Here is a 63878-nt window from a genome sequence, read left to right on the forward strand (position 1 = left end):
CATAGAACCGCTTCCCAAAACCGTACAAACCTTAGTACAATAAGGATACAAGGAACGCACCTAAAGCCCTGGACACGTGCCTTGCCAGGCAAGCTTTGGAAAACACCAAATTAAAAACGATCTACACTTGGAAAAAGTAGATTTACAACTTAAACACATTACAAACCTTTCTGGTGGTCTGAAACGCTAAGTCTAACCAAGAGCAACTCCCGTAGATATAAAGAGCTTCCTTAGAATGACGACCACTAATGATTACGGACTACTTTGTTTTAGTACTTCATAACAACTGCAACACGTTGCATGTTCTACTCTTTACTAAGAGTTAGGGCAAGGAAGGCTGGGTTCACATTTGCTGAGCACCTAGGCGCCTCGCTCGACAGCACCACCGACTGTAACGTGGCTGCCTACCCGTAGGCATTCAGCTTTGTAAAACACTGTGTACTTTGGGGTTCATATTCCATAACTTTCCACTACTTCGCAAAGGAGCTTTTACATTTTCCCTGCTAGAGACTGTTAAAACCATAGCCTAGTGGCTTCAATAGAGGAGGCCGGTTGGGAACCCTTTACTTATTCCTTAGTTTTTACACCTAATACATTACAACTTCACTAGTGGTTTGCAGTGCAGCGCCCTTACCTGTTTAGCTTTACCAACGGAGCGTCAGCACATCCCTTTACGCACAGGCACTTTACGCAATTTTACTAAAACATTGCCATTAGGCAAAACATTATAAAACAATAACACCTTCACCATATTTCCACATTAGGTACAGCCCTCATTACCGGCAAAATCCTCAACCCTTTCAGGTAAAAGTCATTCAGAGTACAGTTTGAAACAGTTTAAAGATTTAACCTGTTCGGCTTTTAGCTAGCGGATCCAAAACAGGTTGTTCGCTTCTACCGCTGTGCATGTACAACTTTGTACCATACTACTACACCACAAACTGTATTAACCAGCTGTCCCCTCAAAATGCTTGCACGCCTCCTAACAAAGGTAGGTTCCTACAATAGACGTGTCCAAACGCTTGTGACCACCTCCAAACCCTATCCAACTAGAGGTTTGCATTAAAACCTTTAGAAGCGAGGAGCAAAATGTGTACAGTGCATGAGCTTTCACACCTTTTTAGGCCCCTTTCACAGCTGCAGAGGTAATACGCACAGGGTTTCATAGAGAGTGTCAAGCTTTGAGCGAGACGATACCCTTCCGGTTAAAACTTCAGCGCTTGGCATACCTTGTGCTTGAAAAACCCACCCTTCGTAACAAATGTTTTCGGAGATCCGGTTGGACCGTTACGCTGACGTTGAGTTTGCCACTATAATTTACTCTTGAACCCTGAGGCACGCCTGCGTGACAACTGGCGGTTAGTACAGCTTCAAAACCAGGTCACCTCTGCCACTTTAAAGGCGCCACAGCCTTACAGTCATTCTTTCAACCAGCTGTTAGATCTAACCCTTTCTAAAGCCGTCCCTACCCCGCCTCCTGCCCTGCAGTACTGTAAAACCTTTTTAGAGCTCAGCACCCTTGACAAGATCTTACCTTCACACTTCTAACGTCACATGAGGGTCTCACCAGAAGAAATTTAGCGCTTTCACATTTTTCCCTTATGCGTATTAGGTGCTGGGTTCAGCTTTACCCATAGCAAACATTTACAACCTACACTAAATGCCCTTAGCATTTTCCAGCCCCTTACCTAACGGCACAGTTTATTCCAGTGGGAAATGCTACACTAGTCATTGACTCCTTTCCAAACTGCACAGTTTAGAAGAACCCGGATAAACTGAGAGCTTCCCTTGACCTCAACCGGTCCCTTGTGCAGTTGTTCAAACCAGCATCAGATCTATTTAAAGTGGCTTATGCAACCTTAGTCTCGGATACAGTTTTAACCTAAAACCCTTTCCAATCCCTACAACAGCACAATGTAACGCTTCATACAGGTATCGCTCTTTTACAGTCCTTGAACCAAGACTACACTCGAAACTTATTTAGCCACTTCATTCTGGTCACACACTCCACAGGTGTCCTTATTACTCCAGTTTCAGAACTCTACACACTGTAAAGGACGTTAGGGTACTGTACATGATCACTCTACATTTGGGCCACTTTCTAAATTTTGGGCCACCCACTTACAGTCCTTAACATGGATTACACTGCAAAATTGACTCACATTTTACAAGATCAAAGTTTGACCTTACAGTGCAAGTCTAAGTGCAAAGTTAGGTTTCACCTCTACAAACCTTGCCCTAGAAGGGGACTCTACACTTTCTACTTAAAGGACACTTCAGGGTACTTTGAAAAACTAAGCTTCCAAGTTACTAACCTTTACGTTACATTTCCACATCCAGGGCAATGCACTCTAACCTGTACTCCTACAGTGTAAACCTCACTTAAAAGTGCAAGGACATTAACTTCGTTGTTAGGTGGTTGGGGTGCCCTTGGCTTAAGTCTTCAGTGACACTGTACACTTTACAGTGAGTCAGGTCTGTAGACTTTTCCCACTCTCTAATGTCAACCTCACATTCTACATAAAGTCTGGAAAACCTGCGTACAAACTAACCACCTCTTTAGACTATAAAGGGTTACCAACGTTTTAGACCTTTACCGGTGTCAACTTTTGCAGTCCTTGGAAGCCAGAGGACTTTGTGGCCCTACATTTCTGGATTAGGTCCTTATAAAGCACCTGAGACCTAGATGTACAGCGGTTACAGCACAGGTTCAAAGCCAGGTACAGTGTTACACTTACACTTAAAGATGCAGCTAAAGGTTTCCCAACCTTAAACATAGTCGTCACTGCAGGCTTCAACACTGTAGCTTACACGTTAAAACCATAGTGCGTCGTTTCTACACTACAGCTGTTGAAGGTCCAACCTTACCTAATTTATAGTTTGAACCTTTGCCGGGGATACAGTCCCACACTTTCGCCTTCAGGGACTTGGCACTTAACACCGTACATCAAAAACACCTAGAGGTGTACAGTTTTAGGACTTGGTACATTTGAGAGTGACTACAGACTTGACAGTGTTAAGATTACACTGCAACAACTACTTAAACTGTGACCATTTGAAACTATTACACACCGTAGAGGTCCTTGATGAGTTCTAGGTGTACAGCGGGCACTGTCCACTGTGCAGCGGTTAAAGGCAACTTCAGACATAGGTAAAGGTTTCCAAACTATAACTGTCACCTATTCCATTTAGGCCCTTTAACTTTACCCTTTATTGCTCGCAGTTTAGAAGTACATGCTTACACTGTACATGTAAGGATGTAAACACGGTAGTGCTCACTGCACACTGCTTCAACACAGAACTTCAACTGAGCAGAGGACACAGTTACAAGTTTTGTCACGGTGCAGTGTACACATTTCACCTTTTCAATGGTGAAAAGTTCTTCTGAAAGCATACAGTACCCTTTGAGGTTACCTGTGACCTTTACAGTGCTTCAACCTTAGGTTCAGGTGTACACCAGAGTCGTACACTCCTGGTTGTATAAACCGAAAAACTGAGGTGTGACAGTAGCACAGTTTTTAAGTCTAACAGAATTGTAGGATCACAGTACACCTAAAGGTCTCTTAGGTGGACAAATGAAAACTCAGTTTGAGTGTAAAGTCCCTGAGTGTCAGGTAACAACCGATACATTGAAACAATGCTTCCCTTTAGGAAATTTCAGGGCTAAGAGGTATTGTGTAATAGAAAGAGTCAAAAAATACTGTGTCCAGTCTTACTCTTTCCATTCTAGAGGCATTTAAAAGGAGAAACGTTTTCCTTTTCTGGAGTTTCATATTTTACACTTTTACTATAAAAGGTCTAAGGCTACACTTTACTGATGCTTCCACAGGTAGATTCCAGTGTGCAGTGTACAAGGGAAAATCTCAGGCCTTCAAAACGGTTCGCCTTCAGGACCTTTACACTTTGACCAGGAACGGCTCCTTAGGGTGTACAGTGGTGACAGTAAGCAGTCTAGGTTACCGATTCCTTAGTAAAGGTCGGTTTCACTCTACCCGTGCACTCACCAGCCGTATTTACCTTTGCTCTGCTTATTACATCTTAACCTCTTATCCTTAACGATGCTTCACACGTTGGCTGCCGAGGTCAACACCCTTCCAGTACCATACTTTCCTATCCAGTACTACACTAACGGGACATATACACATTCACATACAGCTGCAAGTTGCACCACCCTCACAGGTACAGCGCCTTTCCTACTGTAAGTCTACAGTCAGTTACAGCGTCGGTGGCTAGACGCTACCGGGAAAACCTGACACCAACTTGTAAGGTACCACTGACTATCCATTACAATGTGTTACATGGTCTACAGTTAATGCTTTGGGGTGATTTAGATCACTTAGACCTTGCTACACTTTTATCATATCCTTAGAGAATAACCACAGCCCGGCAGAAAAATAACTGCCATTCCATACAGTTGCTTAACAGCAGGCAGGTGCTCACCGGCAATACCCCGAGGGCTATGCTCGCGCTGCCCATTTCTCCCTTGAACGTCCTGCCCGTGGCTGGCCCCTCACCCGGTCAAGCTCCATCGACATACTAGCTACTGTACGACACCAGAGTAGGTAGTAAATGAGTCCTCCACCCACATTAGGGACTTCATCAAGCTCAGACATCTAGAAGAGGCATGGAGTAAGCATCACTTCACGGAACATCTTGCGTTTCCCCTATAGGTGTACTTTGACCGATACTGTTTAAAGAGGGTAAGAGGCTGAGGTGGCCAGAACACGTACCACCGAGCTCCACCTTCAGAAGACTAACTGGAACGGAACCATAAGAGGCAGCTGAAAATTAAGGCGTTATTGGAACTACTAAAGAACAAAGAACTGCGATGCTTTACAGCGACACTAAGAGCTTGCCAGTCAGAAGCATCAACGGCTTAATGCTGCCCAGGAGCATCTACACACCGGATATCTTCTGAGAGCCATTTGCCTCTCCCTGAGGTGATGGCCCAACTCTGACATGTTATTCACCAAATCACAACTGTTAAGAAAACCTCTACCAACCCACCGTCTGCAAACATTGTTTAACGGGTCCATGCTGAAAAGCTACGCCGGGCCAGGTATGACATGCTTTCTTTACGAGTAGTCCTTCCTCAGAGCAGGTCGGTACGGTGGCACTTCCTCCTGCCATACGCAAAACAGATACTATGACGTGTGATGCTTCCCTACGGGGAGCCGTGACGCCTATTCCTAACAGTCACCGTTTCAACCTTTACTGCCGCACACCATCACCCGCTTCACTCTGTCCACACAGGTCACTAGAGTACAACTTCCACACCTGACAGCGACCCTTTACACAAAACCTTTACCGTTGCCAAATGCTTGCGTGCGGATTCTTCAACACCAGCAGCAGTTTCGCTCCGTTTCACAAACCCCTTATTACAGTATCACAACTACAACATGTTTACTCACTATACATCACAGACTTTTCTCGTACCATACTGAAATGTGTAGGACCTGCACGTTTCCACAGCTAGGTTGCCGTGGGAAGATTGGGCCGTTCGCTTTACCCTTTCCGCTATAAAAATTCCTTGGCCCAGTAGGAAGTCGTCACTCCTTGTATATGACTTCCCGGCTGACGTGAATACCGGTCACCGCTTCCACCCCAACTACTACATCCACACCAGTGTGTGCTGGACTAACGTTGACCTTCACTATTAGTAACTACTTCAATTTTTCAACTGGTGTCTTAGGAACTGGGTTACAGCGCTTACCCTCAGGTACACACTGTACGTGCGCTGGCACCTGAGAAACCGCCTCTCAACAGTTCCAAGTCGCCGGTGCAGTAGCTTAACACATTTCCCCCTACATTTTCCCATACGTTACCCAGTGGCAAACCGCCGTTCACACACTCTACAGGCTGTAGGTACTGCACAGCTGCACGATACTTACTGTAAAGACCTTCTCAAAATACTACCGACACAAAACCTTTCCGTATGTCTCACATGCCTGGAATACTGTACAGTCTCCTACCTGGTTCTTCTCTTTATGCTACATCAGCTGTACAATACCGACAACCTGTACACGTACAACTTAGTTCCAGCAGTGGGTTGCTTTGACCGTATTAGGGCTAAATTGCTCTTTAAATCCTGGCCCAATTGTGAGCTTTACTTCTTGAGCCTTTACAGATTGGAAACTACTTTGACAGTGGGACTGACTTTACAACTACAGCACTCCCTTCTATGCCGTCCCCAATTCCTTTAGCGCAGATTTCCATTAGGTCTACCGTCACATCCAGTGTCAAACCCCTTCGGAACATACCTGCACCTTACACTACTACAGTATTCTAGCTTGGATTTGGCGCTCTTTTTTTCTTTCACCTGCAACACCGGTACAGTTTCAGTCCCACCTTGACTACTACAGGTAGTGGCACTTCAGATGACTACGTCACCATCCAGGGATACAAATCTAAACGTCTCCCTGCTTACACCTCTGTTTACCAGTGGCTGTATCAGGTCCGACAGACAGCCACAGTACGCGAACGAGTACCATTTTCACACCTGCACCACTTTCAGCACACCGGTTCTACCGCCACGGAGCGCCCTTTGTGCCTGGTTTCGCCTCACGCTACTGATCAGGAGCAGTGTCACAACCGAGAGATTCACACGGTTTCACAAAAAATAACACCTGCGTTCCAACCATGCACTTCACTCCACTCATCACTACGACTTCAGACTGGTTACTCTGTCAACGTATACGATACGTACACGTACAGCCGGTTTTCCCCCTACCAGCCCCTTCCTATGGCCAGCTACTGTATCGCAGTGTCGCATAAAAGCAACACCTTTGGGTGCTTAACAGCCCGTCAACCTCTACGCACACCTGCACCGCGCTCTACCGCTGAAGTCCCTTACACCCAGGTTGGCCGCCTGTCCTGCCTCAACAGTTGATTTCCTTTCCCAAGCGAGAGTTTCAGGGTGGCTTTTTTTCCATGACAGTACACCCCTAGAAACCGTTACCCATATGGGCTGCACGTACCTCCCCCCCCTCGCTTCCTGCCGTACACTGCTCCGAAACACACACCTCCACTTTTGCTCCACGCAACGCACCGCAAGGGCAGAAACTTGGTTAAAAGCCCTTCACCAACCAGCCTCCCCCACGTCCTCCTCACTCCGCCTTATCACTAGCCATGCTAACCTCTTGTGTCAACTACCTGCACACCTACGACCCCTGTGCCTTTCCTGCTCCCTTAGAATAGGGCCCTTAGTGGCCCAGAGCGGGCTACCGTCTGCCCAGGTCAGGACACTTCTCCAGACCGCCCCTGACCATTGCTTATGCCTTTCGTACGATCCCGCGCACAGAAATTCACAGGGTAACAGCAAACGACAGCCTGGCACCCACCCATCACATTTCACCTTTGGAAGCACATTTTGCTCCTGGAGTTCACGGCGTCTGCTGGAGGTCCTCCACAACACTTCTCCTTTCCATCAACATCATGCCCTCCTTTGACCTTCCTCTCCACTTTAGTGATACAACACTACCCGGTCTGCCGTTCTCGCCTTCCTGAAGTGCCGCGTCCCTGGCAGCTTCGTCTCCTTTTTGACCCGGACTCTAAGCACGTCACACTGCCTTCGAGGGCAAACCCCAAAACAACACACACCTACGACAACAACTTCCACTGCTGGCCTTACCTCCAGCTCCATTCACCCAATGCTATCCCCGTCTCTCCTCCACACCTTGCACGCTTGTCCCCAGACTCTCCGGGTGACCCGCTCCGGCGGCCAGCCGCTTCCTGAACCTCGACACTTCGCAGATAGCTGCCGCCGCATCTGCACTTTCACGGTGGAAGTTTGAGGAGTTCTCCAAACTTCCGACTGACATCTTCGCGACACTACGGGCCGCGTTCCCTGCTCTAGGTTGGCAACCTTCATACCAAATTGCTCTCCAAATACACAGCTGACACCCCTCCTGATCCTACTCTTCACCAACCTGACCCTCACAGACTCCAGTTCACACTTTATACTGTGTAACAGCGTTATGTTCACCAACATTTACACATCTTTACCCCCACCGGTTCCTTCAGCACATCAAAACATTTCTGTACGCACTTACAGACGTTACACAACCTATGAGGTCACAGGACAGAACCCTACATACCTGTCAGCCCCGGGCGGTAGTTTAATCTCACCCCCCCAACCCTGCATTTACCCAGCGACACCTCGGTAGGACCCACTAAAAGCCCTCTGCCCCGACGCCCCTTACTAGGCCAAACTGACTAACGCCACATTGGCCTTGGGTGTCGCTCCAACTGCTCTCCCCGGGAACTGTTTGCAACGCACCTTTCATTTTTCCCTACCACCCTCTCTTGTCGGGCTCCCAAACCCGGACTGCGAACGCCCTGCTTCCCACCCCATCGCCTGCCTGCAGTGAGTCTGCCACCCCTTACTGGGACGCTGTAGGACACAGTCTAACTTCGGTCACCATTAACAACACCGACTCCAGCACCCTGCAACATTTCCACCACTTTTACATCAGACATTACTCACACGGGGTTCTTTTAAGGCTATAACAATATTATCCCACATTCATGGAATGGTTTAGGTTGGAAAGGACCTTGAGGACCATCGAGCTCCAACCCCCCTGCCATAGGCAGGGACTCCTCCCACCAGCCCAGGATGACCAACGCCACGTCCAACTTGCCCTTGGACACCCTCAGGGATGAGGCCTCAGCAACCTCTCTGGGCAACCTGTTCCGGTGCCTCGCCACCCTCACACTGAACCAATTCTTCCTATTGTTTAATCTGCACCTGCCCTCTTCCAGCTTAAAGCCATTCCCCCTCGTCCTATCGCTACATGCCCCAGTAGAGAGTCCTTCCTGCTTAATTTTTCCTTCTTTGCCTCCGCAGACCTTGCTTTCAGCCATTTTCCCTGTCCAAGCTTCTAAGGCTCCACCGACAGGCTCTCCACCTGCTTTGGCTTCTTGGCGGATACATCTCCAGGGACTCCCTGCAGGGCCCATGGGTTTGGCCCCTACCTAGAAAGCACTTTACCCTCAAAGTACTGCCACTTGACACACCTCTCGACTCAGCCAGCGCCTGCACCGTTGAGAGTGATGCGTGACAAAGACTGACATTCCAATTTCGCACCCTTGACCAACAGTCCCCTCAAGTTCGGTCTGACTGGTTAACACCTACACACTGACTGCTGGACAAAGACACCTCTACAGTCCACAGCTGCAATGATAATCAACTACTCACCAACACACACTGGACGTTCCTTTTTCAGGTCTGGATATCGCCGTCGCACGGGACACCTTGGCCCGACCTCAGCCCCATAGAGGCTCTCTGGGAAGGTCACGCTCCTCCGGATCGATGGCACACCGGAGCAGTGCGGCGCTCGTGCTCTACACGTTGCACTGCTTTTGCGTCGCGACCTGGAGCCGACCGCTAACCGGGTCCAGTATCGACAGCCACCTCCGCTTTCTCCACCTGCAAATATCATCACTGGGCAAAAGGTCGTGGCCTCATACACCATCCGTGTTCCCGTGACGGTCGGGCTCTCCGCCTCCAGTCCTGGAAAGCGCGTCTGCATCCAGCCTAGATTCCGTACTGCTCTGGAAGGGAACCACCACCTCTACACCTTACCTGATTAGACACCTTCCTTCTCTACAAACACCTTCATCTCGTCGCTTCACGTTTCTGAGACACCCATTCCATCGTGTGCCATTTTGGAGACCGTGGTCAGGGTTCCGGCTGGGCTGCCTCTCCGGACTGACTGCGTGACGACGCTCTCGGCGTACGCTGAGCGAAGCGCGTCCTGCCCACAGCAGGCCCTGGCAGCCGACCGTCTTGGCCCGGCCTCGCCTCGGGGTGCCGCTGGACAGAACTTCCCCCAACACCTCTGTCGCATTACGGGGCGAGGCAGTTTGGCAGAAAATAAACCCCCTTGAGTTCCAGCACTCCTCACCGAGGTGGGAGGCTAGGGGCGGCTGGGTTTACTTTCTGAGTGATGCCCAATTCACCACTATCAGCCCGGGTGCGTCTACTGCACTAAGCTCTTACGATTCCGGGGACACCAATAGCAGACTGCACCTTCAGCCCCATCGTGCTCGTAACCTAGCACGGCCGCTCTTTGGTCGCGTTCCACCAGCAACCCAAAGGACGAGCTGCCTACACAGTGCAGATTATTTAAACAACAGATACACAAGTTCTTTGGCATCACCGCTGACAGAGGCTGTCTGCAAAACACGAGAGAATAATGACGGTGTTAGTAATATAGCTTGGATACAAATGCGCTGCGTTCTAAAAAAACTCCAGAGAGATTTCTGTGTTTCCTGGGGAAGCACTCGCTATGGCCAAGTGTTCCACTCTTACCCACACGCGTCCTCATGGGGAGGGGAAGAGAGGCTCAGCCCGTCAACCTATCGCAGAAGTTGAAGGCAGTCTTTTGTGGCGTCCCCCTCCACTTCTTCACGATGGCGTCTTCCCTGATATTCCCCCTTTCCTGGACACTTTTCATACTATTTCTTTCCTTCAAGGTGGAGTATGACTGACTCCAGTCATAAATACCTCTACTATGATCGCTGTACAATTCTCTCGCCTCTCATTACGGTTTAGCTAATGAAAAATTCAGGGCGCAGACTCAAGGAAGAGCGGTCGCACCTTGGAGGCGGGTAGCCTTTGGGATGGAGGTGCGTTCAGGTATTATAATGACATTATAATGACCACAGTTTGCCCAAAGCACAGTATTTAGTCGAAATTTGACAACCTGTTTGCCCCGGGTAGTCAGTATGCAGCTTCACAGTTCCATCATACAGCAATGGGACCGAGATGGTACTATCACAGAGACTTGCCCGAGGAATCTCCACCCGCCGTGTTGCTTTGCAAACAATATCGCACCGGGAATCGCACGTATAGTGGATTCTTCGCATCCCACCTGCGGCTGTTTTCTACCCGAGAAACTATTGGATTTTATACCTTTCCTTACTGTGCGAACTACGCGGAATTTTTGATCCTTTCAGTACTTATTCCGCACGCCTCTGACCCCACCCAGCCTATGCTGGCCACCCTGACGCCAGCCCCCCGCACCACCATGCCCGCTCCCGGTGTCCGACCAGTTCCTCCCGCAGGGGATGGGTCACGACACCCAAACCGCCTCGCCGGCCGTGCCGGGCAGCCTCGTTCAGCACCACCACCAGCCCCGGTGCTCCCGCCCGATACCCCCGTGCCCATTACCGCTCGGGGCTGCCACTGACCCCCAGCCCTCCCCGCCCCCCCGTGCCCCACGGCACCCCCAGCCCCAGTGTCGCCCCGAGCTGGCACAGGCATCTCCATGTTTACAGGCATTTCCATCACGCTACAAGTGCCTGGACAGTGACAGCAGCAACGCAGCAGCACCAAGTGTCCCCCGGACACATCCTCCGGCCCCGCCGTGGGACAGCTCTGCCACCACCCACCTCTCACCCCTCACGTTTGCTGGATGCACGTACAGCCACCGTAGGGATTTGCGCGCCCCACAGCGGCCCGTGTCACCTGGGACAGCCCGCGGTGACCCGCTCGGGAGACTCGCCAACCTTGTGGCCTCATGAAGCCGGCTGCTTACAGCCACCCACCGCTGCGGGGTCTCGCTGCTGACAGCCATAGGGCAGGTGCCGTGTTCCAGACCCCACAGCCACCAACGTGCTGTGCCGGCACCGGCCGCGTCTTATGCGGGAACCACAGCTCGCCACCACGTCCTCGGAGGGAGCGCCTCTTTTATTACGGTCACACACGTACAGTGGCTGGCAGTGCCGGCCACGGTCCTGCTCCCTGTCGGCGACGGTGGACACGGCCCGCTGGGGACCAACCCCCAGCGCCACGGCTTGCCGATGCTCTCGCACCCACCACTCTGCCAATGAGGAGGGGACACGGCGTACAGGGGGGTTTGCACATGTGACACGACGGCACATCGCTATACGACAGGCTGTGACACCAGCCGGAGCCACCCACACCGTTGGGTCCCACGCCAGCCCCTTCCTCCCAGTGTTATGTGCTGGACCACCCCACCAAGGATGGGGGACTCCCCACCCTGCTCGAGTTCACCAACACCGCCTGCACCTTCCCATCCCAGGTGGATCCCACCGCACCGCCACCGGTGGCCCCACGCCAGCGCCCCGACCCTGCTTCGACCACAGCGCTGGGACCCCCCCACCCCCCGGCACCGCACACCGAGCATCCTTCGCCACACGTCAGAGAGATCCGCCTTTATTACCCCACAGGGTGGGTGGTGCGCACAGTCACCTGGCCATCGCACCCAGACCTCCCCCCCTCCAAAAGACTCCCACCCCCTGCTCCTCTTTGCCCAGTACACCTCTGGCTGGGCTGCCCAGGGGTGCCCGCACAGCCCTGGCGCTGGGCCCCGCACAGGCCCGCTGTCACTTGCCGCCCCGGTGAGAGCAGCACTCCTAAACCGGCCACTGTCCATCACGTCCCCCGCCGCGCTCGAGGTCTCGCTGTCCATCTCTGCTCGTCGTCCTGCTCCGACAGCCTCCACAAGACGACGGTGCGCCATCACCACCGCCTCCCCGAGGCTCCGGCATGGCAACCCGGCTCTGTGCGGGGCGTCCCGGTGCACCACGCACCCGCTCCTCCTGGGCAGCCTCTCCTCACCCGCTCCCATCGACGTGGCCGCCTCTTGCCCCGGCAAACCCCACCTTCTCCCCCCCGGCGGCCCCGGTTCCTCCCGGGAACACGCGGCCCCCCGCCGGCCCACCAGCGCCCAACCCTCTTTCTCCAGCCACCGGGGAAGGAGAGCCACAGTAAGGCACTCGACTTCTAGGCCATATCACATGTCCCTGTCCCCAGCTCCAACCTGGACCTATCGGCCCCCCGACCCTTCCTACTTCCCTCTAGACCCCCCCATTAGAGGTCCCCTCAGGCAGCTCACTCCCCTCAGGCATCCTAGGACCTACCAAGACCTCCAGAGCCCCCCAAGGACCGCTTGGCCTCCTTAGAGCACCACCAGGACCACCCGGCCAGACCCCGGCCCCTCTCCCCCCAGCACACCCGCCCAGCCTCCAGCCCCTCGGCGCTCCGACCACGGCTCCCTCCGCCCTCTCCCCACGACCAGGGGCAGCTTGCGAGATGGCTGCCTGCCCCCCCTTCCCCGGGGACCCCGGCCGGCCCCGCTGCGAGGCCACGGGCCGCACCCCGCCATCGCCACACGCAGCCCCTGGGCTCCGCCGCATGCCCACCCCTCCCTCCCCCCAAATAACCAGCGGGACACACGAAGCCAGCTCAGCACTTTGGCCTTTATCCCGCTCCAGACTCGCCACACCGCGCACCGCCGCCTCAGTTGGCGCTCATTTTCTGCCAACGACAAGACACGGGGCGGGGGGTCGCGGTGAGACCCTCCGCCCGGCAGGGACAGGGACAAGCGCGGACAACCCCTCTCGGGGAGGGGGACAGAGCCAGGGGCACCCACCTCGTTGATCCAGTCGATGTAGGCAGACACCCGCGTGAAGACCGTCGGCTTCTTGGCCGTGTTGCAGCCCAGCCCGGAGCCGAAGCTGACAATGCCGTCCACCTCCCAGAGCCCGTCGCGCTGGCAGTTCAGGGGGCCGCCCGAATCCCCCTGCCCGGATGAACGGACGCACACTCCAAACCCGCTCCGGGGCTCCCCACCTCCCTCCTGGCCCCCGTTCCCCGTCCCTGCCGTCGGCCGGGGCCGCCCGCACTCACGTTGCAGCCGGAGACGACGCCGTCCCCGCCGGCGCACACCATGGTGGTGCGCACGGTGCTGCCCCACCAGTCGCGCTGGGAGCAGATCTCGTAGTCCACCACGGGCAGCAGAGCCTGCTGCAGCACGTCGGCCAGGGGCCCGCTCGCTGCAAACGACAGCCACGTCTCGCACCCCGCGCCGCCCCCCACCCCCCGGACCGCCCTCCCCGGGGACCCCCGGCTTACTCCACAGGCGTCCCCAGCCGGTGATGTAGCAGGGGTAGTCGTTGGGCAGCGTCAGGCCGGCGGGCGGCAGGCAGGCAGCCTGGATGGTCTCGCTCTCCTGCACCTCCTGCGCCAGCTTGATCAGGGCGATGTCGTTGCTGCGGGCAGAGAGGAGCTGCGGGGACGGGGCACCCCCGGCCGTGGCGATGGAAGAGGGACCCCCAAGCCCTGATGCCTCCCCGCCCGCCCGCCCCCGACGCGGCCCGTCCCCTACATGATGAAGAAGGAGTTCCAGTTCTCGTGCACGATGATCTTGTCCACGCCCACGGCCAACGAGCCCGGCTCGTCCTCCTCCGACAGGACCTGCTTGCCCAGCACCACGCGGTACGTCATGCTAGAGCTGCCGGCGGGAAGAGAGGGGATGTCACTCGGTCCGTCTCCACAAACCTCTTCTCCCCGCCGTGCGGACGCCCCCACCTCCCCCGCCCCCGGCACCCACCTGATGCAGTGGGCGGCTGTCAGCACCCAGTTGGGGGCAATGAGGGTCCCGCCGCACGTGTGGTGCCAAGCCCCGTAGCGGCTGTACTGCAGCGAGATCTGCCACGGCAAGAGCTCGGTGTCACAGCGGGGATGTCCTCCTCCCATCCCCGTCTCCCTTCCCCGTGCCCGCCCCCCACTTACCTGCCACGGCCAGCTGTGGGCACGGGCATCTTCGCCGCCCACCACCCGGGTGCCCAGCAGCGGCGGCACCGCCGGCTGACCACATCCGTAGGCTGCGCGACACCCAGCAAAGGCACCTCAGTGGCCACCGGCGCCCCCGTGCCCGGGGCCACGGCGGGCGTCGGGGTCCCGTCCCCGCCACCCCGTCCCCTCCCCGCCGCCCGCACCCACCGTAGCCCAGCAGCACGGCGAGACACACAGCCCCCAGCATGGTTGCGCAGTCCCGAGGTGCTGCGGTGGGGCTGCGTGCCCTTCTTATAGCGCCCGCCGCCGGGGACCTTGGCGTCGCCCCTCCTGCCACCGACATGTGGTGCCTGTCCCACGCCGGGAGGGGGGGGGGGGGACCGGGGGCTCCCCAACCCCATCGCCCCCATCTTATCGCGGTGTCCCTTCCCGCCTGGGAACAGCCACATCTGCCCATCCCGCGGCCGCACCGCGTTGCGGCACGCCACGGGGCGCCTGGACCCAACCTGGGGACACGGCAGGCCTCCTCTCGGGGGACGCCTGGCGGGCAGCCCCCCGGCCACCCTGCTCCCCGTGGGGTGCCGCACAGCCCAGCTGCACCCCAAACTCCAGCACCAGCTGCCCCAAGACGTGGCCACCCGCCACCCCCAGGCCACCACAGGGCCAAGGTCCCCTTATCTCAGGGTCCATGCGGCCAACGCCGGCCACAGCCCCCCGGGCCGATGCCAGCAGGGATGCTGGAGACCTTCCACCGGCTCCCGACCACACACCTGCATCAGCCCCCCGCTGCCTCCCACGCCGCTGCGCCGGCACCGTCCCGCCTCACCCGGGGGTCCCGCTCCAGCGGCGGTGACCGGCTCCCCACTCCCCGTCAGGGTCCTTCCCCCCACCCGAGCCCCCGCCGCAGCCACGGCCGCCCCACCGCCGCGCCGCGGCCCCCTGCACAGGCACCCAGCGCACTTACGAAATATAATATTTATTTGGGATGAAAATAAAAAAACATAACACATACACACCCCCCGTACCGCCACGCGGGGGACACTGCGGGACAGACGCACCTCTTGACGACACGGGAGCCTCGCTCCACCGATGGACACGGCTCGTGGCTACAACACGCGCCCTCCCGGGCTCAAGACAACACGAAATAATTACATTACAGCTTCGCAAGCCAGCAGCGGCCTTCCTGCACGCCTTTTACCGAAATACAGAGAGACACGGGCAAGTGGGGGCTGCCCCCCAGCCCCGAGCCCACCGCCCCACTCACACAGAGACACGCGTGGCCCCTCCGCCCACCACCCGCACCGCGGTGGGGGGTCTCGCCACGCTCCCCCCGCCGCAGCACGCCCGGCTTTCGGCACAGGCATCGGGGGAGGAGGTGGAGGGACCGTGATCACCGCCCACACGCAGCCGTGCCGATGGGCACCGCGCCACCGCAACACCCGCCCGTCCCGCCGATGCCAAACTCACCGCGCACGCACAGCACCGGGCAGCCCGGGAACGGGCGTCCCGGGCACGGCTGCCCCGGGGGATTCGGCGGCGGCAACGCCGCTGCAGGCAGGGGACAGGGTGCTGCTGCTCACGGCGCTGCCCCTCGGGGCAGGAGCAGCTCAGCACGGGGGGGAACACGCTGGGGACTCAGGGGGGCACCAACAACACCTACAGACACCACAGCAAAGGGAGGGCAGCCGGGGGCGACCGGGCTCTGCCGCCGCGCCGAGCCCGCGCCGGGGGCACGCCTGCAGCTCGCCACTCGGGGAGACGCGGGCGGCGCTCGGCTCGGGCATCGCCGCCGGCACGGACGGCACAGGGCACACGCAACGTTCCCAGCCCAGACATCGCAGACCAGTCCTGCCCGGGGCCCCGGGCCGGTGCCCCGTTACTGCTTGAAGGTGGACTGCAGCTCCTTGAACGCCGCCTTCCTCTGCTTCAGCTCCTCCGCCTGCTTCTTCTTCTCCTCCTGCTCCGCCTTGATCTCCTCCTCAAAGCGGCTGGCGTCATGGATGGCTTGCACCTGCGGAGGGTGGCACGTCTGGCCGGGCGCCCCGACGCCCCCACCATGCCCCGCTGCCCATCCCATCGTCTCCTGCCCGCCCCAGCGCGCCAGACCCAAAGCCCCCTCGTCCGCCTTTGGGACCTGTCGTGCCCCAGCACCCGCCTCACCTTGGCCTCAAAGAAGCTCTTGGCACCTTTCACCCCCTCGGTGGAGACGTCGATCTCGGAGAGCCGGGCCAGGGCGTGCAGCCCGCTGTCCTCCTGCAGCTCCCCCGCCGCCGCCTTGCGGAAAATCAGCAGGAACTGCGAGGGCGGACCATGGCGTCAGCTCCACCGAGACCACAAAGCCACCAGCGCTCCCGCCCCACCTTCACACCACCAGCCCAGCCTGGCACCGGTCTCAGGGGCGACCGTGCTGCCGCTGTCCTCCTCTACCAGCACTGAGGCCCACCCCACACCCTCCCCCCCGACAGCCCCTCACCTCCCGAAAGCTGAGCTTGCTGTCCAGGTCTTCGTCCACTTCCTTGATCATGTTCTTCAGGCCCAGGTGCGTCTGCGGTGCCCCCAGCTTCTCCATCATCAGCTTCAGCTCCATCAGGTCTATGAAGCCATCCTTTCCTGCGTCATACCTGCGGGATGGAGACACGGTCCTGACACATCGCCACCAGGCAGGGAGAGCACAGAGCCTCCCCCCCCGACCCCAAACCGGCCCCCTCTGCGTACGCCCTACACCCCGTGCCCGTGCTGGCTGGGGAGCGAGGCGGCGGGCACGGGAGCCAGGAGGGAAGAACCCCGATCCGGGCAGCAACGATCTCGGGCGGCTTGCCAGACCACGGCAAGCTGCCGGTGAACCACTAACAGCCCCCCAGAGCATCATCCGGGACCGCTACTGCTCCTGTGCGGCTTTTGGCACGAAAACCCACCCCGGGGCGCTGCCAAACCTGCCGCTGCCTCCCGACGCCGGCAGCCCGAGCCCGCGCTCCCCTTGGCTGCTACGAGGCATGACGGGGCACCGCGCTAAGCCCAGCGGGTGCCGGTCTCCCTGTCGCCCCTCGGCCAGGACCCACCTTCCCCTCGGCACAGTTGGCGGCTTGCCCGGCCCCCAGGGAGTTGCCACCGTGCCGGTGCTCCCGGCAGCCACCGTGGGGACCGCGAGCCTGCCCGCAGCAGCCACCTCCTCCTCTTCTCCATAACACCTCCTGGTGACCGATCCCGCTGCCCACAGCCCCTCGGTGTCCCCACGCCTGGCCTTGGCCAAGAGATGTGGACACATCTCTTGACCGAGCCGGCTTACGGACCCCCGCGGGGACACCCCTCCTCGGACCCACCGCCTGCGATCCCACCCTGCCTCCCACCATCTGCCCTGCCTGCGCGCAGCCGGCAGCTCGCCCTGCCTGCTGGCACCGTGGGCCGTGCCGGTGGCACGCTGCCTTCTGCCGCCCTTCGGCACGCCACGGCGGGCTCTCGCCGGGGTGCCAGCACGCATCCACGCTTCGCAGGGCTCCACCGTGTCCCGGCGAGGCTCGCCGCTGTCACCTTGCCCCACCGCTCTTCCCGGCCACGACCGCAAGAGGAAGGACCTGCGGCACGTCCCGGCGCAATGCAGAAGTAGCCGAGCGGCTACCCGGCTGCTCCCGTCGTGACCGAGCAGGGGCGGGTATTTTTTTGGTGTCTTGCCTTTCCTGCGCCTGTAGGCACTGCCGCAGCCCCGCAGAGCGCCACGCTCGCCACGCCGCCGGTCTGTGACTCATTTGTACCTTCTCGGCTGCGGTCGGCTCCGTCCATGGCGCGAGCGGCACCTTCCTGCTCTCCCACGCTGCCGGGGGCCCCGAGACCGGGCTGGCCCCGCACCGGCCCCGCTGCTCCCCTCCGCCGTCACCCCGCGAGCCGGGCTGGGGGAGCGGACCCCGCGCGCTTTCTGCCTCCCAGACCCCTCTCGGAGCATTGCCCCCAGAGTTCCTCCGCGAGGGGCACGGTTGCTAGCCTCGTGCCGCGCAAGCCATCCCACAACCGCAGAGCGCTTCCTCGCTCTCGCTCCCCTCCTCTCCACTTTTCCGGGATGCGGGCATCCCTCTGCATCGCCCAGGGATGCTCCCAAAGGGCAACATCTCCCTTCCACAGAGCAAAAAACCCTTCTGCGCCTCGCTTCACCCTCTACGGCCGCATCATCGCGTCAGGAGGACAGCAGCGGTGGCCAGGGCTACGCCGCGGAGCTCGGCTCCACAGAACCCTTGCCTTGGGAGACCCCCCAAACCCAGCTCCCAAACCCCTCCGGGGGGGCCGCCCCCGCCACCACGCCAGCCCTGCCGCTGCTCCTTTCACTGCAGCGAGACGCTGCAGGTGTCAGAGCAAACACGTCTGCTTCGCCCACCCGGCTCCCTCCTCTCCGCAGCGCCGACCAGACTCCCACCGCGCACCGCTTCCCGCCCCCCCCTTTCCCCGCACCGCCATCTGCACCGCGGCCGCAGCACCCACGGCCGCCCATCACCGCCGGCGCCAGGAGCGGACGCTCCGGCTGCGGTTCTTCCCCCGGGGACCCCAAAGCACGGCTGTCCCCCCCCCCTCCCGCCACCGCCGGCTGCCTTCTGCTGCAGTCCACCAGAGCGCTAGCAGCAAGCTGCGCGTCTGGCTGCCACGTCCCCGTCACGGGCGAGACATGCCTGTGGGAAGAAGTGGGGAACAAGGTGTGTGTGTGGGGTCCTTGCGCTGCCCTCCCGGTGCCCCGGCACCCCAAACAGTCCCCCGAGCCTTCAGGCCTCACTGTCTCCATCCCCTTGGCTTTCTCCAGCACTTGGCCCTACACGAGCAAGACCCCATGCTTGCATCCCCCCTCCTCGGGGCCGGCCAGGACAAGGGGCAGCGGCCCCCCCAAGCCATGGCTTCGCTGGCTCCCCGCTCCCCCGAGCCCCGCTCCCGCCACGCTGCCTACACGCAGCGCCCAACACGCTGCTGCGGGGATGCTGCGGGCCGTCCCGCTCGCCCCCGGGCTACTCACGCGCATCCTGGCGTGACCGTGGTCGGAGCCACCCCCATTTTCTGTCTCCCCCTGGAAATTTCCACGGCTCGATGCTGGCTGCCAGCTTCCCCCCCCCTTCCCCTCTCCCCGGGGGCCGAACCGGCGGAGTCACGCTCCATGGTGTGCGTGGTGGCACGCAGCATGGCCAGGGATGCTGGGGACACGCCAGGGATGCTGGGGACACGCTGGCCCGGCTGCCGCTGCCCGAGCTGCTGGGGGGCCCCTCGGCACTGCAGCGAAGGGTCCCCCAGGCTCCCTCTCAGTACCCTCCGGCCCCAGCGCTAGGTGCCAGGGTGCCTCCTCCCGGGAGGTGGGGTGCAGGGGGGCCCTTCTGCAAGGATTTGGGGGTCTCCAGGGGTCTCTCTTGCAAGGAACTGGGGGGGGAAGGTCTCCCTGGCATCCCTCCTGCAAAGAGCTGGGGGGGGGGGGGGGGGCAGCCTCCAGCAAGGAGCTGGGGGTCACTCCTGCAAGCAGCTCAGGGGTCCTGGGGGTCTCTTCTGCAAGAAATGGGGGGGTCCCCCCTGACAGCAGCTCGGGAGTCCTGAGGGTCCCTCCTGCGAGATATAAGGGGGTCCCTCTTGCCCGCAGCTAGGGGGTCCTGGGGGTCCCTCCTTCCAGCAGCTCGGGGCTCCTGCGGGTCCCTCCTGACAGCAGCCTGGGGGTCCCTCCTGCAAGCAATGGGGGGGTCCCTCCCGACAGCAGCTCGGGGGTCCTGGGGGACCCTCCTGCAAGAAATGGGGGGGGACTCCCCTGCAAGAAATGCCGGGGGGGGGGGGTTGAATCCCTCCCGCCGGCAGCTCGGGGGTCCGGGGGGTCCCACCCGCCAGCACGGGGCGGGGGCACCTCTCCTGCCCGGAGCCGCGACGCCGGGGGTCCCCCCCGCCGGGACCCGCTGATGCCACCCGGGGTGTCCCCCCCGCCGGGACCCGCTGATGCCACCCGGGGTGTCCCCCCGCCCCCCCGGCACTCACTGTCGGAAGAGCCGCTCCATGTCGCGGAGCTGCCGCCGGGAGAACTCGCGGAACTCCCCGGCGGGGCTGAAGACGCGGCGACCGCCTCCGGGCGACCCCTCGCCGCCCCCCACCCGTCCCAACGGGCTGCCCGGCCCCGGCCCCGGCTCCGGTGCCCGTCCCCGCCGCCCCGCCAGCTCCTCCGCCGCCGCCGCCATGGTGCCCGGATGGCCGCTCCGCCCCGCTCCCGCTCCGCCCCGTCGGTGGTGGGGGCGGCCCCGGGGGCCGGGCTGAGCCCCCCGGCCCCGGGGAGAGCCGAGCCGCCGGCCCCCCGCTCCGCCCGGCCAGCGGGGGGGGGGCTCCGGCCACCCCCACACCCCCCTTCTCCCACCCCTCCATCAGCCCATCACCGTCTCCACCGGCGGGTACCACTCGCCGCCCCGCTCCCATCCACCAGTGGCATCTCCCAGGATGCAGGTGCCAACCCTTAGGATCGAGGGAGGGAAAGGGGCTTGAGCGGCCCCAGGTGCCCCTACAGACACCTGCGCTCCATCCCTTAATGACCGAGCATTTGGGGCAACGGTGGGATGGAGAGGCCAAACATCACCTCGCCCAGCCCTAAATCGTGGGATAAACCCGCAGGTGATGCTCCCAGCTCGGCCGGACAGGCTGGCGGCACAGCCTTCCGCTTAACGCAGGCCTACAAAGGTCATGCCTTGCCCCAAAATGAGCCCGGGCCAAGCTCACTGCACATCTAGGGGGGGAATGCACAGGCCAGGTCCGTCGCCACAGCCCCGCCGGCATCGGTGGCACAGCCACCTGCCCCCACTGACCCTACCAAAAATTTGGCATCGACCATTACGCCGCCCTGGGGAGGCACTGCCGGACACCACGATGTGGCTCCTGCGTCAGCAAGCCGCAGCTTGCGGCTTTCAGAGCTTTTTATCCTGATAAAAAAAAAAAAAAAAAATAAAAAACAACAAAAAAAAAACACCACACAAAACAAACACAAAAAAAAAACCACCAAAACCCCCCGAGGCTTTCCTCTCATCCAAATTATCCTCAGCTGAAAGGATCTGCAGAGGCCTCGGCCTGTACTGCTCCCAGCGATGCAACGGCAGAGCGGCTGCAAGGGCGATGTGCGCTGGTGCTGCCCGTTCCCCACAGAGACACACACCCCACACCCCCCCCAAATTGCCGCTGCTCCCCCCACACCAAGGTCTGCTCTCACCCTTGCGAACGCATGCAGTGGCAGCAGGAGTGCGTTCAACAGCAACAATGTGCCGTTGCTCCATCGCAACCAACCCGGACTCGGCTCTGGTCTCCCTGGGCTCGTTCTCGCGCTGCTGCCGTCACAAACCAGCGCGGCCGACGCGGCTCTTCTTCTTCTCTTCCCGTCACCACCGGGCACCTCGCCTCCGCTCCGGTCAGCGCCGCGCTCCCGCCTTCCTGGGGTGTTATGTTTCCATACGGCTTCGTGCCTTGTGCTCCCGCTCACCCGTGAGGCCACGGGGACCGGAGGACACGGGAATCACGAGTGCAAGGGACAACGCAACCCAGCCTGGCTTCGCGTGCTCAAGGCCACTTCAGCTGGGACGGGACAGACCCCACTCCGTTGACTTCACACGTGTACTGTATACACTGGGCTGTATTCACACATCTCTGGATACGTATATATATATATATACACACACACACGCGTATACACTGGGCTGTATCCACATCACCTTTTCTATTGCAGGCACACCCCACCACACCACATGGGACGTGTACTGCGGAAAAAATAAGGTCCTACACACCATGCAGTGACATCAGTGTGCCCGGGAACTTCGGGATGCCACCGGGGTCTCCTCACAACGCACCCACACCTCGTACCACGTCCAACATGAGAGTCCACAGTGCGACGACCCGATCCTACCGCAGACCTTCGCCAAGCCGAAGCTCATGTGCAACCACCCCTACGTGCTTCCCATCTCGAGGGCTTCTGCTGCGGGCTCTTTGGCCTTCAGCTTTCCCGCGCAGAAAGGCTTCTTGGCTCCAGGCTGCAGGACAGAGAGACATCGAACACCACGTTTGCCCGCGAGCGCTCGGCAAGGCCTTCACACCGCCTGCGGGACAAGCACGACTTCCCCTTCTCCCTCGCCCTACGTAGCCCAAACCCATCAATGGAGCTGCCAATGCACGCATCGCCCTGAGCTGAGCCTGGCTGTGCAGCGGGGCCGCGGGACGCCCAGCCTCTCAGGACAGACAGACTGCAGTTGGGTGGCACTTGAAGCTCCCAGCTCTTCGCCTGGCATCTGCCCCGCCGCAGGACACAGCGCATCTCGGCAGCCAGAACACTGCACCAAACCCACCACGTGGCCCTAACCCATCACCAAAGCTGGGGAAGTGCCCTGCACGGTGCTCGCAGCTTCTGCCGACACTCCGTGCTGGGCTGCTTCGCCTCTCTGGCTGTGGCGGAGATGCCACGGAGGTGCCCCACGTAGGAGATGCAGCCCCAGAGCCACCATCGCCCTTCCAACTTACACCCCGCTGCTGCGCCCCGAGATCGCTCACCACCACCCCGGCCCTTCACTTCCCAAACCCCACCTGAGCGACCACCTCGGAGCAAAACCGCACGTCTGCACCGGCGAGGAGAGAGGTTTGCTGCAGCAGCGGCGACAGCCTTCTCGCTCGCTCGGCCCCCCTCGCCTCGCCTCCGCTGTGTGCCACCAAGTGCCTGGAGGGCGTCCGCGCCTTCCCAACCCTGTCTTCTGGGGAACGGGCACAGCCTGGAGGTCCCTCCTCCGCCTTGTGCTCTGCAAGGCCCTGGGACGCACGAGGAGTCACCTTCCTTCCGCTTGCAGGACCTGCCTCGGGCATCTTCCCAACAGCCGAGCGCTCCGGCTGTGCCGTGCATCCCCTGTGCCTTCCCCCCACCCTCGGGGCAGACACGTCCTGCGGCGCCTCACTCCACTCGGAGGCGCCTGCGGACCACTGGGACCTGCCTTGGAACACTGGGGCACGGGCACGTTTGGCTCCTGGTGCTCCAGGTGTCCTCGTGGGCTTCCGCCTTCTCACCTTGTGCGCTTTGGCCGCTCGCAGCAGCCTCTTCTCCTGGCTCAGCTGGAGCTGCGTCCTCTCCAGAGCCTCTTTCAGCAGAGCCTTCTCTTCTGCCTGCCTGTAGGCTTCATCTTCTAGTTTGGACATCTCCTCCTGGCACCTTCGCAGGGATGCTTCCTTCAGCCTGCCCGAAACAGGAGGGGGGGGAGTGTGTGTGGGGGGGTCTGTCAACACATCGACCTCCCGCTGGGCTCTGCCCGGGAGAGACGGCTCCCGAGCAGAACCACGTGGCGCTTGCGTCCCTCCTCGCAGCCCCCACGCCGCGGGGTGACACTGCAGGACATCAGAGGCACTAACGCCTCGCGAGGACCCGCACGTGTTTCAGCAAGTGTCTTCCCTGCTCCGATTCCTTACGCCGTGACAACACCTCTTCCTTTCTGGGACCAAGATGCCGCCTCTCCGAGGGTGCCCCCACCCCATCTCCCCGGGCGCTCAGCAGATGGGCCCGGCGAGGGCCTTTGGGGGAACCGTGTCCGCCCTGCTGGCTTGGGGATTGCCGTTAAACCTCTTGCCTGCTGTGAATAGGATGGCATGTCGACACCAGCTCTGAAATATCTTTCAACACCGCTTTTTCCGGTGCTTTTGGGCAACTAAACTTCCGCATTCGTGCGGCGAGCGGTGGCAGGGCTTGCACCACCACGGGTTCCTCCCCGCTCGCCACCGCCCAACCTGGCGCCACAGCTCGTGGAGCGGGAGCACACCCTTCGGTCTTGGGCCAGCCCTTCCCACGGTCCTGCTGGCGCTGTCCTTTCCACGCCAATGTCACCGCCGTGCCAGGGTCCGGCCACCCCGGACAGGGGACTCTGCCAAGGTCTCCCCGCCTCTGCCACTGCTTACCCGTGTAGGGCCCTGCAAAGGTCTCCGTTTCTCCTAAGATTTCACGTGTACACCACGGCCACAACCTGACCGGTCCCCGACAGATGCACAACCTGGCAAGGGGCGGCCCCGCTCCTCGCCCCGAGCTCCCCATCGCTTCGCATCCCGGGACTCGGTCTCACTCGGACCCGTGGCCCCGGACAGCCACCTTGCCTTGCGGTACCTGAGCTGCTCCACGCTGGCCTCGTACTCTTTCACCACTTCTTCTTTCCTCTCCAGGCGACTCTTGAGGCTTCTGATCTTCTCGTACAGCAGCTCCAGGTCCTTCCGTCTCTGCACTACCGCTTGTTCCCGCTCCTCCTGCGGAAGGTGCTTCAGAGACTGCACTCCTGACAGCTCCTTCACCTTCATCAGGCTTCCCAGAGCACCAATCACGTCAAGATACTGTAGGCAGACCCGGGAATGCATTATTTACTAGGCCTGCCAATTCCTCTGCCACATTACAGCACACCGCTCAGCCATCTGCTTTCATGCTGCTCTCCTGAGGAGATGAAAATGTCACACGGAAACTGCTGCGCGCCTTCCCCTTTGTTTCATTTCCACGTGTGCTTTCCCCGGGCGAGCTTCTCTCAGCGCTCCTACGAATACGGCCGGACGGGGTTCACCCGCGCACCCCAGCCCCTTTCACAGCTGGCGTCCCGCTCCCAGCCGCGCGACTCCTTGGGGCCGGATTTCCCCTTTTCCGGGATGGCCCTTTTCCCCTGCTGCCCATTTTCCTGCCCTTTCCCAAGGGAAGAGACCCGCTTCCACAACCCGCCCTCTGCGCTACCAACGCAAACCTCCTCCGGCAGCCCCCTCCATCCCTCCGCAGCCTCTCTGGCACTGTTTAGCCGGCGTGGCACTCGGTGACGGTCTCTGTCCAACCCTACCTCTCCTTGGGGCTCATCCCTGACTGCCCAAGGGAACATCCCCACGGCCCTTGGGCGGAAAGGGGATAAGGATGCACCTCTGCATCTCCTGGTGTCCCAGGACGCCCCGGCAGACGCCCGGCATGCCCTGGGTCCTGCCATACGTAGTTCTTCCTTGACCACGTTCCTCCAAAGCCCTGATGCCCATCCCTTACTTCCGCACATGTTTGACAATGAGCTACCCTCCACGAGCGCCAGGTGCCGTTTTAACAGGTCTATCGCTGACGTACCATCTGCTCACCGAGGTCTGTCACGTCATCCATCTCCGAGCACGCTGCCCCGTACGAGCCCCCGTCAGGAACGTGGCCGGGAACCTGCCCAAGACAGGGGAAAGACCAACGGAGCCCACAGATCGCCCGGCTTTGGGTTGAGCCCACCCTGGCGCTACTGCCGTCCAAAGCCTCCCACCCCGCTGCATCCCTGCGCCCCCCGTGCTGCGCAACGTGCTGCTCCCGACCAGAGCTGCGACCCCCCTCTGCGTGCGCTGCCTTCCTCTGGGCTGCACCTCACACACCGCGTGATTACACATCTCCCCCTCTCCCCCTGGCTGCTTCTTTGACATAGCTCAGTGCCTAATTCTTCCCGTTCCAGGGAATGCTTTTCCCACGAAGCCACGAGCACCGTGAACCCCTAACTGCCTTCTTACCTCGCCAGCCTTTGGTTTTCTTCCCAGCACGGGGGCACGTTCCTTCTCAAGACCTGTTTTCTGGACTATTTCCTCCGGTAAGTCTTTCGCCAGGACCACCAGCGGCTCCGAAGCCCTCTTCGTGACAGCTGGAGGCAAACAAACACCCACCGAGCCATTCCACTCTCCGTATGACATCCTGCGGCTTCATACCACAAACGCTTTGATGCTCACCAGGTTTCCCCTTACGGAGACCGTGCACGGAGAGACGCACAGGCTACGGAGTTACACCTACACCAGCCTTCCCTGAAGACACCGCTAGCCCAGTGCCTGGCCATTGCTTTCACTACACGTACGTAGGATGGCAACGCTAGTTTTCAGATGGCGACTCAAGGATTGCTCCCCAAACTGCTACTCTACTTGCAGCCTCTCCCAGAGACGGCACTGCTTTCCCATACTGCCCTCCATACGGGGATGTGCACGATGGGAAAGAACCAAAAGAGAGCGAGTTTGGGCGAGCAGAAGATTCTCACAGCGTACAGCACCCGCCAGGCTCCGCAAGACCACGGCACCCACGGCTCGGGTCCTTTAGGTGCCAGCTGCTCTCTCTTGCACTGAGGAGAGTGCCGGAGCCACCGTGCACGGAGGCTGTGCCAAACTCCTCCCACATAGACACTTACTCGCACTTGGTGCCAGCACATGACACCAAGTGCCTTTCTACAGCCTCCGGCGGCGCTGCGGCTTCTTCCGAGATGATTCCCTATCACCTGCACTCATCACCGTCTGTGCACGGGAGAGACGACTGCGCGAGAGCAGAGCCCGAGCCCCACCACAGCCCACTGCACCTTGCCCGGCATCCCATGCTCCGCCGGCGCAGGCCCTGGGCTCTGCCGACGGCACGTGGACGCATCTTCCCTCTCTAGCGGCAGCCACGCTTACCTGAGGACTGCCTCTTCTCCAGCACCTTTATTCTCTCCCGCAGCTCGGCCAAGCCTTCTTTTTGGCGCCGGATCGTCTCCTTGTGCCTGAGGCCCCGGCATTTCGCGCCGAGGTCGGCCAAGTCCAACGCCGGCTCCTGGAAGAAGCAGCCCGGTCGGTTCTCACCTACTCTGAATCTGCCTCCACTCGAGCTCAGCTTGCACCTGGCTTCACCACAGCCTTGGTCTATGCCAAGAGCGCAAGCACACAAGCACCTCACCCTACACGCTCTCCATGGATTTGGGGGAGTGGAAGAGCAGCATCAGAGACCCCTTTCATACTCCAGTGAGAACAGAAGCCCTGCAGATGCTCCGGGGAGCTGGGAGAGGGACGGTGCGTGGCTTCAAACGGCCACGTCCACATTTTCCTCTTGCACGTTGTGCCACCGCCGAGAATTTACTGCTTTCGTACAATCACAGATATGTCTGGGTCGGAAAGGACCTTTACGATCATCGAGTTCCACCACAAACCCAGCATTGCCAAGGCCACCACTAAACCACCTCCCTCAGCCTCACGTCCACCTGTCTTTTAACTACCCACGTGGATGGAGATTCCACCACTTCCCCCGGCAGCCTGTTCCAGTGCTTGACAACCCTTTCGGTGCAGACGATTTTCCTGTTCTCCATCCTAAACCTCCCCAGGCACAACTTGAGGCCATTTTCTACGCGCAAACACCGATGCACTGGGTGGCCTGCATCTATACATGATCTCATGCATTATTCTCTTTTGAAGTACACCCGTGCTCACAGACACATGCGTTTCCCTATTCCGGCCTCATCCAGCTTGCCGCATTATGACAAACATCCAAAAATCTGGGACGCAGCACGCACATCATCGCGCCCTGCACACGGCTACTGTTGCCTGCGACCTGCCTGCCCGGGTCCGGCCGCCACGGCCCCGCGGCACTGCTCGGCGAGGGGCGGTTTGCTCCCCAGCCGCGGCTTTGGCTGGGCTCGACGCATCCCCTCCCCGTGGCAACGTGCCGAACAGGACGGGCGATACCTCCCGCTCGTCATCTGGCTGTGAGTCACCGCCTGGCCCCCACACATCCAGCCTCTCGCGCTGGCACGCTGTCTGCCACGGCTGCGGTACAGGGTGTACCATTCCTACGGTCCCTCCATCTGCTGCCGCCACCGCCACCACCTTTGAGTTCTTCCCTCTTCTAGCGCCAGGGAACTCAACGGGGGACTCAGCAGAGGAGAAAAAAGCAACTTTATTCCTGTCCCGAGCAACAAGCTACCCCTACTCCCCCACGTTCGCCCCTGAAACTGCTTCTGTGTCGCCAATAGAGCCTGCACGGTTGGGAAAAGGAGGCAATGCTCACCGGTCTTCCCGTACAGCGCTATCCCCTCTAATTGGCAATCATCGCAGCCATTAGCACACACGCTTCCAACGTGCCCTACAAACATCACCTCGTCCTCCAGCAGCAATGGCTGCGCGGCAGCACCGTCGGCACTCCCGCCTTCGGCCAGCTCGGAGCAGCCGCAAGGCTCGGTTGGCCATTGCGGGGACTTGCCACGATGCCGAGAAACACGTGTGCGTCATCGATACTCTCCCCAAAGTCAGACCTTGCCGGCCTCTCTGCGGACTTACCCCCTTGGAGACTTCACCAGCCTGCACTGGCGTCCCAGGAGCATCCTTCTCGGGATCGGCATCCTTCGTGGTCTCTCGGGTGGCATCCGTCAGCGCTCGGCAGTGGGCTTGGGCTTGCCTGAGCCAAGAGACCAGCCCGTTGCGGGACACCGTGTGGGATGAAGGTCGCCCAAACAGCTTGCGGAGAGCGGCGCCCTGAGCACCCATCGATGACTACCACGGCGTGGGTGGGAACATTCACTTAGTTACAAGTGACTTAGTTACACGTCCCCTGGCATGAGCTCCACTAAACCCCCCCGCGCTTCAGTACGTGTGGCACTTCCATCCAAACAACATCGCTGAGCTCAGTTCTGCTCCTCTCAGCCATCCCTTTTGCCCTTGGGGGGACACCTCAACGCCACCAGCTGCTGGCAAGCTACACAGCAGCTTGGGCAAAGCATCAGGTCGCGGTGCTCTGTACCTTAACTCCTCCGCTGCTGCTTCCAGGGCTCGATCCTTCTTCTCCACCAGGTCGGACATCTGGGAGAGCTTCTCTCTGAGCAGGTTCAGTTCCCCCTCTTGGCGTTTCACCCGGCTCAGCTGCCGCTCCAGTTCCACCTTCTGCTCCTCGCTCAGCTCCCCTGGGCACACAACACCTTCCTGGGTTCCTGGCTGCCTCCTCACCCAGCCCGGGGGGATCCGCTGCTCTTACGGGTGCGTCCCCTTCTCCCACCACACCCTTGCGGGGGCTGCTGGCCCAGACGGACTTAGTCCCCACAGACCCTTGCCCTGCCCTCCATAGCAGCCCTCGGATCCCAGGCCGTGCCAACAGAGCTCGCTTCACTAAAGCACAGTGCAATGCCACTCTCCGTATGGGCATACGCCACACTCACCACTTGTGACAGCCATTTTCCTTCAATTCGGATAAGAACCGGGTCACCAGATTTTCCTGACTTGCACACTTTTACCTTCTTCCCTTCCTCGTAGGCTCTGTCCCCACGCTCATGTTGCACTGGTACGCGCAACCAGAGTGACTCACGCACATCCCTTCGTTTTCCGTCTCAGCCTCATTTCTGCCTGCTCTGCTGGATGCCCCCAGAAAGCCCCCCCCCCCCCCCCGAAAGCACAACCTTCCCCGCTGAGGAATCCCAGGCACGGCTCTCCCAGTCTACGTCCCTAGGATACCTTTGGCTCCAAGGAGCCCACCAGTAGGACTTTGAGAAAGATGACCTCCGTTTCATCCACCCAATCTCCATCTGGTTACCCTCACTCACCATCACTGCTATCGCTTGGCCAAGGACCGGGAGGAACTCCCCCACGCGAAGTCAATGGACCGCCTGCTTTGCCCCGAGCAGGGCAACACCACTTTCTTTAGGATGGGGACACCTACTTCACGTCATCTGCGTGCGACCACTAGTACCCACCACCCTTGATACTGCTCTGAGGAGGGATGGGAATAAGGAAACCACGCCGTACGCTTCACCCACCTCTCATGTCTGACATCCTGGCTCTGGTCTCCAACAGCTCTTTGGTTAGTCCGGCGATGACGGCCTCCTTGGACAGGAGCGCGCCCTGCGCCGCTGCCAGCTCCTCCCTAAATTTCCTAGGAAAGATCATTGCAGCTCGCGCGGCTCATTAGGAAGACTCGTTTCACGGAGCCTGCACACGCCTTCCTGAGCTCCATCTCATGATTTACACATACACGTCACTTGTTCAGCTGCCTTTTGCTGCCCTAGGTTCATGCAGAATCACAGAATGGTCGGGGTTAGAAGGGACCTCCGGAGATCATCTAGTCCTGCATCTAGTGGCTGCGCCACTGGGACTGGCTGCCTCGCTCCCTCTCGCCTGGAGCCCTCCGGATGGGTCAGCAGATCGCTCCCACTCTGTTCGGCATCACTTTGACCCTCTATGCACCTAAGCCCTTCTCAGCCTCGCAAAAGGACTCTCTTCACCATCACAGACCAAAAAAGATCTCGGGACCAGATGCAGTCAGCCCGTTGCAGTTCCTAAAGCTCTCCGAGCAAGCGCTGCTCTTCTCCAAGCCCCTCTGAACCAGACCACCATCAGCACGTGCTCCTTACCTCAGACAGCCGTGCGACGCTGCACCAGGACACACCTCCGGCGAGGCTCCCGACGTGGACCTGCGAGCTTCGCCCTGAAATCCTACAGGACACAATCACAAAGACAAACTTGCTCCTGTACCTTGCGTACGCATTGCATTCTTGCTTCTGCTACATCCATCCTTTCCTTCACGACAGCTTTGAAGACTCAGCACCCCCTTTTTTGGAAACCCGCATCTCCTGGGCGCCAGTTCTGTGTACATTGCTGTCTTGCACTCCGGGGACACGACCCCACTTTGGAACAACAGTTCCACCAGTGCTTAGACGGTCCCTTGCCTCCTTCCACGCTCGGGATCACTTCGGCTCGGGTGCAGCCCGAAGTGCTCCCGACCCATCGCTTTAGAGAGCAAAGAGCCGTTCTGCCATGGGAAAGCCTTGCCTATGACCGCAGCACCCTACGGGCAGTTCCCAAAGCCACCAAACAATATACCGCAACTCCCTACGAATCAGCTTCTCCAGGGACTCTCGGGCCCCATCCTGCATTCAGGCCAACCTCAAACCTACATCTTACACATTGCTTCCCATAGGAGCACGCGGTCTCCTCCACCTCTATACAACTTTCACGTTAACTGAGGAGGTTCCCAGTACAGACTCACCCCCTGCAACCCTTACCTACCTTCCATTTTTTCCGCTAGCGCTGCCTTTTCCTCCTCCAGTGTCTTCTGCCGCTGCTCAGCCTCCAGCAGCCTCTCCTCCAAAGCCACAATGGTCAGAGAATGCTGCTTGCTTTGCTCTTTATATTCCACTACTTCTTCCTGCAGTTTCTGCCTCTGCAACTCATTCTCCTCCCGAATGGCTTTGAGCTGCTCGTCTTGCGTGAGTACCCGCTGCCGTAACGTCATCTAGGAAACAAGATGTGTGACCTCGGTTGGAAGCTTCCGCCCGTGTTTTCCTCCGGGACCGTCCTCCGCATCACCTCTCCCGGCTGGCAGCCAGGAGGAGGGAGGGAAGGGATGGATTTCGGGGAGGGAGGGAGGCTGCAGTGCTCTGCCCCCTCCTCCGCAGGGACCGGAAAAGCCTTCTTCACAGAAACCGCGTCTACGCCACGTCCCCCGCGTGCACGCAAGGGTCGTTGGAGCTACCTCTCGCGTTGCGGCTTCCTCCAGGTTGTGCACGGCTTCTCTCAGTTTGCCCTCGGAATCCTCCTGCTCCTTAGACTGCCTTTCCATCACCTACATAAGGACGTTGGCAGTAATTGGGCAGTTGCCCAGCTTGCAAAAATCCACCTTTTCTCTCTGCAGATAAGCATCTCTGTGTGTTTGAGGGAAAAACCACCCGCCACGGACCATGGACAGCCCATGACCAAATGGGCCACCGTGCTACGCAGGGCACTTTCAGCTCTATTTCTTTATCTATCCCAGGTGTAAGCAGCGCTGCTTTACCTCCAGCGCGTGCCACTGACCTCAGTCAAGCTTCTCAGGTGGTTCTCCAGGTCTCGGATCTTCTTCTGTTCTTCCTCCACTGACTGCTTGCACTTGTCCTTCTCGCGGGCAACAGCGCTCTCCAGAACCTGAGAATTACAGAATCACAGAATTATCAGAGTTGGAAGGGACCTCTAGAGATCATCTAGTCCAACTCCCCTGCTAAAGCAGGATTGCCCAGAGCACATTACTCAGGACTGCATCCAGGCGGGTCTTGAAAATCTCCAGGGAAGGGGACTCCACGACCTCCCTGGGCAGCCTGTGCCGGTGCTCTGCCACCCTCACCGTAAAGAAGTGTTTCCGTGTATTTGAACGGAACTTCCTGTGTTCTAACTTGTGCCCATTGCCCCTCGTCCTGTTACTTGGAACCATTGAAAAGAGCCTGGCTCCATCCTCCTTCAGCCCACCCTTTAGATACTTGTATGCCATAATAAGGTCTCCCCTCAGCCTTCTCTTCTCCAGGCTAAAGAGTCCCAGCTCTCTCAGCCTTTCCTCATAAGGGAGGTGCTCCAAGCCCTTAATCATCTTAGTTGCCCTTCGCTGGACTCGCTCCAGCAGTTCCCTGTCCCTCTTGAACTGGGGAGCCCAAAACTGGACACAGTATTCCAGTTGTGGCCTCACCAGTGCCGAGTAGAGGGGGAGAATGACCTCCCTCGACCTACTGGCCACACTCTTCCCTATGCAGCCCAGGATTCCATTGGCCTTTTTGGCGACAAGGGCACATTGCTGGGCCATGGATAATTTACTGTCTACCACAACCCCCAGATCCTTCTCCTCCAAGCTATCTCCCAGCAGGTCCGCCCCTAACCTATACTGGTGCCTAGCATTCTTCCTCCCCAGGTGCAGGACCTTGCACTTGGTTTTGTTGAACCTCATTAGGTTCTTCTCTGCCCAGCTCTCCAGCCTGTCCAGGTCACGCTGGATGGCAGCACAGCCCTCTGGGGTGTCAGCCACCCCACCCAGTTTGGTATCATCAGCAAACTTGCTGAGGATACACTCTGTCCCCTCATCCAGGTCATTAATGAATATATTAAACAAAATAGGACCAAGTATTGACCCCTGGGGGACACCACTGGTTACAGGCCTCCAACTAGACTCTGTGCCGCTGATCACAACCCTCTGAGTCCTGTCCCGCAGCCAACTCTCAATCCACCTCACTGTCACCTCATCTAGCCCATACTTCCTCAGCTTCCTAATGAGGATGTCATGGGAGACAGTGTCAAAAGCCTTGCTAAAGTCAAGGTAAATGACATCCACGACTTTCCCCTCATCCAGCCAACCAGTTATAACATCATAGAAAGCTATCAGATTGGTCAAGCACGATTTACCCTTGGTAAATCCATGTTGACCACAATTAACACAATTAACAGCCCACGGTTTCAGAACAGGAAAAAACACGCTCGTTTGGCAAGAGACATCAGCTCCAATGAGGAAAGCCACCAGGAGGGTCACTGCTCCACAGCAGCGGCACGTTACGGGAGAAAAGCATGGCAGGACATGAGGCGACTCCATGAGAGATGGGAGAAGAAAACCTGGGGAAAGGTACAGCGGAGAGAGCAAGGAGGAGCTGCTTCGCTGCTCCTCACCCGGCTCCTTCGACGACCCGGGACCGGGAAACAACCATTCCCAAAGCGACAGACACAGAGGCACGCTAGGAACCGTCTCCTGTGGCCACCACGACTGTCACCATGACACCACCACACAACATGAATGGCTATAGAGGCACCGCAGAACACCAGTTCACACCTTGACTTCCAGTATGTCCTACTCGAGCACCATCGGCTCGATGACCTGGCCTTCCCCAGGACAGAGGGTGACCCCGCGAGATCCCACCAGGCAGCCACCCCCCCTGCTCCACAGGGGAGATACTTTCCCACCCAAAACACACCTGAAGGGGGTTCAGCATGGGGAAAGGAAGGAGAAAAAGGCTCAGGAGGAATTCTACCTGCGCCTGCGTTCAACTTCACTACCACCACTGCAATGTCTTCCTGCGCTCACCTGTCCCGACGATGCTCCATGCTTACAGCTTTCTCCCCGGCATCGACCCGCAGCACTGCATCCCAGCGTTACCCAGGTGCTTCCCGGTTCCACCATGGTTAATTTGGGGAGTCCCATTCACCCTCGTCAATACCAGAGGGACAGCTGATATCCAGGTTGCTGTGACCACGCTCCTCGCCATTTCGGGGCTACAGACTTCTGCCTCTCACTGGACATCGCTATTACAGGGCCCCATTTTTCCTGCCTAACACTCCTCTCCCTATAAAAACAACCGTGCTGCCATACCTCTTTGCTCTCCTTGTCCTTTTCCAACATCACTTGCTGGATTTTTATCTGTAGGTCTCGCTCGTGTTTCTCTTCCAGCTCCTTCCCGTGCTCCTGCAGCAGAGCCACCTGCGCCTCCCGGACCCTCTCTAATTGGGCCTACGGGGAGACAGCAGACACCCAGGAGTAAAAGGAACTGTGTTAGCAACAAGGCAAGACATAATCACCCTGGGTACAAACACTTCACCCCAAAGATACCCCCTCCACCCTCACCGCGTTCGGGATACGGCCACCGACACGCTGAGAGCGCGTTCCATCTTCCCCGTTGCCCTGCGATGACTGCGGACCCCTCTGCTGCAGTTCATTCCCAGTCCGGGTCCCACCCCGGCTCCACCTAGGACTGCCGCCGCGTTCACCGGTAGAAAGGTCCCCAGTGACCTCGGTTTACATACAGCCCCAGTTCCACACCTGTAACATCTCATTCCTCTGCGCGGTTTCCCGACTGCCTTCCACCAATGTCCCGAGAGCAGCCAACAGCCCTGCAAAAACCAACGGCGTCCCGCTGTACGTGCTGCTCGCACAGCCCACGTAGACCACCTGCAGCACCCTCTGAGGCCTGGCGACGCCACATGCCTCCTTGCCAAGCTCGCTTTGGCCACTGCTGACCTTCATCCCCGGCCCTCACCCCCTTCGCCCGATGGTGGGGGTCCACGTTCCTCCACAGGCAGCAGGGAGGAGAAGGGACCGACGCCATCTTCCCACGCTGTCATCCCCCCACGCGAGTTGGCATACCCAGAAAACACTCTCGATGTGGGTTGTCCTCCCAGGCTGGGGCAGTGGATGGGATGGTGTTGGTCATCGGGGAAGGAGAGACCCACGGGCAACGGTCCTGCCTCACTCCCGCTGACCCTCCCTAGCCTGGAGACCCTCACTAGCCTCTGGCTCCCAGATTCAGGCTCCGAGATCCCCTCGGAAAGGCTCCTAAGGGCTTCCTCTCCGTGCTCGCTGGAACCACGGCACGTTCCCACCCCTGGGAGATGGCTGCTCTTGCTGAGGCATCGCCTGCCTGCGCACACAGCCCAGCTGCCCGTTCCCACCAGGAGACCTGCTTGCCTTGTCGCACACTGTCACCCTTTTCGCTGTGTCACCCTGTCTTCTCTAAGCCCGACACTTCGCCAAGAGCCGAGGACGGCTCGCTGCTGCACGATGTTCCTGGTGCTATAAATACCACTCCGCTAACCGCGGCAGCCCGGCAGCTCCTCCTGCGCCCTTGCCGACGCCGCAGCACCCGGCGCATCCTGCACCCCTGTGCAATGCTCAACGCTGCCGGGAGAGCGACGCTCCCCCTCCTACGCTGCTGTGACAGCGACTACTCCTCTGCAGCGACACTCCACAACACGCGATGCTCTGACACACACACCTGCGCTTCGCTCTCCACGCACCCTTCATCAAACCGTGTTTCCGGCGACCTCCACGCCACAACTCCTCTGCCGCTCCACGGCAGGGGTTGCGGAGGAAACGCAAAGACAAAGGGCTTTGCTACCTCAAAGCACGGGGCTCAGATCACAGACAGCACCACGGCCACAAGCGTGGACAAGAAACATTCCCTATGTGCCGCCGAGGCACAACCCACTTTGACTGAATCACCGCTATGTCAGTAGATCAGGTCCAGCACACACAGACATCGCATCCCACAGACGAAACCCGCAGAGTCCTACGTGTGGCACTGACTACACGGAGTGGCCGGTGTCGCGGGGGCACGGATTAAGAGCACACACACTGCCCGAGCCCACCGACGCCGGGAGACAGCCTCGATCCCTGAGCGTGATGGGATAAAGACAACCAGCAAAGTCACCAGCTCCCTGCCTGCCATCACGGCTCGCTGCACCGGGGGTGCCGGGAGGGACCCCCGCCGCGATACAGAGTACTGCTCGCGTCCCATCAGCACCTCGACCTTCATCGCGCTTGGAAACACTCCCAGACACCGGTCCCGCAGTAAGGACCCCTCGCACCTTGCCGGCTGCGGTTGGCCTGGGGAAGGCTGGTGCTGTGACATGCCCACCTTGCTCCCTCCTGTCACCCCCTCCCCTCCTCGTGTTTTCTGCCCACAGCTTCCTTAGTTGCCCAAACTGCCCGATATTTGCAGCATCCCCACGGGGTGGCTCACACTGCGCTTTCTCCTCTGCGGCTGGCCAGCTAGGACATCCCACCTGGAGCAGGCGAGTTCCCCCGGACACCCAGCGGGACACGGACCTTTGCCGGAGGTGTGCGGGTCCATCCCCGCGCTGGCCAGGAGCCGCTCCACACCCTCCAGCCAGGACAGGGGAACACGTGCCATTTCCACCACCGCCGCCGTGACGGCCGAGACTGAGGGGTCCAGGGACGCCGCCTCCAGCCGCCCCAGCTCCTCTCGCAGGCTCTCGCTGCTGCAGGAGCTCCTCAGGCAAGCCTGGAGATGACACAACCAGTGAACGAGCTACCCTCCACACTTCGCAGGCCTCTGGGACCTGGCACGTAACGTGGCATCTCTGAGAAAGCCCAGAGATGTATCTGCTCCCCCAGCACCTCAGAGCGGTGCAGTAGGCTACAGTAGGCTGCGGCCATGCCCACCCCTCGAGCAACGGTTCATCCTCTGCACCAGTTAGCCCCAGCTGCCATCTCCTCCCAGTTACGACCCCGTGAACGCTTCGCTACGACACTTCTTGGGTTTGTGTCTTTGGGGGGAAGGGCTCCTGGCAGGCCCAGGGGAGGATCTGCTTCTGCGACACCTCCCGTTTCTTTCCAACCCACACTTCTGGGGGCTACGCTCGCCTCTCGGCACATCTGGAGAACTGCGCGCTGCTACTGCGGGTGCCCAACTGTATCTTTTGACCTGTCCTCAGGCCAAAAAAATGCCTTGCGCCGCTCATCTCCTGGCTGCCAGTTGGTCATCAGTATTTTAAGGACTGACCTGGAGCGCATGCAGGGATTTCTTGAACAGCTCGACATTTTTGGACACCTTCTTCTCCTTCGAGAGCCGAGAGCTTAATTCCTCCTGTAGCCGCTTCTCTCTCTCATGACTTTGTTGGCTTTCTCCCAAGATCTGCCGGACCTTCTCTATCACCTGGCAAAGGCATGCGAAGGAAGAGGAGAATAAGGCACTCTATTAACACCATTTTCCTGCTGAGGAACGACGGATTGTCTCAGCGAGCAATGACTGAGCGTCGCTGCAAGCTGCAAGCCACGTCAGACTCCTGGGCTTCTCCCTGTTGTGGCCCACTGGCTCCATCCAAGCTTTGAGGGACAAAAAGGATCGTGTCTCCTTCATATTATGCAGCAGTGTCGTCAACCTGGGGTAGCTGCTGTACGGCTTACCATCTGGAGAAGCTTGGCTGCTACCGGCACTACTGTGCATGCAACAGGTGCCACAGCCATTCTGCAGTGGCCGACTCGAGCCAATTTGGGCTTTGGAGGCACCGAGCATCTCCATGCGCTGGTAGCCCAACTCACCTGCTGCTCCGTCACAACCGTCCCCGCAACTCCCGCTGCCGCTGGAGAACAGACTTGCAGCACTCGGGTTTTGAAGGACTCCAGCTACAACACAGAGCGATGCGGGACAACAAAAGTCACTGAGAATTTATATCGACATTGTCTGCTCTACCCAACCCTGCTCACATTGACACAAAGGGTGTCCCGGTACCCACCATCTCCGGCGTTGAGGCCCCATGCACGGTCCTGCCCTCCCCTCAGCACATCGCTTCACCTCACGCACCTTCTTCACCGTGACACTTCACCAGGGTTCCCCGACACCCCTCCGTGGACCCTGACGGCTCGCACCCCAGCAGTGAATCCCATCCCTTGCGTTGCCTACGAGGTGGACGGTGCCGTCACCAGCACCATGCGCAGGGGAGGCCGTCGGCTCCCCAGGACGATGTCACTCCTGACCATCTGCTGCCCTTCTACCGCTGCAGGAGGATTACGATGGCGGAGGGCTGGTACCCATGGCCAAGCACCGACCGCCCGGGCCAGACAGGTGCTCCATCCCATGCTCCAGCGGAGATTTCCCACGGATTACTCCTATTCCCTCCTGCAAACAGCCCGAGCAGGCTGGGGAGCGCCGGGGATGCCGCCCCCAGCCTCTCCACAGGAGAAGAGGTTCCCAACGAGGTTAGTGCCTTACGCTTCTGTATCACACCTGATGCTGCCTCCTCCCAGGGCTGCCACACGCGGCTCTGCCTGTGCTGACCTACGTGGCACACCCAAAGAGCCTCCATCTGCCCTTAAAAGTTTGCGGTCGCCCTTTGCCACCGCTCTGCACAACACAAATGGGGCTCTTTTCGAGACATGTCATCTAACAGCTCACAGCTTTTTCTGCCTCTCACTGGGGTTCCCGACAACTTCACGCTAACAAAACTCCGCGATGCAGGGGGGGAGGGGGGGAGGGAGGCGCGACCTTCTTGTGCAAAACACGCCTTCATCCTGCTGATCTACCAACGTGTCGTTCTGCAAAGGGCTGTTGTTCTGCCAAAGCCGCCTGCAGCGGCATTACCTGGGCACGGAGGAGGGTTTGCATGGAGCCCGGACAGCACCACGGCGACTACAGAGCGTTTAGTGCATTTCTGTACCCTATTAAAGTCACTGCATCTTCTATGATGCCTACACAAATCCTGATACACTGCACCCGACGACAAGTTAAGCCCCGTGCCAGGGTTCGGTGCCTCCGGCCCCGACTGCAGGATGGAACTGGCTGATCTTCACGGTCCCTTCCAACTCTGCCCGCCCCGTGGATGCTCCCACCTCCCTACCTGCTCCTTGGCCCGCCCCACCTCGGCTCTCCGCAGGCGCTCCCTGCGCCCCATCTCCTGCAGCTGCAGCGCTTGCCTGGCACAGGCTGCTTTCAGCTCCTCCTCCGCCTGCAACGACCAGAGCATTTGCATGTCAAAGCCATACCCGAAAATCATGCCATCAGCACTTTTATCCCAACCACACGCTATTCACATCCAACCACCCCTAAGACGGCTTTGAAATAGCAGCAGGCTATCGTTTTGCAGAGTGGGGTTGGCACCATCGGACCCTTTATGCCGCTCTTTGCCCGGGTTTGGTCCCTGGACCACCATCCGTCCTTGACTCTCTACCATGCCGCTTGCATCGGACAGTCCCTTCTTCTCCACCCCAGGCTCTGCGGCAGAGCTCAGCACATCTGGACCCTCTGCCTGCATGTCTCTTACCACCCCTCACCCCACGCCTCCGCCACCCACCGTACCCCACCGTGCCTGTCCCCGCCGCGCGTCCCACAGCTGGCCGCTTACCTTGGCTTTCTCGGCCAGCTGGTTTCGGATGCTCTCCTGCTCGGCGCAATACTTCTGGGCTTCCCCCCGCAGCCCCTCCAGGTCGCGCTCCAGCTCCAGGATGCGCTGCAAGAGTCCCGGCACAGCGCGGGGTCTCACTGCAGGAGCTGCGCGTTCCCTCTCTGGAGCACTCTCACCGATAAGCAATACGTTTTCCCAGTCTATCCCCTATCATTAGCCTCAGCGTTTTATTCTAACCTATATTTACTGGGGTTACATTGGCTTCGAAGTAAATTTTCATTCTTTTGTCTGACAGCATTCTCCTGCATTGCACTGTACTGTTAGAATTTTTACAGGACTACATTTCTCCAGTTCCCTATGTACGTCAGGCGCCTTCTATTCCAGGACCCGGATTCAAACCGATTCCCTTAATGTGTCCAGTTAATTATTCTCTCCGCGCTGCATTCCTGCAGTCGCTGCTCTCCCCTGTGCTCCCTCACCCCACGTGACTTGAAACTCACATTTCGGCACGCAAGTGCTTCTCGTTCTTCAAGTTCGTGCTTCGTTTCCTCTTTAATTCTAGAGCACTAGAATGAATGGCAACCAAGGAAAAAAAAATTCATCAGGGTGGGCAGATACCATCATTTCTGCAGCAAATGTCACCGCGTACCTCAGCGCTAACCCAGCTACGTGCTCAGATCCCTAACGGGTGGCGGAGCGCCACGACGGGGCCATCGCATCACTGAGAGCACGAGGGTTTCTGCACCTGGACATGCCCTTACTAAAGCACTGCTGGGCTGATAGATGGACAAACATCTGGAGGGAGCACCCAACAAAGAGAGATTCCTCTGGCCTCAGAAAAGCATAACAGGGATGGGGGGAAAGGACCAAAGGAAACAAATGCCTTTTAAAACCCTCCAGGGTAACCTGACCAGGATGGTAACGCTTCCAGGTTACTCATCACTGCATCAGACTGCGCCTTTCCGTTCTGCATTTCAAAGTCCCGGGGTTTCAGAGCCCGACCCCCTCCTGCCTGCCCCGAGCATCCCGGTACCTCTCCCGCGTGCACCAGCTCCTGCCTCCCCCCGGGTCTGCCTGCATCCACGGAGCGGAGAAAACCACAGAGGGATGCTCTGGGACGTGTCCTCCGCCTCGACACCAGCGCCGTGGGCCACCAAGTGCCACCAGGCACCCACCCGGGACACCTAGTCCCCCTCCCGCACGCAGCGGCTCCAGCGCTCATACATCTCCCCTTTTCCACCGGTTCAAGGGCTGATCCGCACCATCCCTCTCTCCAGAGAGCTGCTCGGGGAGGATGCTCGGGCCCGGTACAGGCTGCCCAGTGCGGTGACCTCTGCCTGCACCCCACAGGCCCCACGCATCTTTTCCACTAATTTAAATTCACAGCGAATCCTTGAAATCTCCTGGAGGACTGCCGACTTATCAGCCGGCCAAAACTCAGTGCCTGTTCTATGCTTATTATGCAGCTGCTGCAGCTCTGCCAGTGGAGGGGGGAGTTACCAGCACAGAGAAACGGCGTGTGCTGCCCAAACCGCTCTCCTTACGGGAAAAACCCGGCTGGGCTGCAGGGAGCCACGTGAAGACTTAGAGAGTCATATAAGGAAGATGGGGACAACCTTGTCAGCGGGGCTTGTTGCAACAGGACAAGGGGTAATGGCTTTAAACCCAACGAGGGGAGATTTCGACTAAATATAAGGCATTTATTGCGATGAGAGAGGTGAGGCAGCACTGGCACAGGTCGCCCAGAGAGGTGGTGGATGCCCCGTCCCTGGAGACGTTCAAGGTCAAGTTGGACGGGGCTCTGAGCAACCTGATCTGGTTGAAGATGTTCCTGCTTGTGTTGGGGGTTCGGAATAGATGGCTTTTAGAGGTCCCTTCCAACCTAAACTAATCCATGATTCTAAGACGGGGTTTCCATGGCTCCTCAAATCTTGGCACGAGTGTTTCGTGCGTACAAACAGCTACTGTGCCCGCAGCCATCCAGGGCATGCGGAACACGGAGGGGGATTCAGCCAGGGAAGGCGACACCGCTCCACGGGCAGGGCACGGCACGGCACCTAGACACCCCCGCAGCCCCGTCCCCGCTGCATCCCCGCAGAACGGCTCCGCGCCTCCCAACCAGGACCCTCTGGTTACAATGGCCCCAACAAACAGCCACACCGACAACTCCTTAAAAGGCAGAAGCGTGGCCCTTCTCATCCCACTTTCCCACGTTACTCCATACGTGAGGCTGCAAATTACTGAGCCCCTCGTTAGGGACGTTAACCTTGGCAGACACCACTGCTAGCTGGTTGTCCTTTTCTCGGCTTTCCTTCTTCGCTTTTTCCACGTCTTGCCGGAGTTGCTGCATTTGCTGCTCCTTGCCGACAACCTCCCTTCGCAGGCTCGCCACCAGACCTGCCAAAAACACCTCCGGTGAGAGGCCACCAGGTCTCACCCCTGCGAGAACCCTCCAGCCGCTGAGCGGCCATCCTCCCTCTCTGACAGCCGTCGGGCTCAGCAGGCTGATTCAGCCTTTGGCTGGACATCGCTCCCTGACGGCATCGCTAACGAGTTCCTCGGGGCCTCGCAGCCCGTGCTCCCCAGAAGACGAGCGGCTCTTACGGATCGGTTTTTGCTGCCTTACCATGTCGGATCCCCGGCCCTGACGCCTCCCTCCCCGCCAAGCACCAATACTGCTCCTTTATCTCGGCCAACGCAATGCAGCTGAACCGTTTGGCTGCCCTGCACACGTTATGACAGCCAATATTTTGTGTACACATGACATTCCTCATGCCTGGAACCACGGGGATAAAGGCCATGGGAAAAGGCTGGTGGCCCGTGGTGGACCGAGCTCTGCCGGCAGCATTTGAGCCTTTCCCACCTCCCAAAATTCTCCATCCCGTCACTCCCTGCCTTCCGTCCCCACGTTGTCCCTCACTCCAGGGGCACTCGTCAGGTCAGACACCTCCTGCAACTCCCGCAGAGCTTTGGGATGCAGAAACAGTGGTAGGAGGATTTCGATGAGCCGCTACAACCTGGACAGGTTTCCCAGCGCTCACTCCTTATCACGAGGTGGCCCCAAACTGCTTCGTGCCCCTGCGCGGCGCTCCAGAGATACACCACCTGCGGCCAACGCGTGTTCCCTCTTCAACTTCTCGCTCTCTTTCCGCAGCCTTCCGATCTCCAGGTCTCTTTCGTAGAGGGAATGGCTGAAAACCTGGCTCGAGCCTTTCTGCAGGCTGCTGATCTGCAACACACAGATTCACCCGCGTACGCCTCGCCGGATCAATTCTCACCTTATTTACAGCCCCCTTCGGAGAGGGAAATCTCGCGCCTCCAGGTCACGCTACGACGGGGTTACTCCTTAGCATCTTTGACTAACTCTCCGCAGTCGCTGCGTTGCGTACTGTGATCTTTGATTCATTTTGCCCATTCACTCTCAAATCCTACTAAAAAGGGCACGGAGAAGCCTCCCACGCCGGGAACCCGTGGCTGGGGCTGGGTGACACTGCTAAGGCGGTAGAGGGCAGATCTATTGCCCTCTCCGGGAACACGCACAGTTATTACTCACAAACATGAAGCCATTAATAACTCCTGTTCCCATTTCTGCCGCAAAGACAGTTTTTACTGTCCCTGCTGGAAATGGGGGTGGGGAATACCCTGTGCTATCCACTCCGGCACATCAAGCGCCGCACCGACAGCACAACTCCGCTTCCCACTGCTCTAACGCCCAGTTTCAGGGAGCAATTACTGGAGGGTATAGAAGAGCGAACCCACAGGTGGAAGAGGCTTTTGTCAGAGAAAGGAAAGCCGCTGGGAAGACAGCCACCTTGCATCGTCTCCTCTCAGCGCCGTGACAGCAGCGATGCTGACAGCACCCCGACATTATATCGCCTATTCTCCACCAGGAACCTGCTCATCAAAAGCTCCTCATCACAAGAGACAGGCAGGACGGGCACAAAGCCTTTCACCACCTCCTTCTCCCCCAGGATTAGACGGGAGGGCAGGATGGGGCCGGGATGGGCTGGCAAAGATGCTCAGCTGCCGATCCGCATGCCTCGCATTGGACCAACACCTCGGATCGACCCTTTCGTCATGCTGGAGACACTCCTGAGAATTCCGTCACCGTCTCCCCAGGATATTTCCCGAGGTTTCATCACACACGGGTGTGTGCCATTCACGTATCCCTGGACACGACAACTATCAGCCCTCTCTCCAGCCACCAAGGGGCTGCGCTGCCTTCGGGACGGGTGTTCCCCATGCAAACCCAACCACGCAGCCCGCTCCCGCGGCAAGAGGGGCGAGGGGCAGCCCAGGGGTCCGGCAGTCACGCGTGCCTTTCTCCCCTCTAGAGGCTGGTGAAGCTTCTCTCTCCCTCCCCACCGCTGCATTACAGACCCTACCACACACGTGGGACATTTAAGTCCCAGCTTCTTTAAGGGAAACTTGCCCAGGAAGCAAACATGTGTGCAAAATACAACAACTGGAAAAAAACCCATGCCCTTGGGTTCCCTTAGTTCCCAGCTCTACTCCTCATAAAAACTGGGTGTTAAACTCAACAGGCATCTGTATCAGAGAGGTATTTTCCCTGCTCAGTGCCTACAGAAGCATTCATGTTACCTGTTCCCTCAAGGCTCGGATCTCCTCCGTCTTGGCTCCCAGCTCCCGGTCGAAGGTGAGCAGCTTCTGGGTCAGCTCTACCTCGTTCCTTGCTGCCGCCTGAGCCAGGGTCTTGGCCATCGCTGCAATCTCATCCTGCAGATCTTTTATCACTGCATCTTTCTGCTTCGATTCCGTTTCCAAACCAACAACGTGACCCATTTCCTTCTCCAGTCGCAGAAGCTTCTCACCCTGCGGGCAGATTATGGGTGCCATCTGTCACTCTCCAGCTACGGAGATGCCAGGTTACCTGCTCCAGGGGGCACAGACTCATGGCCATGGACCAACGACACCAAGCTGTGTGGCGCAGTGAACACGCCAGAGGGAAGAGATGCCATCCAGAGGGACCTGGTCAGGCTGGAGAGGTGGGCCCTTGCCAACCTCATGAAGTTCAACCAGGCCAAGTGTAAGGTCCTGCACGTGGGTCGGGGCAATCCCAAGCACCAATCCAGGCTGAGAGGCGAATGGCTGGAGACTAGCCCTAAGGAGAAGGACCTGGAGCTGTTGGCGGAGGAGAAGTTCACCGTGAGCCATCAATGTGCGCTGGAAGCCCAGTGAGCCCCTGGCACCCCGGCCTGCATCAGAAGAAGCGTGGCCAGCAGGGCGAGGGGGGGATTGTGCCCCTCTGCTGCGCTGTGCTCTGGGGAGACCCCCCCGCAGTGCTGCCTCCAGCTCAGGGGGTCCCAACAGCAGAAGGACACGGAGCTGTTGGAGCGGGGCCAGAGGAGGCCCCGGAGATGCTGGGAGGGCTGGAGCCCCTCTGCTGGGAGGAGAGGCTGGGAGAGGTGGGGGGGTTCGGCCTGGAGAAGAGAAGGCTCCGGGGAGACCTTAGAGCCCCTTCCAGTGCCTAAAGGGGCTCCAGGAGGGCTGGGGAGGGACTCTGGATCAGAGAGGGGAGCCATGGGATGAGGGGGAATGGTTTGAAACTGAAAGAGGGGAGATTTAGGTAAGGTACTAGGAAGAAATTCTTGACTGTTCGGGCGGTGAGCCCCTGGCGCAGGTTGCCCCGAGAAGCTGTGGCTGCCCCGAGAAGCTGTGGCTGCCCCATCCCTGGAGGTGTTGAAGGCCAGGTTGGACGGGGCTTGGAGCAACCTGAGCTGGGGGGAGGTGTCTCTGCCCAGGGCATGTGGGTTGGAGCAAGATGATCTGTAAGATCCCTTCCAACCCAAACCATTCTGTGATTCTATGACCACATGGACCTGCTTGCCCTGGCTTCCCATGTGCCACCGCGCCCACGTCCTCTGTCCACCCATTCTCTAGTCCCCATTCTGGGAGCAGTCCCTGTTGGTCCTTGCACCCTGCTGGGACACGTGGTCAGACACAGTACCCTGGAGCGGGACAGGGATGGCATCCCTTGCCTTGCCCAGCATCACCTTCTCCTGTGGGAGGAGATCCGTGTTGTGAGTCTCCAGCGAAGACCCTCCCCCCGCACTTCTTGCACCATCCCCTGAGACGCTGGTCGAGACTGGAAGGAAGCAAATACCACAGCAGCAGATGTCAGCATATGAACTGGTTGCAGTTGGCAATAACACCTCTTGCCACATCCCTCTCACTTGTCTCTAACCCACTCTAGGGCAGCAACTACTCTGCAGACCACGAGGTCAGATCATGACCAGAAGAGAATCAAACTATTTGGCGCTAAAAAGACACCAGCGCAAAGACTTTGCGCAACAGAGAGGAATAATACACCTCTGGGAACCAAAGAAGCCTCAAGGGCAGCACAGACACAGCAGACAAAGGCTCCTCCGAGTTCTCCGCATCGCCCAGCCCCACAGCAGCAGCTCTGCTTTGGTGGCTTCCCGTGTGGGGAGAGCTCTGCTCACCGCCATTAGCCCAGCTGGATCCTTTGGGCCCTGTTTCCCCAAATTCAGATGAGTATGTGCTGACCTGGAGCGTGCACACACGCTTCCCTCCCTTTACCTTCACCATAATTTACAGGTTCTGCCACACGTCTTCACGTGCTGCATGGCACCGCCACCGCTCTGGAGCACCAGCTGTACTTTGGCTCTTCACTGTTGACTTTGTATGAATTATGACTGCTCAAACAACCCAACCCCAAACCAGGAAAAAAAACAGCTGGTGTATCAGGGCAGAACAAGCTATGTTCGTGGCTACAGTCTCGTTCTCCAGCTGTACTATTCCCCCAAAGCCTTGCCTCTGCTCCACCGCTACTGCGTACTCTATTTTCAGAGGCTTATCAGCTATGGACCTAGTTTGAAGTTCCTGCGCTCAAGGCAGCCAGTGACTGCACTTCAAAGGAGGAAAAAAATATCACTTCAAACATGAGACGGGAATAGCTGCATGAGTCACCGGTGCAGATACAGTTAGTCATCTTCCTTCCCGATCACACACCAGGAAAAAGGAAGTGGAAATGTCACTCTCAGCTCCGAGGGCAACGGCGTTCCCCTTTGTATGTCACAGCCCATTTCTTCACTGACCCAAATGCCACCAAGGACCACACACGGTCCCCAATCGGCTCCGCTGGACACAGACTCGCACCCAGTTGCTGCAGACACTCATCACCTCTCCACACGTAGCACCACTGCCTCTGCTCTGCTCAACTCCACCCAACGCTACGATGCGCAGAGAGGAGACCAGGCTACCAACCGCCACGTCTACCATCGGGGAGTACCTGGCCTCACCACTGAGCTCCTACTGAAAGCGTCCGGCGAGACGGCGGTGGCCACGCTCCTAGTCCAGGCGCTCCGGGGTGGCTTCCGCAGCGGCGGATGGGGCACGTGGGCAGCCATGCCGGGAGCCCCACCGCCCGGCGAGCCAGAGGGATGCTGCCACTGCAGCGAGGGGAGGTGGGGAGGAGACGCACGAGTCGAGGGTTCGGGCTCCGTGACCACCTGGAGCTGCCCGGTCCATGCTGTGAGACGTTTCACCGGGGGACAGGACATCTGCGGTGGTAAAAGACCACATTATCAGCAACGTTTTAAGAAGGTTTTTAGCCCATGATGCGTGTGAGTTATGTCATAGAAAACCCAGGCACCGATCTGAGGTGAAGCAGCATTTCGGTCCTTTCCCCTTTCCATTCGCAAGTGTAAGGTTTAAACCAGAGAGCCCAAATGCTTTGCTGAAATTGAAACAAATTTTGGGGGTTTGCTGCTATTCGAGCTCTTCCCTCTCTCTCTAGATTTGACCACCCTCATTCTGCATTTCGTTCTCCAAATCAAACAGCCTCCCCTGGCTCACACACACGTGCTCCCACCCCATCATTTCCCCTGTTCAACACACTGAACCAAAGCCTCTCCTTGCGCTCCCGCCTTCCCATCGCATTTGACAGCCTCGCGCTGGGCCTGTCAGACATGTCATTAGACACTATCTGCTGTCCTCCTTAGGAGCAGAGCTTTCGGGTACGGTACAGACCAGCCACCATTACGGTCTCGTACGTTGGCTTACGCGTAGCCCTCAATTACAAGGGCTGACCTAACCATCTGCCAGTCTTGGCCCTGGCCTGGATGTAGACCTCCGCCACCCGGCTGGTCTCCTGGCATCTCACTGAAAGAGAGCCCAAGACCCCAGGACATGTTCCCCACTACTCCAGCACCTTTTGCCTTCTCCCAGAGCACATCTGAGCTTCGTCCCTTTTGCTTCTGTTCCTACCCTGAGCGCTTGCTCACGGCTGGATTCCACCACAGCATCCAGTTATCCTTTTCTGGACACTCGTCCTGCGCTCTGGAGCACTGCAGGGATGGCACTCCCAGCTGGGTGATGCTCCTCTTCACAGCACGTTCCTCTAATACTACCGCAAAGGAGAGAGACCTCCCTGGATGAGACACCATTGCCGCTTCACAGGGTGCCGTGCTGCGGTGATTTACTGTGTTCAGCAGCGTCGGGCTCCAAAGCTATTCCGCCCAACAAGGATCACGGAGCCCCGAGCAACGAAGAGGCACCTACAGGGCTTCCTCTAAATCACGGTGCAAAACTGCTTTCTCCTTACATCCTACACACATACTTTGGGAAATTACAATGCTGACAGTTCCAAAACCAACTTTACCTAACCAGCTTCATCGTGCAGCTGGCCATTTTTTCCAAATTTCCCTCGGCCAAGGCTTTCTGGACAACTAGGGATTCACCAGGTCAGCTTGCTACGCCAGCGTTCTTGCCGAGACCTCCAAACCCGGAATCAGGGCGCATGAACTGCCCAAACCGCGACACTACAACATGGTTTTATTTGTATGTGGGCACTGCTAGGAGACCAGGCTCTGCGATTCCCGCTACCAGGCACGCGACACACATGTTCCCAGATTTCTGTCTAGGCTTCTATTTTCTAGGACTCCTCCGGAGCCAAAATAATCAACATAATACCAGATCTTATCAATCCTTAACTGTGTAATAACTCACGAGCTCAATGACCTCCAAAAACATCCCTACACAACTTTTTTTTTCAACAAACACAGGAGACTGTCGCTATGTTTGACCACGTTCTTTCCCACTTTACAGCTGCTTCAGACTTCTCTGGCACTCCAAAGCCAACTGGGCTGCCCTGGCCGTGCCATGCCCAGCACCACGGACTCTCCAGCAACGGATGCCGCTGCCAAGCAAAGTGCCGGTCAGGGCATCACCTTCCAGTTTGCTCCAGGGTTGATCCAAAATGCTCCTCCAAAAGCTCCGAAGTAGCTTTTGAGGACGCATAAAACGCTACTAGAGGAACAGGACGTTTTCCAGACCAACCTTTGCTCCTGTCCAACTCGCTGTTGAGAAACGCGTCCCGTGTTTTTCCTTTTGCCGCTGAATTGCCTCAGTTTCTTCACCAGAGGGAGCTCAAGCTTTTCATTTCCCACCCCCTCTGACTTCCCCAGGATCTCCAGACCAGCCGGGGAGCCTGCTCCTGCTCCCCACCCTTCCCTGGGCAGCAGCACCCCATCCTTTACTGCAGAGTCCCATCCACCCTTCCCTGGGCAGCAGTACCCACCTTTCCCTGGGCAGCAGCACCCCATCTTAGCTGGGGAGCCCCATCCACCCTTTCTTGGGCAGCAGCACACAACCCTTCCCTGGGCAGCAACACCCCATCCTTCACTGGGGAGCCCCATCCACCCTATCTTGGGCAGAAGCACACAACCCTTCCCTGGGGAGCCCCATCCACCCTTCCCTGGGCAGCAGCACCACATCCTTTACTGGGGAGCCCCATCCACCCTTCCCTGGGCAGCAGCACCCCATCCTTTACTGGGGAGCCCCATCCACCCTTCCCTGGGCAGCAGCACCACATCCTTTACTGGGGAGCCCCATCCACCCTTCCCTGGGCAGCAGCACCCCATCCTTTACTGGGGAGCCCCATCCACCCTTCCCTGGGCAGCAGTACCCACCTTTCCCTGGGCAGCAGCACCCCATCTTAGCTGGGGAGCCCCATCCACCCTTTCTTGGCCAGCAGCACACAACCCTTCCCTGGGCAGCAACACCCCATCCTTCACTGGGGAGCCCCATCCACCCTATCTTGGGCAGAAGCACACAACCCTTCCCTGGGGAGCCCCATCCACCCTTCCCTGGGCAGCAGCACCCCATCCTTTACTGGGGAGCCCCATCCACCCTTCCCTGGGCAGCAGCACCCCATCCTTTACTGGGGAGCCCCATCCACCCTTCCCTGGGCAGCAGCACCACATCCTTTACTGGGGAGCCCCATCCACCCTTCCCTGGGCAGCAGCACCCCATCCTTTACTGGGGAGCCCCATCCACCCTTCCCTGGGCAGCAGCACCCCATCCTTTACTGGGGAGCCCCATCCACCCTTCCCTGGGCAGCAACACCCCATCCTTCACTGGGGAGCCCCATCCACCCTTCCCTGGGCAGCAGCACCCCATCCTTTACTGGGGAGCCCCATCCACCCTATCTTGGGCAGAAGCACACAACCCTTCCCTGGGGAGCCCCATCCACCCTTCCCTGGGCAGCAGCACCCCATCCTTTACTGGGGAGCCCCATCCATCCTTCCCTGGGCAGCAGCACCCCATCCTTTACTGGGGAGCCCCATCCATCCTTCCCTGGGCAGCAGCACCCCATCCTTTACTGGGGAGCCCCATCCATCCTTCCCTGGGCAGCAGCACCCCATCCTTTACTGGGGAGCCCCATCCATCCTTCCCTGGGCAGCAACACCCCATCCTTCACTGGGGAGCCCCATCCACCCTTCCCTGGGCAGCAGCACCCCATCCTTTACTGGGGAGCCCCATCCACCCTATCTTGGGCAGAGGCACCCAACCCTTCCCTGGGGAGCCCCATCCACCCTTCCCTGGGCAGCAGCGCCCCTCCTTACCTGCGCAGCCCCATCCACCGCCAGCCGGAAAGACGCTCCCCCTGCGCCGAAGCGCAGGATATCCCCCGGACTCACTTTCACGGCCGCGTTTTGGACCTGGCAGCCGTTGACGAAGGTGCCGTGGGGGGAGTTGAAGTCCTGAAGGACGAAGCTGTTGTCCCAGGCGGCGAATTCAAGGGCCGCGTGATGATCCGCTACACCTGCGGACTGACACGGGCTATCAAAAGGCAAGAAGGGCAACCTGCCAGAAAGCAGGCGAGGTTTGGATATTTATTTGCCGTGCCCGCCCCTCCCCTCCCTCCCCGCTCGCTGCACACCCTGGGACCCCCTACGCTCTGCCCAGAGGACCCCAGTGCAATCCTCCTCCCCGCCCCCACACCACCACCCGATTTACGGGGGTCGGCGCCCTCGCCCCTACCTGCAGGACGATGTCAGCCCCTTCGTGCCTGCCTATGGTCGTCGTGGTGTGCGGCTTCAGCTCAAAACACCCCTCCGAACTCTTTAGAAAAGCTCGCATCGTCCGCCCCCTTCACCTGCAAAGCTGGATTAAAAACCAAAAAAAAAACCCCCAAAAAACCCCACCACCCCTCGTTTAGAGCAACCCCCCACCCGCACACCCAGCCGAGCCCGCAACGTCTTTGACCAACTTGTGCGCTAGAAAATGTACAAAATCACCCCAAAGGCGGCTCTGCCATGGCCGGCAGCGCGGCCACGGCCTCGCAGTAGCCCTGGAAACCCCGTCCGTGCACGCCGGCGCCGCTGCCCTCCTGCGTGCGTTTCTCCCTTTGTTTTGGTTTCTTTATTTCTTCTCCTTTTCCCAAGCAACTGGCCCGGCAGCACAACACAGCTCTCCTCGCCAGCGGGTGACACGCGCAGGAACACGTCCCCACCTCGCCAAAAACTCACCGGGGAGGGATGGGGGGGGCCACGCAAGCTGCCGGAAAACATTTTTGCCCCCGTTTTTCTTATTTTGCACCAACAGGTCGTGCAACCTCGGGCAAGCGGATAAACGTTGCCGCCTGGTGATGGGGACGCTGTCACACGTCAGGACGCTTCTCCCTCACCGTGCCTTCAGCCCAGGCTGCCCCACACCCTTTTTCTCCGCAGAAAAAAGGAAAATAACACACCGTTGCACCCTGCTCGTTCCCATGCCTTTCCCGCACCGCTCTCCGAATTCGGTTAGCGCGTCTCTCTGACGCGATTGTGGTGCCGTCGCCCTGTTGGAGGTGGGGGGATTGGTGAACAGGGCGCAGCTCCAGCACCCGTCCCATGGGGGTTTGGGAAGGAGGGAAGCGCGGCAGCCCTATATTGCCCCAAACCACAGCGTTCCCCACAACCCCAGTGTTGTCCCATACACTACCCGACTACTATCCTTTTGACAAGCAGCCCAGGCCAGCTGGAAACGAGCCTCAACTTGGCATTTTCGCTAACAGCGAACCCCGAGATGGCTTTTTGGGGGACAGTTCTGCTCCCGCGGGTCCGAAATTCCCGCGTCGCCCGGCTGCGAGACGTCGGGTTCACCCTTCGGCCAGACTGCGAGGCACACAGACAGCAGGAGCGGACAGCGTGCCACGAGGGCGGCTGTTGCCCCACCGGGCTGGCAAGTCAACAGCACACCAGTTTGGATGCACATCCGCCAAACCACAGCGCTTCCGCCCTCAAAATAACTTGCCCACCTACCAATATCCTGCAAACAAAGGTGTCCTGCTATTCCCGGGGCTGCTCCGCTGCTTGGCAGGACCCGAACGCCAACCCCGGGACAAAGGTGGCCATTCGGCACTGCCGGTACCTGCAAAAATAAAACAACCCCCTGCAGGAGAACAGCTAGCAAGTCCCGCAAGGTTTTATCCCCGCTTCATTTTTGGGGTGGAAGCCGCTGATTTCGTGAAGGAGCACCGCTCCGGAAGCCCGAGAGCACATAGCCCGGTGCTGGCCCTCCCGCCGGCGTTTTTGTCCCTGCCTTTCCTTGCAAGGAAAGGAACTGGAACTTTGGCACTGGAACACAGCAGCTGAGGTTTTCCAGCCCCGATCCGGCGATGCTTTTTAACGGTAACGACCGCCAGGCTTCCTTGGTCATGTTCCTACCAGGTCTGCACGTCTTGAGAGTTGCCGTTGACCATGAGCTGCCTTCCAGAGACGCCGAAATATACGGCCAGCCTTAAGCGCCTCGCCTACCAGCGTGTCTAAACTGGGAAACGCATCTCCATCATCCTCGCCTTCAGGATTATCTCTTCTCTTACAATATAGGGCCACCTCAGATTCACACGGGGCCCGGCCCTCCTAGGACAGCGACGGTCACAGCTTTGGAAGGACTCGCGCTTCATCCCACGTCTCCCTCTGCTTCCCACGTACCCTCAAAGGACAAGTATGCGAGTAGCCGGAGGTGCTCGTTAGCCATTCAGGCATCTTTCGCATCATTACGACACGAGGCACAGCCCGTTTCGCTGCAGTCACTGCACTTTACGACACCTTTTTCAGCTCTTTTCCTACATGAGACAGCGAGGGAGATTCTGGTCTTACCAGTTTGGCTCTTTAAACGGGACTTCCTGTTACAGACGCTCCATCAAACTTCCACTCCCGACCGCTCAGACAAGAGGCTTCACTTCATTAACCCAATATTTCCCCAGATTTCCCGAGACAACTGCTACAGTTGTGTTTCTTCACCAGGAAGAGAGGACTTCATGCCTGGCTCCCCCTGCGGCCAGGCTCTTAGGGGCACAACTTCCCGGGAGCTGCGCCACCTTTCCAACCCCTCACCACCAACAAGAACCACATGGGACACCCCCCGCCCCAAATCCCTCAACTCTGGGCTACATATATATTTTTTTTTCCTTCTCTTCAATAAGGGAGTCCCTTCTTTGATGACGTTTTGCCCATCTGAGATGATGCCTCGGGGCACAGCAACGTGAAACTCCTGTGATAACAACAACAGATATTAAGAGCTGAGATATGAAATAATATCTAACAAGATAAACTGTTATATGGATTAGTACCAGCATCTCTCCTTTGTCCTCATGTAGGTCACCTGTGCCCTTCTCACGCCTTATATCACCCATACTGCCACATCAGCCTCCGCTGACCAGTCCATAACCACACCAGTATCGGCGCCGTACCCACACAGCCACATCCGTACCGGCAGCCCAGAGGCAGAGGGCAGATTGGCCGCGCCGACATCTGTTATCACTTCATGGGAGTTGCTGCTCTCTACCCACACCATCAACATTCCGACCATTCAAGGGAGCCCATGGCCGAATATGCCGATGACTTCATCGCCCATTGCTTCGCTGTTAGCCCGGGAGGTGGTGCGTGGCTGTGATGCCCATGGAGCCGAAATCGCCCTAAAACAGCCGACTGATTTCATACCGTTCCGGCTTCCACACCTTGGGAAGGGCCAACCGCGCACGAGTGCGCACACACACACACACACATAAACGCAATGTACAAAACATTTATTTAGACCGGGTCTGCTCGCGCTGCATGCTCAGCAGTCGTTTCACCCCGCGCGCCTCCTGGCAGGGCTGCGCTCACCTCCCGACCCCCGCCATGGACCCACTTGCCTCCAACGGACTGTCCCCTTCGCGTCAGAGCACAAAACCCAACAGGGAAAGCAAGCGGAGCAAGAAATCCATCCTCGGGGGGGCCCGTTCCAGCCTCCTGCCCACCAGCGAGCATCGACCTTGGCAGGAGCCGGGGCTGGCCCCGGGCCACCAGCCCAGCCCCGGATGGGAGCGGGGGAACGCCGCCGTGCTACTCTGGCAACGCCGTCTCCCTTAGAAAGAAAAGGCACTTAAAACAATGGTTGGTGCCCTTTTCCACTTGGAAAATCCTGTTCGGGATCCGTTTGGTGGCTTGGGAAAGTCCCGCTGGCGCAAGGGGGTGAGAAGATACATTGGGTGGTCCTTATTCAAACCACCACAAATTACGCTTTCGATACTTCCAGCCTTCATTTCCTTCGGGGCGGCAGACCTACCGGCGCTCGCATTTCTTTCCCCGCCGTCTTTTGTCAAACCCCGTCCCGGGGAAAGCCTGTCCCGCGTCCCCGCGCCACAGCGCGACGCACCCACCGTGTCTTCCACATCGCAGCTTCCAGGGAGCCCTGACCGCCTCCGCACCCGCAGACCGAGCCCCTCTTAGTGTGGTTCCTTTTTTTTTTTTTAAAAAAAAAAAAATTAACAAATAAAACCCCAGCAGCATCACCGATTCCCTCTTTCTTAAGTCATCTGCTGGCTCTCTGGCACCTTCTCCTGGATCTCCTCGTACTTGGGTGGCGGGGTCAGCGGCTCTATCGTGATAGGAGCGGTGCTGTTCCCCTCCGCGAGGTTCAACCTGATGTCCTTCAGGTGCAGCTTCTCCGACTTGATCCTCCGGACCTTCAGCGGCTTCAGGCGCTTGCTGAGGCGGGAGCTGTGCCGGCCGGGCTGCCGCTCCGTGTCGGGCTCCACGCCGGCAGCGCCCGGCGGCTGGGTGCTGTCCTCCAGCCCCGTCAACGACTCGTAGGAGGGCAGGGAGACGCTGAGCCTGTTGCTCCTGTCAGAGTCTCTGGGCTCCGAGTAGCCCGTGTTCATCACCTCCTCGTAGCTGGGGACGTAGTACTGGGAAGCTGCATCTTCGTCCTCTTCTTGACTAGAGAGGAAAACAACTGAGGTTATCGGGAGCGCATCATTGCGGCTTCACTGCAGGTAGGGGATGGACAGGAGAGAATAAAACAACTCCTCCAAAAAAAACCCTTCTCAACTTACCTGCCCTGCCTACATTATATACCAGTTCCTTTCAGTTTAGGAGACCAGATCATAGAATCACAAAATCGTTGAGGTTGGAAGGCACCTTTAAGATCATCAAGTCCAACCATTAACCCGACCAAACCACTTCTACGCCACGTCCCCAACTACCACCTCTACCCTTTTTTTAAACACCTCCAGGGATGGCCAATCCACCCCCTCCCTGGGCAGCCTATTCCCATGTTTCATAACCCTTTCCGTGAAAACCGTTTCCTAAAATCCAATCTAAACCTCTCCTGCCATAACTTGCACCTGTTTTTTCTCGTCCTATCACTTGTCACCAGGGAGAAGAGCTCAGCCCCCACCTCTGCACCCTCCTTTCAGGGCGCTGTAGAGGGTGATAAGGTCTCCCCTCATCCTCCTCTTCTCCAGGCTGAACACCCCCAAGTCCCTCAGCCACTCCACATCAGAGTAGTGCTCCAGACCCCTCACAGCTCCGTTGCCCTTCTCCGGACACGCTCCAACACCTCAATGTCCTTCTTGTCGTGAGGGGCCCAAAACTGAACGTGGCACTCGAGGTGGGGCCTCGCCAGTGCCCAGTACAGGGGGATCACAGCTCCACTGATATACAGACACGGTTTTATTTCCTTGCGATGTACATCTGTCTTTGGTCACCACTCTCTTCACCCACAAAACCTCTTTACTGGTTGCCCAGCAGTAATCTCTCCCCTGAGCAGAACACTGCCTTCGCCCTTCTCCGCAAACCAGTCACCGTACGTTCAGAAAGGACATCGCCAGTCCCCATTTTCACCCTTCGGATGCCTTTCGGGTTGGGTATCTACCTGGAGTTTCAACACCTGGAGACTCAGCTGTGCCATACGTGCCCATCTGCACCAGAGGTACCCCCACACCTATACTTGGCATTTCTTCCGCATTATGAATTTGCCTTTAGAATCTAATAGGGAAAAGCAGTTTTCCGGGTGGATGTGCCCACACGAGGTAACTTCTCTGCAGTCTCCCACGGCCGCTCTCCCCCGCAGCAGCCAGCAGAGCCAGCATCTCCTCCTGCCACCTCCCACCCCACGCTGTCCCGATGTCCCCCTGCCTCTCCGTGCACAGGCACAGCCCGCACCGGGGACCAGGACGGCCGAGGGCTTCTCCTGCTCCCTGTGTTTGCTCAGACCATGCAGCAGCAGCCTTTGCTCCGCTGGTTGGAGTTCCCCGAGCAAACGGCAGAGCCCTGCAGACTTTCACCGGCTCGAAACTCCATTTCCAAGCGCTGCCTACCTCCGGCTGCGCCCGGCCAGCCAGCACGCCCCGCGCCTCCTGCTCCTCTCCCTCCGAAGCCCCTCGCCTTGCCTTGCGGCGGCAAGCCCCGTCTCCCGCGTTAACCATTAACCGCCACCGCCAGCGTCCCCGCTCCGCGCGCTGCCCGTGTACCGGCCGAGCCAGGAGCGGCACGTCTCAGCAAGGCCGCCTTGGCCACGGTTCCATCGGGACCCCAGCTTAGACACGAACAAGGTTTCTTTTCCCCTACAGCACCGCAAATACAGCTGAAGTCATTCCGTCCCGAGCTCCAAAGGATATCTGAACCCTAAACCACGAGACGTGCTTGCCTTTCCTCTAGCACGTGCTGCTATCAGCCGTCCTCTCCTTGCTCCTCATCTCCTTGAGGAGGAATAACAGCTCTTCCTTTCGTTGAGAGGCCGGGAGAGGTGGGGGGTTCAGTCTGGAGAAGAGAAGGCTCCGGGGAGACCTCAGAGCCCCTTCCGGTGCCTAAAGGGGCTCCAGGAGAGCTGGGGAGGGACTCTGGGTCAGGGAGGGGAGCGATGGGATGAGGGGAAGGGATTTAAACTGGAAGAGGGGAGATTGAGATGAGATATGAGGAAGAAATTCTTGACTGTGAGGGTGGTGAGCCCCTGGCGCAGGGTGCCCCGAGAAGCTGTGGCTGCCCCATCCCTGGAGGTGTTCAAGGCCGGGTTGGACGGGGCTGGGAGCAACCTGGGCTGGGGGGAGGTGTCCCTGCCCAGGGCAGGGGGGTGACACTGGATGATCTTCAAGGTCCCTTCCAACCCAAACCATTCCATGATTCCTTCCTGCACTCGATCCCGCTCTCTTTTCCCCCCCCAAAAAAGGCTCACCTGTCCTCCTGGTGCGAGGGCTCTACAGACACCTGGTGCTGCACGCGAGTGATCTCTTCGCTTTGCCTCTTCTTGTCCCGGATATTCAGGCAGATGGAGAGCAGCAGCAGCAGCACGCCCGCCCCCACCAACACGTACGCCACCGAGAAGGTCTTGCTCTTCAAAATGCCTCCGGTGCCGCGGTCGGGCTTGCTGCTGTTGCCGGCGTGGGTGGCGGGTTTGTCAGCGGGGCCAAAGCCGGGGACGAGGTTCCAGACGGCCATGATGATGCCGAGGACGAGCATCCCCAGCCCTATGGCCGTCAGGGCGTAGTGCGAGCCGTTGGCCCGAGACTGGGCCATCGCTGCCGCCGCCGGCCCCCCGGCCGGGCTGCCCCCACCTTACAGCACGGGTCGGCGCGGGGGGGCTGCGCTCCTGCTAGCATGCGTGCGGTCCCCTCCCCAGGCGGGCGGCGAGCTCTGGGAAAAGATGGAAAGCGATGGTTAGCGCAGGGCGGGACGCAAAGGCTACGCAGGTCCTCTTCCGGTGGCCACGGTAACATCATTTGAATCCACAGATGTTGGAAATCTAATTCCAGCGCACCTTCGGAGCGGAGAGCACCTCGGGACATCGCGTGGCGGTCGGCAGCAGGATGCTTGCCGGCCGCTCTCATCGCAGCCCTTGGCTACTTTCTCGTCTACAATAACCCTAGGAAAGATCCGAATCACTAACACGTGCTGAGGACATCGCTTACCCGTCCTTAAGAGTGCGACCCTTTCGCTGCACCAAAAGAAATGCCACCAAAAATAAAAAACACACTTAAATTCAGTGCTTATAGAAACGCTCCCCGCTTTAGGGAGCTGCGCTGCCTCCGACAAACAGCCGCTGCCAGTGCAAACTAACCTGAAACCCGCTCACAAACTCATCCCTGGCTGCACAACTTCTCTTTTCCCCCCGTTCCCCATGGAGCGGGGCCACTCGCGGCGCTGGCTGCCTGCCCTGCAACGCCTCCCTGCCCGGAGAAGAGAAAGCAAAACTGCCGTCCCTCCCAGCCCACGCCACCCCTGCAGCTTCCCCCAACCGCTGCCGGGCCAGCGAGCCCTTGCCGCGCTTGTGCCCCGCGCTCGCCCACCCCGGAGCCGCACGGGCTGGCGGCGAGTCCCCTGGCTGCATCCCAGTGACCGCAGCCCCCTCGGGGCTGCCCGAGCGCCGCCGGTCCCCACCAGCCGGACCCACGGCTGGGAACTCCGCTTCTACCGCCCTCGACCCAACATCTGCATTTCCCGAGTCACCAGGACCAGATGTGCTCCCTTTCCAAACGCACTCCTGCGGGAGGCGCATCTCCTGCCCGCTCACCGCCCCGACCTGCGCTTGCCAAGGACACGGGTGCCCGTGGCAAAGCTGCCCCGTATCTCCACCCCAGCAGCCTCCCAGTCCAACGCGCGTGCCAAAACCAGCCTGCAGCTGCGCAAGCGTGCCAGGGTTTTTTTCTCCTTTCCTCCCCAGCTTCGCGACGCTTGTTTGCGGCCAGAAGCCGACCCTCAGATACGCTGCTGCGTGCTTTCTCCATAAACACCCTCACCCTCCAGCGCGGCCGTCCGCCCCGATGGTCCGCAGCTTCACATCTGCTTGTTTAGCTTGAGCGTGAGCCTCGTTCGCGGGGTCAAGGGCCAGAATAAACCAGCGTTCCCAGAACACCGACCAGCTCCAGCCTCTCGCAGGAAAAGGCACGCGCACAAACCCGGAGAGGGGAGGAGAAATCCGTCCAGCGACATCCCCATCGCAGCCCCGCTCGCCGCCTGTGCCCCGGCACCGCTTCGGGATGGGGAGGGTTCATCCAGGGATGACACAGCCCCGGCCCTGCACGGGGCTCGTCGGTGTTGGCGCGGACCCGGGCAGGGCACAGTCTGCGCTGCCGCGGTCCGTCCGGGGTTATTGGGCAAACGCGAGGTGCCGAGCCCTGCCCGGTGGGAGCTGCCGGCAGGCAGGCAGGCAGGCAGGGGCAAGCCCGCTGTTCCCCACGGCACGGCTCAGTGCCGTGCCCGGCCCCGCTGCACTGCACCGTCGGCCCCTCGGGAATAGCATCCCCAACCCCGCTAACCTGCCGCCGGCTTTAATTCCGTCCCAGCAAGCGGCTGCTGAGGATGCGGCAAACGCTACATCCCAAAGGGACGCACCGACAGCCCCAGAGCAATCGCGACACGGCGGCACGTCCTACCTGAGCCCTTTGGCACTGCCGGTCCCCGCGACGGCCTCTGCCCTCCTACACAAAGTCTTTGCTCTCTGCCTGCCCTGCCTACTCCTGCCTGCGGGGCGCTGAGCGTGCTGGGGAGGGGGGGCAGGGCTATACCGAGCACTGTCTACACCCCAAACAGCCCCCTCTGCCCCGGGGAGCACCATGGTGCCAACTCACGGCACACTCACTGCCCTTTGCAGGCTCGTTGAATCACACACGAGGCCAATTGCACCATACGTCCTCATCCTTCGTTCACCCTCCGCTGCGGTGGTTCCCGTTCCCGGCCGTGCCGGTGATGCCCAAAGCCTGTGGTGAGGATCACTGAGGCTCTGATTTATCAGCATCCCCCCTTATCATGGAACGGTTAGGGTTGGAAGGGACCTCGAAGATCATCCAGTGCCACCCCCCTGCCCTGGGCAGGGACACCTCCCCCCAGCCCAGGTTGCTCCCAGCCCCGTCCAACCCGGCCTTGAACACCTCCAGGGATGGGGCAGCCACAGCTTCTCGGGGCACCCTGCCCCAGGGGCTCACCGCCCGCACCGGGAAAAATTTCTTCCCAATATCTAATCTAAATCTCTTCCAGTTTGAAGCCATTCCCCCTCATCCTATCACTCCATACCCTTGTAAAAAGTCCCTCCCCAGCTCTCCTGGAGCCCCTTTAGGGACTGGAAGGGGCTCTGAGGTCTCCCCAGAGCCTTCTCTTCTCCAGACCGAACACCCCCAACTCTCTCAGCCTGTCATCATTTTGGGTCTTCCAAATGCAGCCAGATGGGTAGCCGTCGGGTTTTTTCCTTACCTGTTTATCCCGAACTCCCATCCCCGTGCTATTTGGCAAGGCGTTTCACAAAGGCACGTCGCCCTGCCAGGGTTTCCTTTGCGAACTGCTCCGATGGGTTTGGGGAGGGGAAATTACGCTGCACCTGTGGTGGGCGCAGGGAACACGTAGGGCTGGTGGGTGACATTTACCCGCCGGGCCTCCACCTCCCTGCCCGTTCCCCATCTCTCTGCCTTCCCTTGGGCACCTCGCCCCTGGAAGCGGTCAGGGTTTAAAGCTTCTCCATCATCGCGGTGCCCGAAAATTTTACGCAGATCCCTCGCTGCGCTGCCCCGCAGCCCCGGCAAATCTGATTAAAGCAGGAGACTTGACATACAAGTCTGTCTCTCCATTGAATTAGCCCTTTTCTTTGGGCTTTCCAGAGCACGCTCCGATCGCCGCGTTACCCATCGCCCCGGTGCCCTGACGTCAGCGGCCAGAGAAGGCACTGCCGCTATCTCTGTCCAGGGTGCAGCATCCCTGGAGCGGTGGCACCGCCCAGACGGACACCCATCGGCACGGCGAAAGGGGGCCGCAACTCACAAGGTTGGGGAAGGCCAGAAACAACCACCGACTCGCCCCGAAATTCTCACTCTGGCCGGCACCGCATCTCCAAGGCAGCATCTACCGCGGCCGTGCAGAGCGGACGGAGCACACACGCACAGCGCCGTCCTCCCTGATCCGGCAACGCTGACATCCCCTGCTCCGCCGTCGCACTGGTTTTATGATCCTGGAGGGATTTTTCCTCCATGATTCCTCCCCGAATTGTTCACCGCGACCGCTCTCCTCCTGCGCAAAGCCCCAAGCACCCGACCCTTACTCACCGTCCTCACACCGCGTCACGCTGCCCTGCTCTCTTCTTGCCCCCCCAGCTCGCCAGCGCCACGGCTCCCGTTGGCACCCTCACCGCTCCATCCCGCGGTGAGCGGTGCCGAGCGCTCCGCCCCCCCTCGATCCCCACATCTCCTCCCTTCCACCCACGGCACGAGGTCTTCCCTGCAGCCGGACCCCCCCTCCACCCCCGTCCCACGCACGCCCGCGGCCCTGCGCTGCGCTGGCAATGATTTACGCCAGGATCGCCGAACCATTAAACTCCACCGGCGCGGCCGCGAAGCCAGGGACACCTACACCACCCTCCGCGCTCGGCCGGGCTTCCCGCAGGAAGCCAAGGGACGCTTTGAGACTTCTCTTGGAACATTCCCCACCGTTAATTCGGCACGGGAGGGGCTCGGGATAAGCCCTTCCTCCAGCAACGCCAACACGCCTAGATGCGCCCCGAGGGTTTTTTGGTGCGGGCATCCGGGTGGGGCGGCAGCAGGATCAGCATTCTCCGCTGCGGACACCAGCCCTCCGCAAGAGCGGTCCCCACCGTGGCGACGCAGCCCCCCCCACCCCCGCATGGTGCTCCACATCCCGGTGCTCCCGGTGAAGCGCCGGCGGTCCCGTGGCGGTGACTCACGAGGAAGCACGACACCCATCGCTGCCCAGAGCGACACCCACGCTCCTCTTCACCCTCCGCAACCTTTGGATTTTCCCCTCCCATGACATCACCTTCCCCGGTTCCCGCTCCGGCAGCGACACCTTCGTCACGGGATCACGAAGAGATGAGTCCGCAGTTGGGGGGAAGGGGTCAGAGCCCGAGGGCAGTCAGCGGACACGGGACCAGCGCGCTCGCGCTCGGCTCCAGGGCTTCCTCGCTGCCCTGCAGGAGTCGGAACACGCCGCATGGCTCACCGCACGCCGCCGCGCCGCAGCCCGCCCGCGAGAGCCGGTGTGCAACCCCAGCACCAAGCGTCAAACATGAGATTAATCACCCAGAACTTTTTTTTGGGGGGATGGGGGTGGAGAAAAGAAATAATCTATTCTCCAGACATCCAAAGAGCCTTGAGCCCGCTGCGGGTTGGCATATATATGATGAGCGGAGCCCTGGTTCTCCCTCTTCCCAAGCTGCTGCCGGGGCTGGCGGCGGCGCAGCGCCTACCCCTTCCCAAATTACAGCTGCGAGGTCCTCCGGCTCCTCTCCGCGCCAATCCCCAACCCGCAGGAGATCATTTGCTCCCACGCAGGCACCTCCAGAGAGCTTTGCACCTCCTGGAGGTGGGGCTGGATGTCCCCCGGCGGGAGCGGGGGGTCACCACCCAGCCCTGGTGAGATGCTGAGAGCCGGGGGGGGATTAGGGGGGGACACACCGTGGAGCCAGGCTGGGCTTCACCCCTCTGCCCCCGCTGTGGGGCACAGCCAGCCCCACATTAACTCCTCCGCAGCAGCGCCAGCACGCACGGCGCTTACCTTCATCTTCATACCTACACCCAGACAACCTTCTCATTAACCGCTTTCCCGGCTAATTGGTGACCACGGCACAGCCTCACAAGCTCATTCCTTGCAAGGGGCAGGAACCTTTGCGCGGAGCCCTCCTTACGCTCAACCCACCGGCCACACGAAAATCCACGGGGAGGCAGAAAACCAACAATATCAGGACTCGGGCAATATTTTGTCCCTTTTTTTTTTTTATTTTTTTAATTTTTTTTTAATTTTAAAGCCTTTTTCCCTGCCCACGGTACGCCTGTCCCAACAGCAGCGATGTTTCTGGCCAGAGGCAGCCTAGGGGACGCGGGGAATCCCCCCGGTCCCGGCGGGGAAAGCGGCGAGAGAAATACCCAGAGACACCCAGCTGAGCTGGGAAAAGCGGCACCGCTGCCCCGTTTGGCCGATTCCTCTTCATTTGCACAAACACCCAGCTCATTTCAGAGCATCTCCCCGGGGAACCGAGCGACCTCGAGGGACAGCCCCGCGCAGACTCAGGGCTTTCCCACGTTCTGCTTTACGCCTTCCTGCCAAGAGCGCACAGGAACGCGCCCACATTCATCGCTCTTGGCATTCCCTGCAGACATTTTAAGCCATTTCGCCCTCTTTTTTTTCCTTTTTTTTTTTTTTTTTTTTTTTTTTACCGTCTCCTCCTCAACTGCACTCTTGCAGGCAGCACCGAGCGAGCGGCGGCGTTTTTTGGATGCTCTGCACAAGGCGCTCTCCCCCTTCTCCCGGTCCGGCGCCAGCCCACCCCGGAGGGGAGCCCGGGGCTCCGGCGCCGCCGCTTCCTGCAAAAACAAGGGCGTCACGGGAAATCGAGGGCTGCCCAGCTCAGGATGCTGCAATCCGCCCGGTCGGCCACCGCAGCCGCGCTGACGCCTGCAGAACGACAGCGACGGGGTTTGCCGAACGCCCCCGTTTTGCACAACGCGTTTCGCACGCTTCTCCAGCCGAAGGCACGTGCCACCACCACCGCATCCTTCATCACTCCGGACACCGATCAAGTGGCCACCGGGTTAAGAACCGGCACAGATGGCACAAGCCACAGTCGCCTTCTCCCCCGAGCCTTAGCCGTCCCCATGCAGCACACAGCCGTTGGCTTGAACGAGGTACGGGAAACTGCTTTCCAGACTCCTCCT

At 59.2% G+C, this 63878-nt stretch overlaps 4 protein-coding genes across 4 annotated transcripts; all 4 read right to left on the reverse strand.

Moving 5' to 3' along the window:
* Window positions 1-13207: 13207 nt before the first annotated feature.
* Window positions 13208-14926, reverse strand: LOC309680095 (chymotrypsin-C-like). The gene is made up of 8 exons (XM_082493598.1): window positions 14753-14926; window positions 14543-14634; window positions 14361-14458; window positions 14136-14261; window positions 13883-14019; window positions 13658-13803; window positions 13401-13550; window positions 13208-13285 (listed from the first exon to the last, which is right to left on the reverse strand). Exons 1-8 carry the CDS (start codon window positions 14886-14888, stop codon window positions 13268-13270), a joined length of 903 nt encoding a protein of 300 aa, XP_082349724.1. The 5' UTR covers window positions 14889-14926; the 3' UTR covers window positions 13208-13267.
* Window positions 14927-15508: 582 nt separating this feature from the next.
* EFHD2 (EF-hand domain family member D2) lies at window positions 15509-20721 on the reverse strand (the record flags this gene model as incomplete). Its single annotated transcript, XM_082493628.1, has 4 exons — window positions 15509-16556; window positions 16706-16840; window positions 17019-17166; window positions 20525-20721. The coding sequence occupies 4 exons, from the start codon at window positions 20719-20721 to the stop codon at window positions 16422-16424; spliced, it is 615 nt and encodes a 204-aa protein (XP_082349754.1). The 3' UTR covers window positions 15509-16421.
* Window positions 20722-22271: 1550 nt separating this feature from the next.
* Window positions 22272-51061, reverse strand: FHAD1 (forkhead associated phosphopeptide binding domain 1; the record flags this gene model as incomplete). Its single annotated transcript, XM_082493672.1, has 28 exons — window positions 22272-22545; window positions 23564-23729; window positions 24645-24865; window positions 25620-25703; window positions 26036-26163; window positions 26954-27089; window positions 28586-28703; window positions 29046-29205; window positions 30052-30158; window positions 30646-30727; window positions 31301-31526; window positions 31767-31856; window positions 32087-32194; window positions 34389-34526; window positions 34836-34906; window positions 36621-36816; window positions 37318-37470; window positions 37857-37940; window positions 39152-39259; window positions 39656-39760; window positions 40156-40221; window positions 41922-42052; window positions 42761-42884; window positions 44258-44488; window positions 45670-45761; window positions 46929-47199; window positions 50545-50751; window positions 50963-51061. 28 exons carry the CDS (start codon window positions 51059-51061, stop codon window positions 22462-22464), a joined length of 3786 nt encoding a protein of 1261 aa, XP_082349798.1. The 3' UTR covers window positions 22272-22461.
* A 3674-nt stretch (window positions 51062-54735) lies between these two features.
* TMEM51 (transmembrane protein 51) lies at window positions 54736-57775 on the reverse strand. The gene is made up of 2 exons (XM_082493691.1): window positions 57404-57775; window positions 54736-55167 (listed from the first exon to the last, which is right to left on the reverse strand). Exons 1-2 carry the CDS (start codon window positions 57742-57744, stop codon window positions 54756-54758), a joined length of 753 nt encoding a protein of 250 aa, XP_082349817.1. The 5' UTR covers window positions 57745-57775; the 3' UTR covers window positions 54736-54755.
* Between the last annotated feature and the right edge of the window lie 6103 nt (window positions 57776-63878).

Source organism: Vanellus vanellus, assembly GCF_965231255.1.
Source record: "Vanellus vanellus genome assembly, chromosome: 20".
Lineage (NCBI taxonomy): Eukaryota > Metazoa > Chordata > Aves > Charadriiformes > Charadriidae > Vanellus > Vanellus vanellus.

Excerpts from the sequence above, each read along its gene's own strand:
- TMEM51 (XM_082493691.1), bottom strand. The coding sequence starts at position 57,744 with ATGGCCCAGTCTCGGGCCAACGGCTCGCACTACGCCCTGACGGCCATA. Across the intron at positions 55,168-57,403 it reads CCCTCGCACCAGGAGGACAG|TCAAGAAGAGGACGAAGATG; the intron begins GTGAGCCTTTTT and ends TTTCCTCTCTAG.
- LOC309680095 (XM_082493598.1), bottom strand. The coding sequence starts at position 14,888 with ATGTCGGTGGCAGGAGGGGCGACGCCAAGGTCCCCGGCGGCGGGCGCT. Across the intron at positions 14,459-14,542 it reads CCCACAGCTGGCCGTGGCAG|ATCTCGCTGCAGTACAGCCG; the intron begins GTAAGTGGGGGG and ends TTGCCGTGGCAG. Across the intron at positions 14,262-14,360 it reads ACAGCCGCCCACTGCATCAG|CTCTAGCATGACGTACCGCG; the intron begins GTGGGTGCCGGG and ends TCCCGCCGGCAG.